This window comes from Emydura macquarii, unplaced genomic scaffold (assembly GCF_026122565.2).
Source record: "Emydura macquarii macquarii isolate MOO-44397 ecotype Brisbane River unplaced genomic scaffold, CSIRO-AGI_Emac_v2 contig_2365, whole genome shotgun sequence".
NCBI classification, from domain to species: domain Eukaryota; kingdom Metazoa; phylum Chordata; order Testudines; family Chelidae; genus Emydura; species Emydura macquarii.
The window spans coordinates 2,196,354-2,266,652 of record NW_027132502.1 but is presented as its reverse complement, the minus strand read 5'-3'; the positions used below and the strand labels follow the sequence as shown (position 1 = coordinate 2,266,652).

The following is a 70,299-nucleotide window of genomic DNA, read 5'->3' as shown; positions in this document are numbered from 1 at the left end:
ATTTAGGTAGGGATCGGGATTGGAAGTTGGTGGCTTGGGACCTGTTCCTCAATTACATACCATTGTCTGACCGATCCTCTGCTCATTTATAATAAGCAACATTTTTTGAGACTTCAGTGTGAGAATCAAAGCTGCGAATGCAATAAAACAACCACACAACACTCACAAGCAATAGAAAACATCTTTTCCAGATATCTAAATAATCAAGATTTCTTTTTGTAACTTAATGGTTTAAACTGGAAACCAGATTAGATACTTTGAGAAGCAATTCAGCATCATGGGACTCCAGAAAGTTAGCCATGGCTTACTTAGATTGTAAGCTCTTTGGAACAACGACTGTCCTCTCTGTTCATACAATGCCTCACAGAATGAGGTCCTCATCCATGATTGTGACTACTAGGTACAATGGCAATACAGATGATAAATAATAACAATACTAGCCTAGCTAACATCTGACTACTACTGGGAAAAGGAAATGCAAAGAAGCTAGACACTTTCCTGTTCTTCCCAGTTCAAGTGCTCGAGGAATGGATGAGATGCTCTAGGATTTATTTTGGGGACATTCTATGGCCTGTGTTATACAGGAGGTCAGACTAGATGATCACAATGGTCCCTTCAAGCCTGGGAACCTATGAAATCTATGAGACCTTCACTGTTACAAGATAACTTTCAGTTTGTCCTTGTTGGCCACAATAACAATATGTGATCACAATATACACACACCATTTGCATCTATCAGTTAAGGGTTATTTTCTCTGTCAGTGTGATACAAGCATTGCATTACTGAGAAACTACAGCATGGGTTGAGTAACGTTATGATGGCAGAGCATTAGTAGGGTGGCCTTTATGACAGGAACATTTTTCCTGGGCAATGTCAGCACGTACCAAGTGGAGGGTATAATAGCAAGACATCCCTGGCTGATTACAGTGGTGTAATGAAGTCAGTGCGTGGCAGGGCAGTTATCACATGTTTCAGTTGTTCCATGGTGATGGTGTTATGAATACAGTGAGTTACTGGGTGATTATAGCATTCATGGAGTGGGGTTATGCTAATATTGTTAGGATGTTATTGCATTGCTGGGTGATTATAGAATGGGTCAGTGCAGCATGTAACAGTAACCGCCCAAGAAGTGTAATAACACCTTTGAAATGGTGGAGTATATTTTGCATGAAAATAGAAATTGTACAGTAAACGGGGCTAATACTCAGAGGGTGTATTTCTTTGCAACAGGGGTTTGACATCTCTAACAGCCAGCTGAAATGCTCTGCTTGTGTTCAGAAGTTTAAAGAGTTTCATAATTATGCTTAATTGTCTATAAATAATCATATTTATTTATTTATTAAGCACACACACACCAGAAGTGCTTCATGTTGTACAAGGCACAAAGATAATCCCTGCCCTGAGAAGCTTGTTAGAAAGTGGAGAATTTTAAAGACTAAATAGACGAGGTCTTACATCAAACTAACACAGCCCTGGCCTGCACTTACCTGGCGATCCGGCGGCAGTCGACGGGAGTTACGCAAGCGGCGTAGAGTAGCTTGCATAACCCCAGTCGAGTGCTGTGCTTCCCTTCTGCGCGGCGTCTTCACTGCACCGCGGCCACTGGAGGGGGTGGTTTTACAGCGTCGACTTCTGGATCGACTGCCTTCACTGACCGCTGATCCAGACATCTGACCTTGCCTGACTTTGCCGCTGCCAGTGTAGACATATCCATGGTGCTCCAAGGCTTCTGTGATGGTAAAGGGATGTATTCACGTTGCACAGAACCGCGGTTCCCAGCCGTCTCGAGTGTGCGGACCCCTTTTCAACCTCCAGACATTTCGCGGACCACCACATGCTGCTACTTGTATTTGAAATTGGACATTGCCTTGGTGAGGATGTTACTCTTTTTGTTTTCCGCAGAGCCCCTGTAGTGGCCTTGCGGATCGCCAAGGGTCCATGGACCACAGGTTGGGAACCGCTGCCACAGAACAATTTGGCATTCTATGGTTCTCCGTAGCAACCCCACTGCTTTTAGTTGGACAAGTGTTAAATGGGCTTGAAATTCTGTGTCTTATTGAGTCTCCCTAGGAGAAAACACATAGACTGGTACAAACTGCCTTCCCTCATGCAGCCCCAGTTATGATCCTTGACTCAGGTGTGTTCATGGCCAGACAATTGCAAAAAATGGAGAAATGTATAAAAGTCGGGGTCTGTCCGCAGGCAATTTACCAACAGAAACCAGGGCTAAATGAGCCCCATAAATTGTTTGCAGTTTCTGGCAGGATCTGCTCTGCTCACTAAGGAGCTGAGTACTCTGACTCTGAGCCAGCAATCCACGTAAGCATATGCTTAACTTTAAGCACAGGCATAGTCTTATTCAAGCTAATGGGCAGCAAGTTAAACATAGGTTTAAGTGTGTTGCTGGATTGGGGCCATAGTTCTCCGCACCTCACAAGGTCCATCCCTTTTGTAAGCAAAAAACTGTGGCTATAAATAAATATCTGTACTGTGGTACAAAAGCAAGGCACAGACGCTGAAATATATCAGGCCCTCAGTTACTACAGTGATGGGTGCAGCAGGGAAAGAAAGAAAGAAAGAAAGGCGGAAAGAAAGGAGGAAGGAAAGAAAGAAAGAGCATGTGTCAATGGTAAAGAATCATAGAAAGCAACTTTCTGCTGACACTGAACAAGGAACTTTCTCAGAATAAGTGAAGCAGCATGAAAGCCCCTCTCTACTTCACTGATGAGCTTGTCCTGAGCCTTCTCCATCTGTGTTCATTCACACCTCACTCCTTGCTGCTGATTTAAATCAACAGTGCACATGTCCGCATGGGAAGACGGGTGGATGGCACTGGGCCGGAACTTGGGAGATCTGGTGTCAGTTCCTGACTCTGCCACAGACTAACTTAGGCGTTTAATCCCTTTGAGCTTCAGCTCCTCCCCTGTCAAGAGAGCAATAAGTATCCCTCCTTTGTCTTCTCTATCTAGACTGTAAGCTCTTTGGGACAGGGACTTCCTCTTAGAGGGTCAGGACTGCACCTAGCACAATGAGACCCTGATGTAGGTTGGGGCCTCCAGGCCCTACTGCAATATAAATCACACAAGGCAAACAATAAAAAAGAGCTGGTAGTTTATCCTGCTGCTTAGGATCTCTGGTGGCAACCTTGGTAAGGAGCCAAGGGATTGAGTGGGCAATAGAGACTGAACTGCCAGTCATGGCCCGTTGTGGTCCCTCCAGGACAGGGTGGGGGAAATGTTGAGTGGATGGAAGAGACTTTGGTCTACAAAGTAGTCAGGTGGGCACCGGCCACCTGCCTGAGATCTCCAGGATGATAGACATACGGGACTGCAGCAGTGGCCCATCTCATCCAGTGTCAACAGGGGGGAAGGACTGTTATTCACTGGACCATCAAATGGAGCTGTCAGCACAGTTTGTTTGCAGGGCCCCGCTGGTACATTTCCAGTTCTGCTTTGGGGTGTTTGTTGCCTTTTGACCAAAGCAGGGAACGTTTTTAAGGGCCCCTTTCTTCTGCAGACACGTCGGGCTGGCTGCTCCGGCATGTGAGGGGGAGGGGCACAGCTGGGGCATCGGAGCTGGCGGCACGTCCATGGTCAAGGAGCTAATTGGCACAGGGTCCAGGCAGCCTCTGATGAGGCTGATTTATGAAGCCCTGTCCAGCCCTGAATCTCTCCCCACACAACCCACTGACAAGGGTGTGGGGGTATGAAATTCTGCAAGGCCATGTAAATCAGGGCAGCATTTTGCCTGGAACCCTCTTGAGAGCTTCTCAAGAGACTAGAAATCAGCGACCAGTCCCAGGGGCTTCAGAGCACCCTCCAAAGCCCACCCCTGGAATGCAGCTATGGAACAGCCTAGCCTATAGGGGAAGTTCCTGTCAGTTATGGGCTGGTCTGTCTCTCCCGGGACGTCCCTGGTTTTAATAGGTCATCCTCCACTCATCTCTGGGCTGGTGCTAACTGCTCCTGCCATTTGCCATCATGAAAAACGAAGCAAGAAATTGGCAAGTCAGAGCATCTATTAGAATCTGCTCACGTTGGAGGGAGGTGTGGTGGGGGAACCCTGGTGTCCTGAGAACAGCACCCCTTCCCCTGTTCCTTACTGATGTGCCCCCCAGCTCTCCTGCTGACTATTCCATGCCTAGCTCCCCACTTAAATCCATGCTTAACTGAAGGCCTAAATGAGCTCACTCCAAACCGGGAAGATTTCCGGTTGAGTCAGTGGAAGCTGCCCCTGGCCCGTAAGCTGTTTCACTGGCGACTACGCTAGATTTGTCTGTTTATTGTGCATTCACATCATGCGTGGTTGCTGATGGGGAAGAGGAAGAGAAGGGCTGGCTGGTTCCGAAGCCGGTAGCCAGGTTCGGGTGCTATTTCTGCCCTGGGATCTTCACGTACCGGGGCAGCTTGCTGCCGTGCCTGTCTGGGGAGACCAGGGCCAGGGGCCCTTCAGGCTTTGAAGGTTGCCTGGGGAGGGGGAGTTGGCTACAAGATTTCGTGCCGCCACATCGCCGCCTCATCAATTTCAGCCCGTGCAGGCAGAGAGACGGCCCCACCTCCTCTCCGTTTGAGTTCCCGACCGGGGAGGATGCTGTCCTACTGGGGGCCTGTGCCTGAAGGGGCCTCCCCGTGGAAGGGGGAAGGTGCTGTTTGCCTGCTCGCTCCATGCCCATCACGGCCAGGCCATGCTTTACGTAGCTGCGGAAGAGGAGGGAGCAGTTTTCCAGGAAGGGCTCCAAGTCTGCATCGGGGCATTTCTGCTTGTATTCGTACAGCTCCTCCAGGCCCTCCCTCGCATTCTCCTTGGAGCCGATCTTCTTGAAGATGGCCGCTAACAGGTCATTGACTTTGCCCTTTGCCGCCTTGTTGGCCGCACAAGAGACCCCCTGACCCGCGTCTGCATCGGGCTCGCTGGCTCCCTGCATGGGGCCGAGCCTCGTGGCCCGGCACAGGTGAGCCTCCAGCTCTGACTCCCCCTTCTCCTCTATCAAGGTGAGGTGCTTCAGAATGCCCGGCCCCGCCAGCCTTCTCAGTGTGTGCAGCAGCGTCTGCAGGGCTCGCAGGGGGAACTGGCTGGCGCACTGCTTCAGCTTCTCTTGCGGGAGCGCCTTCATGAAGAGGTGGATGTCCAGGAGGATCTGGTCCAGGTTGAGGGTGCCGATCGTTCGAGGGAGAAGCTGCGTGATTCTCCACAGACACTTGGCCACCAGCTCGGGGAACTTGGGTGGGCTGGCTGCGGCCGTCAGGCTATCCTGGAGCAGGGCAAGCAAGGCACTGAAGGTTCTGGTTTGGTCAGACTGCTCCAGCACCTTTTTCATTAGGAGATTGATGGACTGGACCACCTCTTGGCCTTCCTCCAGGTCCTCCACCTGGGAATCCAGCATCAAGGTGATGAGGCTGTGGAGCAAGTCCTTCAGCACCCCTGTGGAGGCCTCCCGGGCCAGGCTCTCCGTCTGGAACAGCAGCATCATGTTGTGGATGATGCAGCCGTACAGCTGAATGACTTGGTCCTTCCCCGGTTTCTCCTCCCACACCTGCAGCCGGTGGATGTACCGGAGCTGCCGCAAGATGGCGATGAGGAACTGGTTGATGTGGCCCGACATGGCTTCGGCCTTGTCCTCCTGCTTCAGGATCTCGTCGATCTGCGCCAGAGCCTGGATGATGGTGTCGCTGTCGCCGCTGGCTACGTGGTGGATGATGAAGTTGATGATGGAGGCGACGTTGCTGGGCATGCCGGGAGGACACAGGGAGGCAGCCTGGGGCTGGCGTTCAGGGGTCTCACTTGGCTGAGTGATGCCCTCAGTCCCGGGACTCTTGCTCCGGACGGAGCCTTGCACGTCCTCAGCCCCTTCTGCATCCAGCTGAAATGCCTGGGGAGCCGCCTGCCCCGTCTCCATGTCTGTCCCTGTGCTGTGGGCATGACTGGGTTTGGAGGCCATGCCCTCCGCTGCTCCTGTGATGCCAGTCGCACTTGCCCTCAGAGCATGCGGCGGTCTCTCCGTGGCCTGTTTTGCCAGAGAAGCAGCTGACCGGTCGGCTGCGGCCTGCTGCATGCTCTCTTCTAGCATCCTCGTGTGTTTCTCTGAGAGGTTCCCGATCACCTTGAACACCCCTTCCCCATGCCTGCTGTGAGCAGCCGCCATGACGTTTAAGGCGGCCCTGCGGACGGCCTCGTTCCGGTCGCCGATGAAGGCAGATATCGCCTTGAAGGCTTTTCCAGGGCTGGGCTGGCACACTTCCATGCCGTAAGCTTTGACCAGATATCCCAGCTCAGCCAGGCATCCGGCCTGCTGCTTGGCGTTTTTGGACCTGGCCCCTTCCATGATGAAGCTGAACATCTTCCCGGCTGGATAGACCAGGCACACCCTCTTCAGAACAGCGTGCACCTCCCTGAGGAAAACCTCTTTCGTCTCCCCCAGCTTCAGGACCAGGTAGGGGAGAAAGGAGGCTGCCTCGTTCTCCGTCAGCTGGTATTTTTCCCGACTCAGCAAAGCGAGCAGCCGCTTGAGATACTCCAGGCTCTTCGTCAGAACCCACGTGTTGTTGTCGAAGAATCTCAGGGTTAGCCACTTCAGGATCAGGTCCAGGCAGCTGATGACGCCGTCCTTCTCCCTCTCCAAGTGCTTGACCAGGATGGCCAGCGCTTTGATGTGGTGCTGGAAGGTGGCGTGAAACATCTCCTCCTGCAGCCAGTTGGCCACGCAGCTGCACATCTGAGCCTTCAGCTGCTCCGTGTACCTGTTGCTGGGGGAAGTGAAGTTCCACCGGAGCACCTTGCGACCTCTCTCGTCCTGCGCGCGCTGCTCTTTCCCCTTGGGGTCGATGATAAAAATGGGACCTAGCTTGTCGCCCCCCTCCATCCGGCTGGCCTTGATTTGTGCCTTCCCCTCTGGCACGCTTTCGACTTCCCGGGCAGCCGCTCCTGATGGGGCTTCTTTGGGTCCAGGCTTCTGCTTCAGGGTACTGTTGGAGACCGAGTCTCTGGCAGCTGCTTGGGAAGAAGAGGCTGATGCCAAGTGGGAGGTGGCTGAGACGGAGGCGAAAGCTGGGATGGCTGTGATCCTGGGCAGCCTGGAAAGCAACTTAGCAGGAACGGTGGATTTGGCCAGAGGGTTGGCTTGGGCTGGCTCCAGCATGGCCACGACGGCGTCCTTGGCGGGCGGTTTCAGTTGGCTGGCGGCTTTGGCCATCTCCTCAAGGCCGAGGTGCATCACGAAGAAGGGCAGGGCTTCCTGGGCCGCCTTCCGCACCTCGCCGTTGCCATCTCCCAGGCAGGCGTAGAGGTGAGGCACACCCAGCAGCAGGTCGGAGGGGGCGGAACGGAGAGCAGGCAGCTTCTCGGTCAGCCAGCCCAGGAGCTCTTGCCTTCGGAAAGAGTTTTCCTCTCTCAGCTCCTCGGGAGAGTCCTCCCCCTCCAGCCAGTCCTTGGTACCGATCTGCTCGGCCCAGGCGTTGATGGCCACGAGGCCTGCGGCTCGCACGTCGCTCTTGCTGTCCCGGAAGAGGGCAATCAGGGGAAGGCCCAGCTCCTTCACGTGCTGCTTGATGCTGGGGCCCATGGTGAGGGCCAGTTGCTGGAGGATGTTCAGGGTCTCTTGCACCACAACTGTATTGGGGTCCTGGAGACAATCCCTCAGGGCAACCGGGAGGTCCCCGAGGTTCGGCTGGATGAGCCTGGCCTCGCGGAGGATGCTTGCCACTTCCTCCAGGCCTTCCTTCTGGACCCTCCCGCTCTTGTCCCGTATCTTCGACACCAGCCCGGAGGTGACCCTGTCGCTGATATCCACAGCCTCGGTCCTGCCACTGTCCCGTGCGTCCCCTCCTTTCCCCTCGTCCCCGCTGCCCCGGCCATGCTTGGAGCTGCCCCGGGTGGGAGCAGGTGGGCTCTGCCCTTTCATCTTCTCCAGCTCGGCATCTATCTGTGAGAGAAGGGGCGGCGTCTCGCCCTCGAAGAACGCTCTCAGAGGGGCTCCCACGTACAAAGAAACGATCCCCACCAGGGCGAAGGCGGAGGCCCGTACCTCCGGGTGAACTGCAGTCAGGGCAGCGTTTATGGTGCTGACCAAGGACTTCACCTCCATCCCAGTGAAGCCAAACTCTGTAATGGCATTCGCCAGCCAGTTCAGGGTTTCCGCCTGGGTCCTGGGGTGGCTCTGTGAGAAAGCCAAGGAAGTGACCTTTTCGGCCGTCCACGGCAGCAAACACGCCTCTGCTATCGCTGTCAGGGCTCCTTTTGCATCGCTGCTGCAGATCACGTCGCCCACATGCCCCACCAGGCCGGCCAAGACTACCTGAGCGGACGTTCTCGAAAAGTTTCCCTTCTGGGCAATCAGGGTGAGGACGTGAAGCTTTTTCTGCATCACCGGGTGTTTGGTTTCCTCCCATCCATGATCTTTCTCCAGCAGCCTCACCAGGGCCTGGCACGGCATTTTGCTTTTCTCCATTTCTTCCACAGCCTTCTGCAATGCCTCCATGCCGGCAAACCTCTCCTTCCAGTTGCTGCTGGCCAGCTGCTGGATGCATGAGGCCGGAAGGACAGCTGCCACCTTTTCCTCACATGATTCTTCTGAGAGCTCAGGTTCAAACATGTTGCTTAGTGCTGACCTTGGTTTGCCTTGGGATCCAGAACCGTCTGCACCATTGGTTCTTAAGTGGGTGACCAGGCTGGGTGGCAAGAGCTGCAGAGGGTCCTTTCGATGTCCTTGCCCCCTGCAGCCTCTGGAGGAGCTGCTGATGTTCTTGCAGCCGTGTTCGATTCCTGATGACCATCTGCTGCTCCTGCTTGTGAGATCTGATGAGGTCACTGCCTTGGGTCTGACGGCTGCCGGTCATTGTGAAGTCATCCGCCCATGTGTAGTCCAGAGAAGAGAAGGCAAAGAGAGCAGCGGCTGTCCGGAAGAGGATGGCGATCGACCGTTCTCCACGTGCGCTTGAGAGTAGCTTAGTTTGCAGCGAGGGAGGTTTAGGTTAGAAATTAGGGGTAATGAAGTACTGGAACTGGTGACCTAGGGAGGCTGTGGAATCCCCCCAGAGAGGGCTGACCCGGGAGAAAAGCAGAGCTCTGCTACTTCCTTGACCAGGGAAGCTGGGTTCTAGCTGAGATCCTAGGACAGCTCGCTGTCTGGGCAAACCATTTGGATGGAAGGGGACACTAGGTCCAGGGAAACTGACAGAAAGGGACTAGCTGCCCATAAACAAGCACGAAGCAGATGAGCGAAGGTCCTCCTGACATACCTGCAGATGAGCCGGGTTCTGGAGTTCACGGTTTTTCCTTTTTGTTGTGGAAGCGGTAGGGTTTTAGCAGGGCCCCATAGCCTTCCCGCTAAGGCACAACCCCAAACATGCAAGGGACAATGCACCCGGAATGGGGTGAGTTGTGCCCGGACAAGCCACAAGCGAGCACCACTCAGACTACCCAGGTACGCCATCACTGGAGGTTTTTAAGAACAAGTTGGACCAACACCTGTCAGGGATGGTTTAGGTTCAGTTGGTCCTGCCTCAGTGCGAGGGGATGGACTAGATGACGTCTTGAGGTCTCTTCCGGCCCGACATTTCTACGTTTCTATGATTCTATCGGACGTGCGCAGTCAAAGTAAGCCAGAGAAGAGAAAGCGACCGATCAGCCCTTGCAAGACTTTCTCAGGCTAATAGAGGGCACTTGCACGCAGCAATGGAGAGCTGCTGGGGTGCTTGCCAAGATGGAAAAATGATTTAAAAAATGTGTGGGACTTAAAAGGTGTGTGAGGGGGGAGGGGCTTTCAATCTCCATGACCCGTAGGCAGCAGAGTTCACAATTATGACCAGAGCAGTCCGTGAGAGGCATTGTGGGACAGCAGCTGGAGGACTGTTAAGGTCGACGTAGGTAACCCATTTTCTGCATCCATGCTGTGTTGACTTCAACACATGGACCATGGCTCAATATCGCTACGTTGGCATAACAGGAAGCTTACACTGGTGGGAGACAAATCTGAGTGTAGACACAGGTGGATGCAAGGCGGCTTATGTCAACCTAACTTTGCAATGCAGACCAGGCCATAGTGAATCAGAGGCAGAAGTAAAATGCGGGAATTCCTGGCTCTCTGTTTTGTGCTTAGTCCGCTAGACAACGCTGCCTTGGGGTTGGGAAGGAATTTCTCTCCAAGGCATAGTTTTTTGCAGAGACCTTGTGGGATTGTCACCTTCCCCTGTAGCACTAAGCTGGGATCACCCACTAGGATCAGGTACAAAGGGGAAGGCCAATGCCACCTTTTCCTGTGTTTCTATGATTATGTAATTGCAACTAAAGCAGTACTAGTGGTGCAATTTCAAAGTGAGGTGCCAACCTGCCTTTGCCCGAATAGGATTGTTTATATACGTTGCCATGGAAGGAAAGCGGCAGTGGGTAGAGAACGCAGAACTGAAAGGAATTAGAAAGGGCAATCAAGCCCTTTCGATTGCCCCCTTGTCTAAAGAAAACAGACAGGCTTCAGGGAGGGAGTCTGTGATGGTCAATTCGAAAGCAGCAGCAAATGGACAAAAAACATCTGTGTTCAAACTGGAGAAAGAAGGGAAAGCAATCATTGCCAATTAACAATAACGATTAAATCTTCCTCTGTTGTTCTAGAGGAACAATACATTGCACTCACATACCTCTATTCATCTGAAGATCCCATCTTCATAATGTTGTCTCCGGGACCCCAGGCCTACAGAGAATGTTTGTCGGCCTTGAGTCTGAGACAGACGATGGAACAATCCAGCTTGAAACCAGGTTTGATGACGGCACAGCACCTAGGTTTTTATCTTTTGTTCCGGATGGGATTTCATTGTCTGCTCGTAACTCATAGATTCAGAGATGCTCTGCTTTCAATTCTGTGTGTTTTATGAGTCCTGAATTTCATCTCCCTTAGGCCAAAGTTACACACCCTGCTGTCCCGGCAGTGACTGCAGGGGAACCAGACCCATGGTGTTACGAATCCCATGCGCAGCAAGCCAGCATTTAAAAGCCATATTCCATTTTTACTAAGCACTTACTGAGCTAGTCACCCTTCCCGTTACCTTTGGTGTTAACGAAGTGAGGAGAACTTCCTGATCTGGCCCAGAGTATTCCTGCTGATACCCAAACGCAGTTGGGTAGTAACTAGGATCTGTGCCCATGTGTCGCACTCGGTGAATCTGGTGCACATGTCGTCCCACTGTCCATCAGCCCTGGGTCCTCTCTGCAGCCACACAATAGACACGGCACGAGCAGCACAGATTTCCCCCCTCTGTCTCTCTGCACCCCCAAAAGCCCCCTACTGCCCTGGAGGCACCACGTCTAGGGGTGCAAGAGGGGGAATTCAGTCTGAGTGGCTCATTTAATCCTTGGCCTCCGTTCTGAGCATGCCAGAGCGCGGGGCGGGCGTTCATGGCATACCCATTGCGATGCGGGCGCTCGGCTTGAGGACCCGGCGCTGAACTGTCTTCACATGTGAACAGCTTTCGGTCGCTCCCAACCGAGTTCAGATTTGAATTCATGCCTGAGATCTGACCCGGGCAGGAGTAATAACTGCATAACCGCAGCCTGAAAAGGCTCCAGTCTAGGTCAGGGCCCCACGGTGCTAAACCATAGTGAGAGAGAGAGTCCTTGGCCCAAGAAATGTACGCGGTCTAAATGGTTTGTTCCTCTTCCGAGCGCCAGGAAAAACTAATGCACACACACAGTTTTAATTCACGTATCTTGTCGTCTTTCCACGTTTCTTCAGTTTTCCAGCCCTGAGCAGTGATGAAGTCCCTTCAGAGCCTCTTTCTTAAATCGCCAGCTTGCTTTAGCAGAAACATCTGAATCCATGGGGAGGACAGGTCCTTTTGTGCTCGCTCCATGGCTAAAAAACCATCTTGGCTGGTTTAAACTGCCTGCCCTGTGCATCTGAGCTGACAAAGCTTGCGCTAAGCTCCGGCCTGACCTCTGCTGAACCAGCTGTGCTCTGCGGGGCTGTGTCGTGGATGTTCAGAGACAGCCCGCGCTAGGGCGTGGGGGAGAGTGCATGCCGGCGGGGGGACTTTGACACTCTTTAAGAGACTCTGTCACAGGCTGCGGTGTATGCTCCTCACCCATTCGCTGGCTCAGCTGCCCTGGCTGGGATGGAAGCTGATGTGGGGTAGTGGGCAAACCCCTGTTGTAACCTACCCCTTCTGACATGTAGACACATTTTAGGAGTCCACTGCAGCTGGAACCAGGACAACTGAGACAGGCAGCGCCTGGGCATAGGAAGGGGAAGATTCTTTTCACCCTCTCGCCCTGTGCCCTCCTCCCCAGGGGCAGCTGCAGTCAGGAGAGAGAGAGGACAGTCCTGTGGTGAAGGCGCGGATCTGGAACTCAGGACACCCAGGCTGAGTTCCTGGCTCTGCTGCAGACTCTGTGGTGCTCGTCTCAGGAAGGCGTTTAGGTATCAAGGGGGTGGATTTTAATTAAGCCTCCCCCAGCTCTCTCACAGCACAGCAGCCAGAGCTAACTGTTCACTGTGGTCTGGCTCCTGCCATCCGAGCTCTGCCTTCCAAACTGGAAAGGGACCTCGGACTTCTGCAGCCGCCTCCGCATCTTCACCCACAATAGCAGCTACCTCCACCCCAACCCAGTGGGTGACCCTGGGCGAGTTGTCTGGGTCTCAGCTCCTTCCTGTGCAATGGGGATAACCATCCTCCCTGTCTCCAACCTTTTGTCTTGTCTATTTACATTATAAACGCTGGGGGCAGGGACCGGCTCTCTATGTGTGGCTCTATGCAGCGCCTAGTGCAATGAAGTCCTGAGCTGATTTGTTGCCTATCATAATACTGACGGTAGAGAATGAATAGCCTCATTTAGTGCTTTTGAGCCCCCTCTGCTGGGTCGTCAGGGCCCATTCTCGGGCTTGCGCTCCATCCTCAGTGATGCTAACGCCCGAAGGAGGAAGTAGACGAAAGACGCCATGTTAATGTGCAAGATGTTACAGAGCTGGGGGTCCTGGTGGATAATCAGCTGAATGAGAGCTGCCAGCGTGATCCTGGGATGCATAAGGAGGGCAATCTGGATTAGGAGCAGAGAGGTTATTTCACCTCTGTATTTGGCACTGGTGTGACTGCCGAGGAATACTGTGTCCAGTTCTGGTGGCCCCAGTTCAAGAAGGATGTTGATAAATGGGAGACGGTGCAGAGAAGAGACACAGGAATGATTAAAGGACTAGAAAACCTGCCTTATAACGATACACTCAAAGAGCACAATCGGTTTATCTTAACAAAGAGACGGTTAAGGGGTGACTTGACTACAGTCTCTGCGTATTTACGTGGCCTCTTTGGTCTAGCAGAGAAGGGTAAAACACGATCAAATGGTGGAAGTTGAAGCTAGACAAATTCAGTCTGGAAATAAGGCATTATGGACGGTGAGGGTAAATTAAGCATTGGAACAAGTTACCAAGGGTCGAGGTGGATTCTCCATCAATGGCCATTTTGAAATCAAGATTGGATGTTTTTCTAAAAGATTTGCCCCAGGAATTATTCTGGGGCAATTCTATGGCCAGGAGGTCAGACAAGGGGATCACAACGGTCCCTTCTGGCCTGGGAATCTGTGAATTTCAACCTGCCTAGAGGAGGCAGGCTGGTGAGAAGAAGATCCCGTAGGAAAGGACTGGAGCAGCTGGAAAAGGAATATTAGGTTTGCCCTCCTAGGAGGGAATCGCAAACCATGAAGCGTAACCAAGAAAACCCAAAGGTAAAGCTGCGAACCCAAAAGCCTCGTGAGAGCTCGTCTCTTTTTAACCCAAAGCAATAAAAAGTCCCAACGTTTTTTTAAAGCATAGAAACTTGCTGCACCAACGGTGATGCTCAGATTTCATGGGTGCAGAGCAAGAGCCACCCCAGGCGTTTGTTCCAGTAACGCAGCGAGATCTGAATGTCTGTTTTAGCTCCGCGACGTGGCTGCACCGTGGGCATTAGCAAGTGGCTGGCTTCTGGAGTAGTCATTAAACAGCTGGAGGCTTCTCCCCTCTGCTTTTGTCCCTGCGTGTGGCTGTGGTTAATAAGAGGCCCTAGGCTGTGACTGAAGCAGCAGCAGTGGGAGAGAGGGTTGGCGTGCTGCTATCGGTGATGGAAACCTGGCACAGAATCTGATGGATTGCATCCCAGAATCGTGGGCTTGGTTGAAGCTGAGACTAAGGATTTTCTTCTCCATGCTGCGTACGCCCCAGTCCAAGGGCCTAAATGGGGAAAGCGTGAGCCTGAAGATGAGCCGTAGACTTTGCACCCCTGTCGGGTGGAATCTTGGCTGGCCGTTCAGAGTGAGTCAAGAGGGTGAATCCTGGATGAAGGGGCACATGGGAGAGAGGTCGCTGACATCTACTGCAGTCACCTGCCCGGCTGATAGGAACTGGCCTCCTTATGGGCAAAGTCAGGAGAGAGCCTGACCATGGAACGGGCCGTGGAGATGCAACGTCTCTCTGACTGCTTTGTGGCTCCACAGTGATAACAAGCCCTGTTGGAGGGAGTTTTGGGGGGAACTCTGACCACTGCTCTCTTGATAGCATGTACCCATTCTGTGATCAAATAGAGGCTTTCCGTTCCAGGGCCATAAACGCAGCACCTTTCTTCAGCACTCAATTCACTGAGACGCTGTTGCAGCCTGCTGCAGGTCACAACAATACTGAGGATGCTTTAACTTGTATCGAGGACCAAGTCAGTCCCCAGTTTCCCTTGGTATCCAGTGGATACAAAGGTAACGTAAAGGCAGCGGCCCCGAATCGCTATGCAACCTAGTCTTGGTTCGGTGGCTTGGTTCTCTTCGATTCACTCTTTTCATAAGTGGCCCCTAGTTTTGCCAGATGAATCAGCTTCAGTAGGAAGAAAAACTATATACAGGTGGGTTCGTTCACCAGCTGACGTATGTGACCTTGGTGCTGTGGATGGGCAGCTCTGAGTTCTGTACACACAAGAACGAATCGGCTAGGTTTAAAAACACATCTCTCCTGTTTGGAATCTGCATGTTTTAACAGCCTGTTCTACATATGGTCACACAAAATGTCCCTTGATCTTGTGTCTAAAAATGGCTCCAAGGAAGCCATTACCTCTGTCCAAATAAATGGTTCTAAACAGCTTATTCTAAGAAAAGGCATTTAGCATTTGTCGGGGGTAGTAAGTGATTCATAGGTGACTTTTATATCTGCAGTGCTGGTTAGGGGGGCTGCATTATTGTGGCTGAGAGAAAAGCTTTCAGAGAGTCGGAAGTGTGCAGGGACGGGAGAAGTAAGTACAAGTACTTTGATTGCAAGTGCGCAACCTTTTCCTCTGTCGATCAAATGGCCTTCTACTTCGCTGTAAGAAACGAGGACTGAGTCCTACCGTTCAATGCCTCTTGCAACATGTCTCTTTGGGCCTGGCTCTGGTAGGCGCTCCAGCTCCTGTGGATGGAGGACCTCAGCACCTTGCCTGTCCACCTCCATTCAGTGGTATTTGAGGGCATGCCGCTGCTGGCAGGAGACCCTGAGAACCCTGCAGGATCAACCCCCTAGAGCTCCTTGGGGAAGGAAGGATGTTCTTGTGGTAATTTTATGGAGGGGGCGGCATGATGAGCCGGCCTGCCATGGCGTGTAGCCGATCTGCGACTACTAGCAGCAAATATCTCCAGCGGCCGGTGACGGGACACTAGATGGGGAGAGCTCCGAGTTACTACAGAGAATTCCTGCCCAGGTGTCTGGCGGGGGAGTCTTGCCCCCATGCTCAGGGTCTAACTGATCGCCATATTTGGGGTCAGGAAGGAATTTCCCCCTGGGTCAGACTGGCAGAGACCCTGGGGGGTTGTCAGCTTCATCTGCAGCATGGGGCACGGCTCACTTGCAGGTTTGAATGAGTGTAAATGGTGGATTCTCTGTCACTTGACATCTTTAGACCTTGTTATGAGGACGTCAGTAACTCAGCCAGAGGTTGGAGGTCTATTACAGGAGCGGGTGGGTGAGGTTCTGTGGCCTGCGACGTGCAGGAGGTCAGACGACATGATCATGATGGTCCCTTCTGACCTAAAGCCTATGAGTCACACACATAGGACTGAGAGGCAGGGATACAGCTGGTTACACCTGGATGTAGGTTAGAGCAGCCCTGAGGCTGCTGTAATTTCCCCGGGGGGGGTGCAGGGGCTGAGGTCTGCTACAAGCCCAGCAGGGCCATTGCTCTGTTTGGAATATTCTGCTCCATGCATGAGCATCTGATTCACCTCTGGGCCCTGCTGGCTGGCAGAAATGGCATTCTGCTTAAAAATGTACAGCCATGTACCGGCCCCGGAATTATTTTCTTGGATGTGGAAAAGACCATTGATTCTCCTGGGGTTTCTCATCTTATTACGGCTATGGAAAAAGCCAAAGAAAGTTCAAAGCAGGTTACACTTTATTTGAAAACAGGTGAGGGGAGTGCAAGAAATGCAGCTTCACTAAAGAAAATTGTAAGTGACCTTAGCACCCTGGGCACGAGGGGTTTACGGTATCAGGGGCATGCAGTGTGACTGACTGTCCTGATGCTTGTAATGAGTAAGCAGGTCTGTTCAGGATGCACAGGATGGAACAGAACCCAGCTCAGTCACTCTGAGTTCTGCAGGGCTCGTACAAAGCAGCAGAGACATAATGTATTCAGTGAAGGCAGCAGGACTGAGTCTGAATTCACAGCAGGCAGAAGGCATGTGGAGTAAGACAATGCCACAGTCACTTGTCAGAGCACAGCCACACTTTACTTTTGACGCCAGCTTGCATTTATTATAGCATAGACCTGGGATATTTGCAAACTGTCTGTCGCAGTCTAGCATACCGAGCCGGGCAAAACTCTCTCTCTAACCAATTTGCTCCTGGCACCCAAAAATCCGTGGCCTGGTTTTCAGTGCCACTGACGTTAATGGGAATCGTCAGTGCTCAGCACTTTTGGAAAAAAACCATCAGTAGCTTTATTTTTCCAGGCCCAGTCCTCCTGCGGATTTTCTCTAATACTTCAGGCTACAGCTTCGAGACCTTTGTGTGGCTCTTCATAGACACTTCCATCCATTGGGAAGTTTATAGCGTTAACCAGACACAACCCAGAGCACTTGGCACAGCGGACAAGAGTATGCTTAACGGAAGCAGCTGTAAAAATTATTATAGTCGCCTCTTATAGTGAAGGCAGAGGACTGGAACTCTGGAGATCTGAGTTCAACTCCGGCCTCTCTCATGAAGTCCCTGTGTAATGTTGGGCAAGTCTGTTAATGTCTTTGGGTCTCAGTTCCCCATCTATAAAATGGGGATGATAAATCTTTCTTGCTCTGTATTTAGCTCAGAAGCTGTTGAAGGCAGAGCTGTCTCTTATTATATGTTTGTACCATGCCTAGCACAATGGGGATTGTAACACCAAATAAACAATCCACATATACTAATAAATAGGCTGAGGAATCTTATTGCAAAATCTTCAGTAGCCCCGTGAGCTGAGTGAAGTGATATGAGGTGGCAATTACCTGCGGTATCTTTGGGAGACCTTACTGAATTCAGTTTAAGTATGTTTGAGGTCCCCTGGAGTAAATGAATGGTTTATGTGTAATCACGGGCTGGGATTGTATGTAACCTCTCGCTAGTGGGGGAGGTGGGATGTGGGCCCTAGGCAATGCTATGAACTTCGAAGGAGTGTGTTGAACAGTGGGCCAGACGAGAATGGGACTTTTGAGACAGTCTCGAATGTTTTGCTTGGGGAATCTCTGGGGGAGGTGAATGTGAATCTCCCACTTCCGGTTATGCAAAATGTCAGCCTTTGGAAGCTTCGCCTGAGAAGGAGACCATTGTCCGCTGATTGTCTGTCGTGGGAGGCCAAGATCAAAGACCCAAGCTGTACAGGGGAAAGACTGAACAATTCATAGGGATGCTAGTTCTGAGTTGAGGCTGTTTATGAACTTGTAACTGCAGGAAGCCCCTGGGTGGGGTTTGAAGGACTGACTCCTGCCAGAGCCCTTGTTGGAGTAGGGAGGTGAACTCCGGTAAGCTTATCAGCAAGTGGGTAGGTTATTTTATTGTTTTAATAGGTTTTCTCTGTAAAGCTTTCACTTTAAGAATCGATGTGCTTGCTTATAAAGAGCTGGGTGGTCACTTATAGCTACTGGCAATTACGCCGTTTCTAGCCGTTTGAAGAGCAAGCAAAGTGCAGAAGCTGGCCTGTTCAGGCAGTCTGTCTTGCTGGGAATATCACAATGTAGGCAGGAAACTGCGCAGCCTGGAAGACCCCCTGTCAGGAAGGAGAGAGGTGAGGGTCTCCACCCAATAGAGATGATGGCTGAGAAGCCAGGAGCCCAGCCCTTCATGTCCCACAGATGGGAAACACAAGTTCAGTTGCCCTGAACTGTTGAGAGTTGCATCTGTCTCTCTGAGACAATGAAACCTAAGTATGCCTCCACTCAAAGATAGTCCTTAGGATAAGCAGACACCGCTGCGCTATGAAGCGAGCAGCATTCATTAAGCCCGTGTTGCTGCAGCTGAATCACAGTGTGGCATTCCCTGGCCATCTCTGCTTGGGAATCTGCCATAGCATTATTTGCAATGGCTTCACGCCAGCGATCAGCAGGTGACACTGCCTCGAAAGGCGCTGCCCAAGAAGGGTGCCCAAAACAGAAAATATGGGTGAGTAGCCATCCATTCACACACCATGAAACGCAGGCTCCGAGAATAAGAATATTTGAGCCTGGTGCCTCCCCATCTCCTTTAAATTCCTGCAGTTCCAGCTTTAGGGCTGTCTCATCGCTGAATAATTAGCTTGTTTTCAGAAGCTGGTTAGAATTTCTATCGAGACACCAGGGACACGCCAGGAGGGGGGATTCTGCTGCAGAAGGAAGACCCCCTGCAGTTGGGGAACACACTTGGACAGCCAGCGCCAATGACCCCATCCTCTCCCCATCTATTTTAGGTAATTAATTGGTCCCCATCACTACATTAGTTGAGCACCTCAGTCTTGAATGCATTCATCATAACACCCCTGAGGTAAGAAAATATTCTCATTTCCATATGGGGAAACTGAGGCAGCAACAGACTAAGAGACTCACCCAAGGTCCTGGAGGGATTCTGGGGCAGAGCAGGGAATTGAACTGGGCTCTTCCACAGCCCAGGCTAGCACCCTAAGCACTGGTCCATGCTGTCTGTAAGGAAGAGGGAGAGAAAACCTTGTGTGCTTCCACTGATCGGGTCCTAGGACTTCTCACTTTGGGGACTGGGGTTTGCATGCCTGTAGTTCACCTCCCCCAGAACCTCCAGGATCCCTGCTGATCTCAGGGGATTCACTACAGGCCGCAATGTCACCTGCACAGTGGCTTATGCTTCACACAGGCTCTGGAGCTCCCAGGTCAGGTGGCTGTATTGGACACACAAGCCACTGTTTCCCCTGGAACCACTCATCCCTCACCATGCTGTATCAGGCATTGTTAACTTCTTCTCGATTTTGTATTGGAGATGGAGAAGGGGACCTTAGCCAGTTTCCCAGCCCCCAGTCCCTGACAGCCCCTCCTCTTCCCCAGCAAAGGCACGGGACTGGAACCCAAACTGCAGGGCTGCTGCAGAGTTGGGAGGCGTGGATCATGTCACAGCAAAGCATTCTCCCATTCAGGTGGGTGCAGGCTCCCAACCCTGCAACCCAGAGAGGGAATATGAGGCCCTCAGTCATCACTGCAGTCAATCTGCCTTTTGCTTGAGCAAGAATGAATGGAAGGCAGATGTGGGAATCATGCGGCCTGTGTTCGAATCCTGATTCAGCTGCTAGCCTGCCTAGACAAGCCGCTTCACCCCCTCTGTGCCGGCTTCTCTTCCCAGCCTTTCTCTGTGTAGGTAGTAAGTTTTTCTGAGTTGGGACTGTCTGTTACTGTGCCTGGCATAGCTGGGATCCTGGGCTCTACAAAATACTACCAAATAGGAAGTGCGTGCTGCAAGATTGCACACCTAATGACCGGGGACGTAATAAAATGCCATGTACAGTGAAGTGAAATGAAAGCCCCGGGTTTGTGCTCAATGCATCGTGACCTGCCAATGGCAATGCCAGCAGTGGAGAGGTCCTCTTGTAAAGAGCGTGAGACACGCTGCTCTTGGGTGCATCCGTGTAAATTGAGACTGACTCCCTGCAAGCCAAACGTTTGCCACAATCACTTTGTTATGGCCTTGATTCAGCAAAGCACTTGGGCAAGTACTTACAGTTAAGCATGTGCTGGAGTGCTTGGCTGAATCAGGATCGACAGGTGAGGTCTCCCTATATGCCAAGACTCAGGTTATCCTCCAGAAATGCACTGTGACTCATCCAAAGAGCGAAGTAACACGTACACCGAATGGCAAACATTACAGAGCTGTCAAAGGCCATTTCTTTCAAGCTACTGGCAAGTAACATCTGCCCTAGGATTTGGAACATCCATGCTTAAAACCAAGATGTTTCAATCATTGTTTTCCCAGATAAGTCATACGCTAGGACAAATTTCCCAACAGAATTTTATCAAAAGTCAGACCGGGATTCTTAACTCAGTGGCTGGTGAAAAAGAACGGTATTATGCCCAGATTTTTTGGAAGCCGTCCATTTATTCAAGAGATCTGGAACAAGTCCTGAAATTCAAATGATGTGTCTTTAGGTGGTTGTTAGCAACACTAGGGATTAAACTGAAAGGTTGGATGTTTATTTTAACAATCAAATCAAGCTTTGTTTCCCAGTCTTTTCAAAGACCTAAAATCTTTACCACTGGCTATTTCACTTAATGAGCCTATAGATAGAAAGGATCCTATTTTGACATGCCACACCGGTGACCACTCAGGTGTGACAGGGTAGAATCTGGCTACCACGGTTGCCATTGTATATATGCTCACACAGAGGATGAGATAGATAGATACCCCTGGGTGGTGTGTGCATGCGTAAATTGGGGGGGGGGGGGGAGGTGAAAAAAATTGCATCTTACACTATCTCACCGCACTTGGACCATGAATCCATCTCCAATGGGCCTACCATTTCATGTTCCATCCTGCCCCGGGAGAGCTGTCAATCAGCCAGCAATTTTTAAAGGATCAGCTGCTACAGGAATGGGTTTTGTCTTTTCCCCCAAATGTACAATTTCTCCTTAAAGTTACACTGTTCCCAAGTGCAAGATGGCCAATATTCAGTCCTGAATCAGTAACCGGCTTGTGCCACAAGGTCACACAGACCACCAAGACTAGAAAAAGGTGACTTTATCTGACCGGAGATGTGTCCCAATTTCCTTTCCACTGAAATGGGGGCCCTTCTTCCTGCCCCTGGCATATTATGACATAGTGGCCCTTACTAGCCAGACCTTGGATATACAGAAAAGCAACTGTAATTTTACAGGATCCTGCTATTTTCTAATACATTTCCCCTTCCTTGCAGGCTGATGCAGTGGGGCTCAGCAGTTTGGCTTCATGGAGATGCAAAAACTAACACCAATTAACCCCTCCCCCAACTCGCCGAAAATATTGCACAAAAAATAGTGTTTATTTAACTACGTTGGGAAAATAAATTGTGTCCTGGCGTGGTATAAAGGTTTTACTGGTGCTTATTTGGTCACTCATCCATACCGATTGCTACTCAAGAGTAAAGTCAGGGCATGTTGGTATAATACATGGTTGCAATTTTCAGAGCAGTCAAGGGGGTTAGACGTACATTCCCTGATATGTGTCTAAATCCCCTTGACTGCTTTGAAATCTCAACCTGTATGTACTTGAAGTGCAAAAATCAACTCAATCTTACTCATGGAAGACAGCTCTCTGTCTCCATACCCCATTTGGAGAGTAAAGCGAGAGAACCATAGTTTGAAGGGCTGGGGTACAGCGTTATTTTGTCTGCCCTGTAGTTAGTTCTCCGTGGTCGCCCTGCGAAGGAAGGGATCTGAAAGGGAAAACTGGTCTCCGAGAGGCGACTTTCACCCCCCCAGTAACCAAACACTTTCCACGGCACGGTTTGAAACTTAAACTTTATTGCGACAAAGAACTAAAACCCGTACAGGGGAGAGACCTGCAGAGTGCGTGTGGGACGGAAGGGGTCAGAAACCACAACTCAGGTACAATCGAACGGAAAGTTTTATTGAGACCCATCGCAAATCAACGCGAGTTACTCTTTTTTTAAATTTTTTTTTTCCTTTTCCACTCTCCCTCTAGCGCGGCTTGTGTCTGTCCAGTCTCCGGCTCCTGGCGGGAAGGCGTTGCTGGGGTGTGAGGGGCAGGGCAGGGCAGGGCAGGCTAACAGGAGGTGAACGTTTTCCAGAAGAAGTTCTTGCAGCCGGCTTTGCGTTCTCGGGGCGCCAGGGCCGGGTTGGAGTTCGCCGAGCGCTCCAGCTCCAGCCTCACTTCGTCCTGCTCTGCCCCTCGGGACAGGTCCTCGGGCTCCAGCGCTTCATTCTCCGCCTGGCTGGGCTCGGAGAGCAATTCCGCCAAGAAGTACTTGGCCAGTTCCTTGGGGGGAAGAGGGAGACAGAGAGCTGGTGAAACGCGGGGCGCCCGGTCATCGCCGCCTTTCTCCCCTCGCCAGACGGGCTAGTTATTGGGGGACGTGCACGTCCCGGCTCTGCACCCACAGTCCCCCCCCCCCCCGCCTTGGCAGCGGCTCGGTGCAAGCGAGTAGGTGGGTGCACGTGGAACCAGCCCTCGCCCAGGGAAAGCCTCAACCCCGCTCTGGCTTCGCAGTTTGAAAGTTGAAAAGAAGCCCCCCCCCCCCCCAAAAAAAAACAAAACCTTCCCCCCCCCCCCCGAATTCTCCTTTGCTCCAGCAAAGCACTGAGCCGAGCGGGGCTTCCTCCTCTTTGCAACCCCCCCCCCCCGGCCTGGCTGTGTTTGGTCCCCCCCGGCTCTGTCTGTGCACGCCTAGAAAGAGGGGGCTCGAGGCAGATACCCAGAGAGACGCGTGTGGTCCCGGGCCGGGGGGGGGGGGGTGACTGTGACCTATTGGCTACCTCGAAAGACCCGTGGGCAAGCCAGCGTGGAAGGTTTCAGCACCCTGGAGAAATCCCCCACCCCCTTGGCCCTCTCTGGCACCCTGGAGAGCTCCCCCCCCCGCCCACCACCCCTTTCGGCCGGGGGTTTTTGCAGCTGTCTTTGCACCCCCCTCGGACCTGAGCCGGTCTCCAATGCCTAATGGGGAAGCGCTGGGGCGCCAGCCCCGCTGCGCCTGGCCACGGGTGGTGACCCGGCTCAGAACGGGTCGCTCGGAGCGACGCTGGCCCGGCGGGTGGCTGGGTTGCTCTGCCCCCAGCCCGTGTTCACCTGCAGGGCTCAGTCTGAAAAGTGCCGGCAGGCGCCTGTGGGGTCCCCCGAGCGCCGGCTGGGCGGTTGAATGTGGAAGCAGCCCTGCGAACCATACATAAACCTCCGCTGCGGGGCCCTTCCCGCTCGGTCCCCTGCAGGCGAAAGGCACCTGCCCCTGAGAAACTCGCCCCGGCCAATGCGCTCCGGAGCCAGACCCGAGAGAACTTGGTAGCAAACCCCAGCTGCCAACGGCCCTGGGCCGGCCGCAGCCGGGTTGGGTCCCCGCGGGACGCGCCGGGCCAGGGCGAGGGAGAATCGTACCTGTTTGCCCGCTGCCGCAGCCAATGACTTCTGCAGGAACTGCCGGAGCCTCGGGTCTGAGGGCGCAGCGGAGACGCTGCTCACCGCCAAGGCGACGGAGAGCAGGGCTAGGGCGCACTGGAGACGGCAGGACAGCATCTTTCCAACCTGTGCCGGGGGAGCTGCGCCAGCGAGTCAGACCACGAAGCGGGGGTCGCGGGGCTGGGGGGGGATGCCGACAAAGAGCTCGAGTCTCCACTTCTCAGGCGGCGGCTGCTTCTGGGATCTCCTCCCCGCCCGACCCCCTTTTTAAACCCTTCTCCTGACGTCAGGGCAGAGGCGCCCCCCTCGCCACTTTTACGCACCATTAGGCGCGCAGATCAATCACTCCAGGTGACGGCCCCGACACGGGGCGGAGGGGCTTTTACGGATTCCACGAGGCTGATTTAGAGCCACGTTGACGCGCTTCCTTCCCTCTGCCAAACTCTCGGGGGGGCGGGGGGGGGGTGGAGGGGGCAGGAGTGTCCCTAATTGTAACATGGGAGAGGAACTGGGGCGGGGTAACCTTCCCAAGACACAGATGCGTCTCCAAAGTAACTCTGGGGGCAGATCCGTGTGTGGGGCTCTCTTGATGCCTTCCCGGGGGCTTGTAATCGCTCTTTGCGAAGTGTAATTAGCCCTGGGAAAGACCCGGGGACAGAGCGACGGTGGGGTTGCCCGGGGACTCTGTTAGTGAGCGGGTTACATGTTCAGGGCAGGTTGTCTGTTGAGTCAGTCCCTGGTCATTGGGACTTTTGAACACCTTCCGCCGGTGGCTGGTTTTCGTACTCATCGGCCAAATGAATCAACCAAGCGCGTCTCCCAGGCTCACCCACTTCTCCTTTGGCGTGTCAGACGCGTTCCTCTCCGCTCCATCTCTGGCCAGGTGTTTCGCCTCTTACCGCTTCTCTGAGAGGAGCTCCAACCCCAGCAGGAGGAGAGGCGAAAGCCCTGCTGCGGAGAGAGGCTCTGGGAGCGGCGGGTTGTTCGGAGGAAAGGGAGATGAATTTAAAACTAAAACATTGCGCACACACCCCGTTACTGTGCTGCATTACCGAACCTCTCCACGAACACTGACTCTCTGGCAGGCTGTCTGTCCGTCTGTCTGTCTACTTAAGAACCTCCGGAGGTCCCTTCCCACCCTCATCTTCTATGATTTACCTAGGCCAAATTTCTGGTGCATCTTTTTTAAAAAAGCGTTACGATTATTTCCACTTTTAAAAACCTATTTTCAATTCATCTCTTTAGCCCCGACGGTGCGATGAAGGGTTAGACACGGTTGCAAATCTCTGGGAGATGAAACCAACAGCACCAGTTGGGTTTAAAAGGTTTTTCATCCCCAAGGACATAGTTTTGCTCCCGCTCGTAAAGGCTGTGTGATATGAAGCGTCTTCCTAATATTGATTGTCTTGTATTTATGTCATTGTAAAACCGGGTCAGATTTCACGTCTGGGAGCTGCATCTTTTCTAAGACATGAACCTTACCGCGCTTAGAGCCGATGTACCGATGTGTTTAGCTGCTTTCTGTGTGACAAACTGAACAGGGAAAATAATCTAGTTGTTGTTATAATTGTGCCCAGACGTTTAGCTCGAAGCGGTGTGATGTGTTCAGCCATACTCGCCTGTGTTTGTCTGCGTAAAGAGATGTAAACGGCTGAGATTATCTGGGTTCTGTGTGTAAGAAAACGGTCCCAAATATTACACTGGACAGGAGACAAAAATCACCGTGGTGCGGCTTGCTCCGTTTGAGAGACAGAACGAGGGAAATAAGTGACTTGTTTATTGCGTTTACTGCCATCAGCTTCCCTTGTAACGCCTGGTCCCTACGGTTTCCCTTGTAACGCCTGGTCCCTACGGTTTCCCTTGTAACGCCTGGTCCCTACGGTTTCACCACCCCGTCCCCTTCCAAGCCTCTCAGCTACTCCTGTTTGAATCCTGTCTGGCTGCCATTGCGTTACTCCTGGGCCCCGTCGATCTGTCATTAAGGAGTTTCAAATACCGCGATCGGTGACTGCCGAGGGGCTCGGACGGGCTGTACTGTGGATTGATCGGCACCGGGCGTCCCCTGGGTTGGGTTTCAGAGCCGGGCAGGCTTGGCGCCGCACGTTTATATCTGCCTCCCGCCTGGCCTCGGGTTTGCACCTTTAATTAAACGTCTGGAAAGCAGCCTTTATTGCACGTATGGCCTCAGAGCGACACAGCCCAGCGCCGGGTGTTTGCTCACCAGGAGTCGGCTGGTTCCTGAGGCCCGGCTAAAACAAACCCAACCGCGCACACGTGCAATGCACACGTCTGGTTGGGGCGATGCAGGGGATGAAATGTGCGCACGGATCTTTCCAACTCGCTCCGGATCGAGTTCACCCCCCCCCCCCTTGTCAGTGCGCTCTGGGAGTGCGCTCTGCCGATCTTCGCTTTCCCTGCTGCCGGGGTCTTAGGAATCGCGGAGGCAGCTCGCCAGGGGTAACAAAAGCAGGGGGAACTTTGAGTTCAGGGCGCTCTCCTCTACCTACCCAGCGGGGTGTTAGTGCTCTGGGGAGGGGGCCCAGAGTGCGTCAGAGGGCGGAGGGCAAACTTCATAAGAGCCCTTGATCGTGGGTCAACCCCACCCCTGCTATAACCCCCGCCCCCCGAGTCACAGCAGGGAGGAATCTGACCCTCTGGGGAGCAGCTTTCAGTCCCCCCTCATCTCCATGGGCACCTGGGTCCCACAAGGGATCCAGTAGGGCTGAGCATGGGGGGCCAGCAGGTGTAGATGTAGGGTTGCCAATTCTGGGTGGCCATATGCCTGGAGGTTTCATCACATGACATCATCTTTAATTCAAGGTTAATCTTTACTTCCTGGAGACTCCAGGACAATCTTGGAGGGTTGGCATCCCTCGGTAGATTGCTTCCCTATCGGTAATTAGTTTCATTTCGGTACCAGCCCTTCCCACCCTCTGGGTCCTGATGCAGGGGGCAGAGGTCTGCCCTCTTCCTTGGATACCATGATTATGCAAGAGCATCTGTTCTCAGGGGAGGGAGGCTATTTAGGAGCACTGAAAATAAGCATTGATTATTAATTAGTGTTTTGTTTCCCTGTTATTCATGCTGGTAATAAATCTTCTCCGCCCACATGCTAAAATCTGCCCTGTAGAAATTATCCTAAAAATTCATAATTCATAATCCTGGGTGAAGGACAATCTCTCACTGAAGTCAGTGGGTGGATTTTACCAGAGTAAAGGGTGTCTAGATTAACCCAACTATAATATCAGAAGATAAATCCATCAATCCATCCTACATCCTTGGCTGTCTGTCTGTCTGTCTCCTATCCTCCCTTATCCTGATCACCCAGGCACCTAGCTGGAATAGCAAACATGGTCTCTGATAGCAGGATCACCGGATTTTCACAAGAACAGAATAGTCCCTTTGGCTCGGTTCCTTTGGCAGGTTGGCACCTGTTTTGCCCTCATTAAATATTCCCCCGTCACTTTCAGCATCCCCCATACGATATCCCTACTACATTTGTCAGGGGACCTGGTGAATTTCTGTGGGGGCATTAACAGCTGAAGGACTGTGGGAAGCTGCAGCTGGAGCAGTCTGGAATGCTGGAGAAAGTGCAACAAAACATTTCCAGTCTGTGATTTGTCTGTGGAAAGCTGGCATCATCTCCCAGGTGGCGTTCTGAGAAACACGAAGTACAGGGCCAGATCTCTAGCTGGTATAAAGCGGTGTCACTTCATTAACGTCCATGCAAACCTGGTGCATGGACCTACACAGAAGGCTTTCTGCTCTGGTCCTGGTTTCCAGCTGGTGAATTTCATCTGCTTGATGGGGGTGCAATTACCAGACAGGAATGAACCTCAGTTCAGTGTGTGAATGGCTGAGCATTGCAGAATGGGTTCTCAGTGTTAAAAGCAGTTGTTTAGATAATGAGAAAGCCACTTGCATGAATCATTTGTGCTGAGAAAATACGAGGTAATTGCGTATTTCTCGGCTTGCCTCTTCAAAAATAGCAAAATCTCCATGCATTTTACAAGGTTTTTTTTTTCCTTCTCCAGATAAGGAATCCATGACTCTGCATCGTCCTTCTCACGAAGGGACTGAGGGAGCAAAGCACTTAAGTGTCTGTGTGACTTTAAAGACAGGCATCATCCGTGGAAGGCAGTGGGACTTCCCAGATGCTTAAAGTTATGCACGTGCTTAAGTGCTTTGTGGGATCAGGGTCCATCTGCAGTGTCACAGGGGATGCCCTCCATTGTCTGGCTGAAGTAATGACTGCAGGATCGATCCCATTTGCTTTTTACCTGAAGATCACAGCCGATTTTGTAAACATGAATGAGTAGTGCCCCGGTGAGATAAGGACCATTCTCTTCTTTTTACAGATGAGGAAACTGAGGCACAGGGTGGCGACGTGCCTTGCCCAGGGTTACGCAATGAGCAGGCCATCCCGAATTTTCAGCTTAAACCTTCTGACAGCCTCTTATCAGTTGCTTTTCCTTCTACATTCTTCTCTTTCAGCCACAGGTCTAATAACTTTGGCTCCCTGGACCGTACCGAGGTGATATTTATGGGAGTGTAAGCAATAGGGTCGTGAATGGATGTGAGTCTCAGAGCGCCTAACTGAGTCTAACACCTGGTGTAATTTACAGGAAGCCAGGAGATGTCTGACCCCCCCTTATAATATCCTCTGAATTGTTCTCCCAGTGGGGATTCCTTGTGGACGGGGGGAGGGGCGGGGAAATGGACCCAGTCCTCCGATTTATCCCCTAGATCGCATTGCCTCCCTGCAAGAGCAATAGGACCCAGGAGCCCTGACTGCCAAGCTTCTGCTCTAGCCCCTAGGCAGTTCTTTCTACACCCAGGCTGGAAGGTGACTAGCTGAGTAGCAAAGCAGTCTACCTGAATGACAAAACAAGGAAAGTCCTGTAGCACTTTAAAGACAAAAACATTTCTGCAGCCAGAAGCTTTCGTGGGCTGCAACCCACTTCGTCAGATGCGTGCATCTGAAAACTTCTGCCTGCAGAAATGTGTTCGTCTTTAAAGTGCTACAGGACTCTCCTTGTTTTTGCTGTACACAGACTAACACGGCCACCCCTCTGGAACTGTTCACTATCTGAATGATGTGGGGGGGGGGAGCGTTGTTATTCCATTGGCCTGGCTGATGGGAAGCTTTGCAGAGGCCTCCCGAAGCTCGCTGGAGCCCCTTCCCTCCCACGCTCTCCACCTCTGGTTTGGGTTAGGAACCAAGAGCTGATTAGCTGTACTGTTCATTCCAAACACCAGGTCACTTGTCAGCACTCTACAAGTGAGCCTCCCCGCTGGAAACCATAGGGCGAAATGGAAACAAAGGGCTACGGCCTTGGTCTCTCAAGTGTCCTTTGTATAGAGGGAACAAAAGCAGCCTCAGACCAGTAGATGCAGGTTTCTCCCAGCCTAGGGAGCCTTCCAGGGTGGGCTGAGGAGAGGGAGTGGACATGCCAGGGGCACGCCAGCAATTCTGGCCAGTGGGGGCTGCCATGCAACTTACAGTCACCATCAGGCCGCCCCTCCCCAGGCCAGCTCAATACCCAGCATGTCCCAGAACCAGGGAAGGAAGGAAAAGCGGCGCACAGTGCTTCTAGTGCACCTGGGGCTCTAGACGGAAATACGTTCCTGGAAGGAAAGGCTGGCCGCTAGAAGAGCTGCGTTTATAGGTCCTTGAGCCCGGAGGTGGTAGAATCTGCCAGGTCTCTGGGGAAGTCAGTGCTTAGACGCCTGAAGTGTATGGCCATCGTCTGGCTAGACTGGAGAAGAAGCACAATTCAATATGGCGCTGTTAAACAGACACCCCACCCCCAGTCTTCCACCTCCTAGGCACAGGCCCTAACTCTGCTCTCACTTGTGCTGGTGGAAATTTAGGAGGGACTCCACTGAAGTGAGTGGAGTTACACTGGTGTCAAACTGGTGTGAGATCAAAATGGGGCCCTGAAAAGGTCAGCTCCTTAAGGGATTTGACAGAATCCACCTCTATGTTCTGTCCAACAGCTGGACACACTAATAACAACAAGACATCATCAAATGGTAATGATTACAATACCTTTCCATGGGTGAGATTCATCCTGGTGCAGCGGGCCGGGCAGCTGGTGTTTTGCCAGGGGTGAATTTCACCCCCAGTGCATTGTTGAACTCAGCGGCATGACAGGTGTATTCCCCCTCGACACGATCTGGAAGTGAGTCCATGCAAGCTGGCAGGTAACAGCGGGAGTCCTATAGAACAATAGTTGAAGGCGACGCTTTGCCTTTGGAGTGGCTACATTCCCGGTCGGCATTAGAGTTCATGTCATTCGTTCTTCCCTGGCTCCCATTCCCCTACAGCCACAGTTCAGAAAGGATTTCATTCCCCTGCCATTGGTCAGATGGGGAGTAGATCTATTGCCTGCTTGTTCTCATAATGACGTGCTCGCCCCTCCACTTCCCGAGCTGTGCATCAGGCTGTAGTCACACAACTCCCGGTAAAGTCAGTGCCTTCAGAACGGGCTCGTTAGTGTCTGGCTAAAGGCACGTGCAGAAGCTCTGTCCCGTTCGGCATGAGGCCTGACTTCACAGTGATTGCACGGCCAGCAGGCCTCCTTATCTTCCCTCTGTGGGGGGCTTGCAGTGTCCTGGGTGGGTGCGTCTTCACCTCTCTGTTCCCATCACCCTCTGCTGCTCCCCATCAGTCAGAAATTCCCAGGGGCGAGCTCCTGCCCAGTATCAGTTGGGCCATCAATAAAAGTAACACAGAGAAAGGACTTAACCACGGACTGCAAAATAAACCAGCCCAGATTCTGCCCTCAGACCCTCACGCCCAGTCCAGTCAATGGACTCAGTGTACGTGACGCTAAAGGCACCATTCAACCATAAAGGTCTGGGTCTCACATCTGGCAGAGCGGTGCTTGGCACAGGACCCAAGTGAGTGTGTGTATGGTGGGGGGGAAAGAAGAGGGGGCTTCATGCCACGTTCACCAGTTCTATGTTCTGGGGCAGCCAGGAGCTGGTTTGGTCCCTGGAGTAAGTTAGAGCAGCCTCAGGGAGGGTGTAACTTACACCTGGCTTCCTATGCCTCCAAATGGCCATTCTCACAGCCGGGGGTAGCTGGATTGCAGAGGTGCTTGAGCCATTTCTCTTTTCCCTGCTATGCCTGCTGGGCCTGGGATTTCAGAGGTGGATTGTAGGGAGGCGAACAGGCGGATATCCGGCTGGCACGAGCCGCCGGCTTTGGGGGCGTAGCTTTCCATAGTCTGGAAGGTTTGTCCAAGCAAAGTTGTAGTTCTGTAAGGCAGTGAAGTGGAGATCACTGAAGGGACATTTTTCCTTCCATCCACTGGGTTGCTGCTATTTTATTCCATTATTTCTACAACCTCGTTGGTGGGCATGTGGTTTTGGAGACTATCTAAGTGACAGCTTCTTTCCCCAGTTCCCATGATTATCCCCGAGTTTCCAGGTTATTCCGCTGATCTTCCGAGCAGCTAATCATTGAAACCAGTCGATCGTGGCTGCAGGTGTAGGTCTTAGGCTGGGGAAGTTTGCCCTCTGCTGTCACAGCAGGGACATGAACAGCAGGTTTTCAGCTGTATGGCCGAGACCCAATGCCCTAGTTAAACCTGAATTTGCAGAGAGTCAATCTGGATCCTGCCTTAATTCGGTTGGGCAGTGTTATCACGCTGTGCTGAACTGCTGCCATGTTCCACCCCAGAGGTGGCAGCATTTCAGTGCTGTTTGGAGTGACAGATGTCCTGATCACCCCTTGTAAGCAAGCTCCAGAAGGGCTAAAATTAAGTGGTTAACGCCGAGGCTGCTGCATCTTCCTCTCTAGTGCACGGGGTCTATCAACTTGGGACGTGGTCCTCGCCCCAGGGAAGTCCATAGATCTCAGGACATCCGCGAAGTGCGGGGATGCTCCCACAGAGAGCCAGGGCATGTTTCCTGCAATGTCACACCTGGGTACAGATATGAACCGCTGCTGTGTCCCATCCCCAAATGTGTGTCTCACACGGTTTGAACAGATGCAGACAAACACAAAGCTGTGTTCCGCGCCGCGCAGAGCCTTCCGTACAGGAACAATGGACTGGCCTAAGCATCTCTGAGCACTTTGGGTCGAGTGGAAGAATTCGCACCCATTGCCGGACAGGGCCGATCACCCGACCCCAGGGGGTGTTGGGGAAACTTGTTAAAAGCTGAGGCGTCTTTGTCTCAGAGCTCTCCCCTGGAATCTATCTTCCAAGCAACCTCAAGGACTGGCACCTACCCTCAGAGGAGCGGGGGACCTGGTTGCAAGAGGCATCACAACCAGCTGTGGATAGGCTAACGATAGAGACTGAAAGCTACTGAAATTTTAATCTTAGTTTAGGATGCACATTACCTTTTAGTTGATTGTGACGAACTCCTTGACTTATTATTAATCCCTTGATTTATAATAATCTGACTTAGAATCACTTAAAATCTTGCTGTGGTTCATAAACACATTTGTTTTATCTAAAGCAGTGCATGTGGATTGAGTGTGTGCAGAGCGTGACAGAGCTGGTGCATATCAATTTCTCTGATAAATTGACGGACAAATGTAAATGTAGTGTGCAGCACTGAACCCTCCAAGACGGCAGTTCCTGGGGTTGCATCTAGGACTGGGGGTGTTTGCTGGGGGCCTATCCCGTGAGTGGCTGGCCAGAACTGCTTCTTCACTAGGCCAGGGACCAATTACCCGCAGGAGGCTGGGTGTGGGCTGACCCAGGAGTGGGTGGTTCACATAACAAAGCAGGGTAAGTCGGGGCCCAGGAGTGCGGAATTGGGCTGACACAGCTACACACCGGTCCAGACTGCAGTGGGGGAGTGTTGCAAGTGACTCTCAGCTTTTAGAGAAAGGGGAGTTCAGAGTCTCACAGAATCAATGTGCTGTAGTAGGCTATTGACAACTGAAGTGTTATTTCTCCAATAGATCGTGCCAGGGACAATTCATGTGAGATCCCAAATCCTCTCTAATTAAAACTCCTCCTTGTCTAAAATGTGGAAAAAATATATTACTTGATGGGAAAAACCGTTCCAAGTTCACAGACACAGATGGGAACAAGGTTTGGAAATACAGGTTTTCTTGTTCTTGTCACAAAAAAACTGAATGAAAGACTGTGTTTAGCTCAGACTCTCTACCCAGGATGTTAAATAATATTAATCAGGCAACCCCAGCAAGTGGTGGAAACGTCTGGTGAGATGGGCCCTTTAGCATCTGTGATGGCCTTACGTATCCTGTTAAGGTAATGTTTAAATCTCCCCACTGCAAATAATAAAGTAAACTCCCCTGTTTTCAGTGTTGCCAACTTTCCTGATTTATATCACAAGTCATGTGATATTTGGTGTTTTTCTTAAAGGCCCCAGCTTCAAGTGATTATGAGAGAAGCTCAGCTTTCACTATTCAAAACAAGTCATCTTCCAGCCCTTATGGCTGCAGAGAAAAGCTTGAAACTATGACCCCTAAAGACTCCATTGCCAGAAGGTGAAGAAACAGAACCTATGATTTATTGTACTAATAACTAATGATTTTTAAGTCAACCTCATTATCTGGGGAGAAGAGGGGGGTCAAATTCGAGATCTGTGGATGCCTGAGCCTGGCAATACAAGGTACTTCACCAAAGACTCGTAAGCAAAATAGGCAGTCATGGGATAAAAGGGAAGGTCCTTTTATGGACCAGTAGCTGGTTAAAAGACAGGAAGGAAAAGGGTAAGAATAAATTATCAGTTTTCTCAATGGAGAGTGGTAAATACCAGGGTCCCCCAAGGATCTGTACTGGGACCAGTGCTGTTCAAAAATGATCTGGAAAAAGGGGTAAACGGTGAGATGGCAAAGTTTGCAGATGATACTAAATTACTCAAGATAGTGAAGTCCAAAGCAGACTGCGAAGAGTTACAAAGGGATCTCACTAACCTGGGTGATTGGGCAACAAAATGACAGACGAACTTCAATATTGATATATGCAAAGTAATGCACACTGGAAAACATCATCCCCACTATACCTACAAAATGATGGGGTCTAAATTAGCTGTTACCACTCAAGAAAGAGACCGTGGAGTCATTGTGGAGAGTTCTCTGAAAACATCCACTCAATGTGCAGTGGCAGTCAAAAAGCTAACAGAGTGTTGGGAATCATTGGGAAAGGGATACATAATAAGACAATAAATATCATCATGTCACTGAGAATAATGTTAAAAATCAGGTGATAATCTTTAATTCCAGGTGCATGTCTTTGCTTTTTTTCCCCACTTAAACAATATTTTAACTAGACAATACACTGAAAAGCCCAGGCCTCTTTTACAGTCTGAACCTAATCACTATATATAAATATAAATATATACAAATCAGCAGCCATATTCAACACACACAACATATTCAAGCTCTCAGTCTACAGACCCTGTGCACTCACACTTTGTCCTACATTGCCACCTTGTGGAAATGTGACAGATGACAACAGCGTTCCCGAAAATCACACTTCACACTGCCTGCATAGTAATAAAGTTCATCCCCCACTGAAGGCATGTTACACTAAGTGATGTACATGCAACTATCAGCAGCTGCTGTATGTAAGACTTATACTTAATTAATGGTGAAAATTATTAAACCAAAAATTGGATTATCCCGTCTGCAGCATTGTTGTTATTCTGTGTAAGCTGTCTGTCTAGGGCAGGGGAGGCCATTATTTTTTGTCAAGGTCCAGATTTCTTGGTCAAGGCCAGAGAAACATTTTCACATTGCATGCATCACGTCAGCCCCTGCCAGCTGCCCCGGTGCACGCTTAAGACAGCCTATTGACTATCCCTGAGCTAGGATCTTATATGGTATCCAGAATTATGCTCCATGATCTATTTTATCTCAGGCTAACTTCCAGTCAACAGAGATTAGACCTTTTAATCAACAGCTTCCACATACTACAGCAGTGTTGCCTATTGGATAGAGCTCAGGACTAACATACAGGAGACTTGGATACAATTTGTGATTTAGCCACTGGCCTGTTAGATTACGTTGAGCACGTCACGTCACTGCTGTGTGACTCAGTTTCCCCACCTGTAAAATGGGGCTAATGACACTGATCTTTATAAAGTTCTTTCAGCTATACTGGTGAAACGAGCGATGTCAAAGCAAGATATTATTAATAATAATAGTTAGAAATCACAGCTGCTATCAGAGATGTGCAAGACTCAGAGACAAATTCTGCACCATAAAGCCCGAAGAAGCTATTTTTTATTTGCTACAAATAAATAAAATACAAGACATTGGAATGAACAAAGCCGTCAATAGCTTTAGGTCAATTTCCATATATTTGGAAGGTTGCAAAGGTAATTCCGATGTTTAATCATTCCTTACATGATTTTTTGCGTCTGTTCAAGGAGCTTGTTCTCAGTGAGTAGCACGGGTTGGTAGACGTGAGCTTGGCAGTCCTCCCCTCCAGGGCTGCTCTGTGGCTTCTCACGCCTTCCTCCAGTGCAAGTGGAAAATCTGTCCCTGTAGCTAAAAGGCTTGTCCAGGCGCCGGCTTGCATAGTGCCTCCATCTGACACCCTGTGTCCTGCCCCTGTTCGTTCACCTCCCTTTGAATCTCTCATTGTTGGTTCTCCTGAAGTGCTGTCTCCAATTTAAATGTCTTACCCCTGCCTTTAGAGCATTACTCCCGGCTTCCTCTCAGCCCTTGTTAATCAGCGGCCAGGCTCCACCCCACAGAGTCCTGCCTGTTTCTATTTGCGAAGCCCCTTCGGGTGAAAGACAGCAGGTCTTAGTGTATTTCCATGTAGCCCATTCATTGTCTGTCACGTCGCCCTTTGGCTGGTCGGTTTCCAGCTGCGCGCACAGCCGCGGTGTGGTGATCAGACTGCATGGGCCTTTGCAGAAATAACGTCAAACGTCTCACAGTGGGGTGCCGGCCATTAGGCATCTAAGGAAACGTAGCCTGCTTTTCAGACATGCAGCGCCCCTGCAGCTCCCGTTGGCATGGGTGGAATTTATGGGTGCTCCATAGCTTTTCTTTAAGTATTCAGGCCTTAAATAAATAAACAAACAGGAGCCCTGCCCAGTGTTTTATCAACAGAGGAAGAGAATTCCTTCCCTCATGTTGCACTAGGGTGCAGACAGGTTGGACTTTCCCGCCTTTGGCCAGAAGCCCAGACAGTGCAATAACCTAAACCCCCACATGCTATGGCTCCTTCGTTTCCTGGAGAGGCTGCACACACAGCTCAGTTTCACCATTGCACACTGCAGCAGAGGTTTTTCAGCGCAGACACCGGCAGGGCTGGGGGCACCCCACCCAGCACAACGGTGATCAGACAGCAGAAGCCCAGTGGCCTTTTACCAGCATTTATAATGCTTGCGCTGCATGGCGGGCTATCCTGCTTAATTCACAATAAGCTCCAGGCTTCATTAGCCGGACTGGAGAGTTGTGAAGCGGAGCAGCGAGGGTGGGATCTGGCCAATAGGAGCAAAGCTCCCAGGAAAATAGCACAGTGCGCTACTTCGGTCTAGTACTCTAGGCCGCTTGCTATTATTTATGAAATGCTGCAATTAGTTCTTCCCTACGTGAACCCTGGACTTTTACCTCCCCCGAGACCCTTGTTTCCAGTGGAACTGAAACTGAATATGGCTTTTATTAGCTAGTGTTGGTTGTACCCCCAGAGCAAAACAGCAATCAAGGATTCACACGGGACCAACCACTATTTGGTTTAATTTCTCAGCCACAACGCGTCTCCTTGATTCTAAGGCCAGAAGGGACCATTCGGATTCTCTAGCCTGATCTTTCTTGCATAACACAGGCTGCAGAATGTCCCCAAAATATTCCTAGAGCGGATCTTTTAGATAAACGTCCCAGCTTCATTTAAAAATGGACAGGGATGGAGAATCCACCATGACGCTTGGTACATTTTTCCAAGGGTTAATTACGCACGGTTAAAAATGTACGCCTTGTTGTCACTCTGAATTTGCCTAGCTTCAACTTTCAGCCATCGGATTGTGTTAGACTGTTCTCGGCTAGTTTGAAGAGCACAGGATTAAATATTCCCTCCCCCCCCGCAGTTATTCACAGACTGTAACCAAGTTAACCCTTGCCTTCTTTTTGTTAAGCTAAACAGCCTGCTTGGGTTGGTGACGAACAACAAAGCTGAGAAGCAGTTCTAAAACGGTGGGCCATGAACAATGTGTTGGCAGTCACATGAGTATTAGCTTCCCCTTTGCAGCTTCTAACATAGATCCCGTCAGACTTCGCCAGCCAAGTGATTGCTGGTGTTGCCACTGAGCATAAGAACGGCCATACTGGGTCAAACCCAGGGTCCCTCTAGCCCAGTATATGGTCTTCTGATCATGGCCAATGCTTCAAAGGAATGAATCAAGTAGTCATCGAGTGAGCCATCCCATCGGCCTCTGGTAAAGAGCGATCCTGCACTTAGGATGGAAGAATCCCACGCACTGCTACAGTCTGGCTAGGCAGCAGTTCTGCAGAAAAGGACCTGGGGGTTACAGTAGACAAGAAGCTGGAGATGAGTCAGCAGTGTGCCCTGGTTGTCAAGAAGGCTAACGGCATTGGACTGCATTAGTAAGAACATTGCCAGCAGATAGAGGGAAGTGATTGTTCCCCTCTGTTTGGCACTGATGAGGCCAAATTTGGAGTATTGTGTCCAGTTTTGGGCCCCCCCCCACTACAAAAAGGATGTGGCGAAGTTGGAGAGAGTCCAGCGGAGGGCAACAAAAATGATGAGGGGGCTGGAGCACAAGACTTATGGGGAGAGGCTGAGGGAACTAGGCTTGTTTAGTCTGCAAAAGAGAAGAATGAGGGGGGATTTGATAGCAGCCTTTAACTACCTGAAAGGGGGTTCCAGGGAGGATGGAGCTGGGCTGGTCTCAGTGGTGGCAATGGTCTCAAGTTGCAGTGTGGGAGGCCTAGGTTGGATATTATTTTTCTCTAGGAAGGTGGTGAAGCACCGGAATGGGTTACCTAGGGAGGTGGTGGAATCTCCATCCTTAGCAGTTTTTAAGGCTCAGTTTGACAAAGCCCTGGCTAGGATGGTTTAGTTGGGGTTGGTCCTGCTTTGAGCAGGGGGTTGGGACTTGATGACCTCTTATGGTCCCTTCCAACCCTAATCTATGATTCTAGCTAATAGCCATTTTTTGAATCCCGTTACAGTCTTGGCCTTCACGACATCCTCTGGCAAGGAGTTCCACAAGTTGACTACGCATTGTGTGAAGAAATACACCAGGGTGTTAGGTAGTCGTGAATGAAACATGGTGGGGCCCTCTGGTTGCAGGTGGGAAGGGTGAAGATTCACAAGAGAATCTATATGGCCTACACCACATCTTATGTGTCTGATACCCTGAGCTAGACATTACAGCCTCTGTGGCTCATATGACAGCAATCTAGCCATTCAGTGCTGAGCATCGGGTCTCCAAATCTGGAAAAATCTTGACCTCATGGCTGATTTTCAATGGTGTTGAGCATCCACAAAAGACCCTCTGGCATCAATGGGAACGGCCGGCTACATGTTGGTTGTGATCTAGAAAAGCACTTGAGATCATGTTGAACGCAAGTAACATAGGGCCTTGAAGTCAACGGAACTACTTGTGTGCCCGCGTTGCTGGCTTGGGTGTCTTTCCCGTTGACTTTGGTGTGTTTCGGATCAGACCCTTCCAAGTGAGAATTTCCAATCAAGACGTTTAGGAAAGACAGAACAAAAATTACCCCTCATTCCATCGTACTTTACTTTTCATCGTTTTATTCTTGTATTTGTACAGCTATATTTTACAGAACGCATTAATGCAGTTTAGACGCAGCCCAAACCCTGTCTCCCGAGATTGTTCATAACACAAGCATGTAAAATAAGACCAAAAAACAAACAAAAAACCCCCCCCAAAAACAAAAAAAAAAACCCATTCCCTAACGAACAGTTCCGCCAGAGGATTCCTTTAGCAACATCCGGCTGTACCTTAAAAATGAAATTGGGCTCAATATAGTTCATACATTGAAAACGTCCATTGAAAAGAAAGGCACCGTGCGAACCACATTTTACATATATACAGACTGAAAACAAACAAAAAATTACACTTTATTATTATTTTAAATTCCTTCTGCAGCTTTGTTGGTTTAATACACTTTTTTTTTTTGTAAATTGTAAACCTTCACTTGCAAAAAAATACAAATACACTGATGCATTTAGACAAAATATTTTCTTACTTATACAGATGCAATACTTTAAAATATCTTGTTAAGTGCTCTATCACACTAAAGATTCTCAAATCAGCATCTGCCTGCAGATGCTAAAATCAAGCCTTTAATGCATTTTATATATTTTTAATATATCTTTTATTAAGGTCTATATATATTTATTTTATATATATTTATATTTATATATATATATATATATATATATATATTTACAACTCTGCCATAAATTCCTTCACCTTTGGTTAAAAAAGTTAAAGCCCTCTCTTCAACAGCACACACAATTCTTTTCTTCTCTTTAAAAGAACACACGTTTTGCATAAAAAAGCAACAAAAAATAAAACCAACACAACTGTTCCCGTAAAATCAACATTACATTCCTCATCTTCAGACTGTGAAGGTTAAACTCCAGAGTTTATCAACACTCCACTACTCAGACATTTTTTTTTTTAATACACATTTAAATCTGAATACGTTTTTTTAATTTCACATAACTGGGAAAAATAAAAATAAAACCCGTGTATTTTTTAATATTTTTTTCCCACCTATCTGCACTATGGGCTTAGAGGCACTCCGTCGTGTGATGAAAGATTTAAAGTGTTACAAGTATCCTTTGGATATCTTCCCCTTCCAAACCCCCCGGCATTCCCCGTCCAGAGAAATCCGCCTGGCCTTCAACACGCCTTGGGCAGTTCTGGGGGCAGCTCTGCTGTCGAGACGCGGTACTGCACCTTGGTGTTGGTAATGGCGCCGTGTTTCTGTCGGAGATGGAGCCGCAGCTGGCTTTTGTGGCGGAAATGCAGGTTACACTTCTCACACTAAAATGAAAAGGATGGTGGAGGTGTTAGCTCCAAAGTCAAGAGCCATTTGTAAGCTAGTCGCATATATTCCCCCCTGCCCCTGCATCCCGGTCCCCGTGCTCTCGGAGTCACCTCACAATCATTCATTGATGTGGCCTTGCGATGTCTCAAACTAAGGTCAGAGAAGGGACAATCAGATCATCTAGTCCGCCCTCCTGCACAACGCAGGCCACAGAACCTCACACCCACCCCCTCCTGTCATGGGAGTGTTACCCCTATTTTACAGTTGAGAAACTGAGGGGCAGAGCGGCTAAGTGACTTGCCCAAAGCCACACAAGGAATCTGTGGCAGAGCCAGGCTCTGAACCTAACCAGCGCCCAAACCACAAGCCCACGCTTCATTTAAAAATAGCATCGTTGCAGAGAAACTGCGAAAAAGCTGACTCCATCTCCCAAGCCGTCACTTGAACCACAGGGAGTATGATTAATATGAGGCACTTGACAGGTCTGTAGCACCCGCTGTCTGGGGATTCGTAATTGCACAGGACTCAAAGCACCTTGGACACCCCCTTTCTGTAGGAGGGGGAAATGGTGGCAGAGAGTTTAAGTGACCTGCCTGAGGCCACGCAGCAAGTCATTGGTTAAACTAGAAGCAGAACCCAGGAATCCTGGCTCGCCTGCTTTACCCTCCGAACCACAGTTCTGCCTCCTGTAAGAGAGTCAAAGGGGCTTTTCTGTCCCCTTCAGTCCGAACGATTCCCACCTGCTGATACTGTGTAATAATATTGTGATAATCTCGCTATGGGTTGGATGGGCCTCCCCAAGACGATGCATGGAAAGGGAGTGCTACGTGGCCTGGGGTCAATTCTTTCATTTGGATTTGAGGTTCAGCCCCCATCGGCCTCCTGGGCCAAGTTTAACCCTGGGGTAATGCCACCCACTACACAGCAACTTCCCCTAGCCAGCGACTACCCCTCACTCAACAGAATTACGGCAGGGAGGAGCTCAGCTTGGAGAGGAGGCCTCGACAAACTTCTCGTCTTGAGCCTCTGCGATCCTACATACAGCCGAGGAGCAATGTCCTTTGAAACCTCGACTGTGACGTAAGCCAAGGCCATTGGAAAGTAACGTGACCTTCTCCAGTTGGGGGGAGGGGAAGAAGAGAGGCCAGGTGCATTCGGCGCCTCGTGTGCTTGTCAGAGCTCAAGAGGGGTTCCAAACACAGCGCATCCCGTCAAAATGCTGTCTCAGCAGCAGGTCTCTGGTGCCGGAGGGCGGCTGGGGAGGGGGAATGGAGACCTGAGGCCCTGTAAGAATGGACTAGTGCTCAGACTGAACCAGTAGTCAGGACGGAGCCAGACTGGGGCGATAGCAGCTGTCAATGCGGAACAGTCTCTCCCCGCTATGGTACGTGGCCCTTACGGCTCCTAGGAAGCTCTGGCTCTTGGTCCCTCGCACCGATAATGCCAGGTCACTTACATGGTACGGTTTCTCTCCCGTGTGGATTCGAAGGTGACTTTTGAGGGTCTGCAGGTGCCGGAAGCGCGTGCCACAGATTTCACAGGGGTAGGGTTTTTCACCAGTGTGGATGAGCACATGAGCTCGGAGATGGGCAACCTGCCGCAGAAGAGAGCATGTCAGAAAAGGGTCCCCCCCATGGGCACACTTGCCATATGCACCTTGCTTTCAGACCAAGCTCCCCAAGCCTCTCCTATCAATCCTCAGGCTTCAAGGCATTAGCTCGTTGACAGCCAGGGTCAGGAAGAAACGGTCCTCCAATCCATTCCAACTCATGACACAGCACGGCACAGAGAGAGTCACAGGGGAGCGAATGCTTTCCCCTGAAGCACATCTCATTGGCCAGGGGAGGAGACACTGGATCTGACCATCAGTCGGTCCCAGTACAGCAGGGCTGGTATTAAAGGCAGACTCGAAACCCACATGGATTCTTCTAATAAATCAGCTTCACCCAAAGGAGTTTGAGAAGCTACCCTCTTTGTGGCCAGAGGCTGTAACCACGAGCCAAGACCTGTGCTCATTACTCAAGTGACCCTCCAAAAGGTCAGTCTTGCTTGAGTACGGAGTCCTAGGTCAGACTCCAGGGGCATCAGCTAATGAATGTTTGAGCAAAACCCTCTGAGAGCCTGAATTGCTGACAGCACCTGGAGAAATGTAAGTGGCTTTTCTCTGTAACACATTTGTGTCTATGGACTAGCATCATTGATCTGCCAAGGACAGAATTCAAGGGGCCTGTATTTGCTTCGCAACAGCATCGAATTATCAACAGGCCCTAAGCAGGGAACTGCGTCCCTTCAAGGCATTCCCCATGTCACAGACGTGCCGCAGAGCCCGTGCTCCGGGCCAGAAGCTGCCTCCCACTTTCCCCTGGGAGTTGTAGAGCACGAAGCGGGGTCCTCACCTGGACGAATCTGGCCCCGCAGGTCTCACACTTGTAGGGCTTCTCTCCGGAGTGGATGCGTGTGTGGGTCTTCAGGTTGGCCGGCCGGTTGAACTGCGCTCCGCAGATAGTGCAACGGTACGGCTTCTCACCTGTCATCCCACCAGGAAACAGAGAGACGCCAGCTTAGCCCACAGTGTCCAGAGCTCCCCAAAGCTGCCGCTACAGTCACTAAATCTCTATGCAGTCCACAGGAGAACGGGGAACACGTGGGCCTCCTAGAAACGGCCTGCAAGCGCGGTACCTGCAGAGCCTGGGGCAGACTCCCTTCTGCGTTCCAATCCCTTTGCTCCCCCTCGCTGGGAATTCCCCGGTGTGTATGTGAGGGGGGCTGGGAGTCCCCAGTGGGGCAGAGTCATCATAGTCCAGTCCTATGCCAGCCTCCCCACAGGCACCACAGGCCAGGGAATAGGCATGGCCAGATGCCTGGTTCAGCATCCTCAGCTGGCAGGCGGTCCCTTGGGGGACCAGTGTATGTTAAAGCAGCCCCTAGGCTGTTCCAACCTGCACCCGGAGCCAGGTTAAGAATCAGGGAGCCTACCACTTACAAAATTTGGGTGCAGCAGAAAATCTGCCCACTTGTCTGTGTGGCACAGTGGTATTTTTTTGGAAGGGTACCCTAGCCAGATGTGACCCCCTCCTCCTCCTCCTCCCAGAAAGCTATTCACACCACTACCGTCTGCTCAGATGGCAAAGCATAGCACTAGAAAGCAGGGCTACAAGGCAAGCCCACCTGTTTTGCCCGACAGGATTAACAATTCAGCCCCTCCTAGTCCAGCAACAAGCAATATCATCCAACTTTATATTGCAGCCGGGTGAGCAAGGCAGAGATACGGCAAGCAGATGAGATCTGCCTGGCTTCATCGGTCTCAGAACGGTTTTAAATACATTTGAGCCAATTGTTTCTTTAGGAACGTGAGCAGGACTGAGCGACTCAGGATGGTTCATAACCGTGGAGTCAGGAACCAGGAGTAAGAGCGCACCAGACTATTAAACCTCAATTATTCCCACCCGCCACCTACTGGAAAGTAATCTTCACTGGATTTTTGCCCTTCATTGCATCCTTGGGATGGATGCAGATGGGCTGACAGGTTGATAGCAGGGTTTATTGTTTTTCTCCCCCTCCTGCCTTTGGTTTGAAATGGAGACTATCCAGAACATCAAACCTGCTTTTCCCTGACTTTGCCGGAGGGTGTGTTGGGACTATCAGTGTATGTATATTGTCAGCGCTTGCCCCTTAAGGCTCTCATCCTGCACATGTTAACTTTAGATGCCGGTTAGTCCCGATGGTCATAAAGGGACTATTTACAGGCTTAAGAATGTGCAATTCAGCCCAGCTGAAGGGGGAGGAAGGCTGGGTCTTTAACACAAACTTCCTTTCTCCAAAGTGTTAGTTGGACATTGATTTCTGAGCATTAACAAAGACAAGCCCCCAACCCCACCCCCAGGATTCTGAGCAGTGACAGAACCCTTGATCCCGTCTCTTCTCATCTTTCACTGGGCTGGTGCATGCCGTTGCATCAGTTCAGGAATTTGCCAGTAACCAGTGATTTTGCCAGGCTAGATGGCACCTGACTGTCTAATGGAAAAAACCACTAGACTATATGTTGTTGGTTTTTTTTTTTTAACATAACCTCTCTCAGACTCTTTATAAGAAATCCAAAAGGGCCATTTGCAAGGATCTCAAAGTGCTTCACAGAGATGTTAAGCTCCTCAGCCCCCCAGAGAGGAAAACAAGTGTTTCCCCATTTATCGCTGAAGCGCACAGGCGTTAAGCCATTTCCAAAGGTGACACAGAGAGTAGCAGAACCCAGGCGTTCGGGCTCCCAGGACACAGCTGAAGATCCAGGACCATCCCTTATCAGGTGCTCGGGGAGCTTTGTTCTTCCCTGAGTACCAGTCATGACCACCAGCATGCCCCACGTGTAGGACGCATTAGACGTCTGCATGCAAGGCAGAACTTCGGCTGTGCCCTGGATCTGCTGCTCGGACACTCTGGCGCCTTTCAGGACCTGCTTTGACGCGTTGCCACGGGCCGGCAGCGGGAGCGCTGGGCTGTACCTGTATGAACGGTTTTGTGGCTGGCGAGGTTCCCCTTGTAGCGGAAGGAAGCCTGGCAACGGTCACACTTGTAGGGCTTATCGCTGTGCACCTGCAGGGAGTGTCTCTTGAGAGAAGCCTCTTCAGAGAACCTGCAGTCACACTCATTGCAGAAGAAGGCTCCGTTTTCTGTCGGGGACAGAGAGGCAGGGAGAATAAATGAGATCAGCAAGCACAGGAGCACACAGGTCACCTCCTGCATGGACCGTGGCTTTCGAAAGGAGCTGGCAGGAATGTGAAGCCAACATGTCTAAGCTCCAGTCTGTTTCACAAGGACTTCAATGGAGTTGGGGGAAAGCAGCCCGGGAGATTAAATCAGCAGCATTTCCACAGCATCCATTAACTCTCTCCTTCATACATACGCTGCAAAGTCACCCATTATGGGGCTAGCAACCAAACAAAAAGAGAGGTAACATCTCAATAAATAGGAAGCAAAAGTTGGGAAGGCTGCCTAATGATGGTGGTTTCACTGTATAGGAATTCACAGTTCTACCCGTTGGGGGAACTTGGGTTTTGAGCAGGAAATAAAAATCTTCCATTTCCCCCCATCGAGCGGAAGATGGGGGCAAACAGATTTTTGCACCTGGGCTTGAAAAGTTTTGTAAGCTTCTTTATCCATGTCGCTCCATGCATATGTAATTGTTCCCCTAGACTAGAGACAGTCACCAGGACCGATGAGCGAGGCAGATAACACTGCCCGGTCTAAGGGTGGATCATTTCTTTCTGCCTGCCTCACTCCCCTTGCAATTTTTAATTGGCTGTGGCATTCTTCACTTCCTGTCCTAAACGGCTGAGCTAGTGGAGAGTAACTAGAGTCACCCGAGCTGCCTACGCATCAGATTCAAGATCTGGATTCAGCCCATTGCAGAGAGCGACACCAGACTGCAAGTCCAGATGCAGACTCAAACACGGCCAGAGCTCTGGGGGGTGCTGAGGTCAGGCCCCTCTCTCGCGTGGCGGGAGCATCGTCCCATGGATTCCACGGCGCCATCCTCTACCGTCTGGAAGGGCAAGAGAGGGGGGATGGATTCTGGACTCACCGCAACTGGAGTCGGAGTATTCGGAGTGAGTTTCGCCCATTTCCTCTCCGAAGGTGGAGCCAGGCGGGAGAAGGCACATCTCAGAATGCTGAGGGGACTGGGAGCCGCAGGAGCTGCATTTTGATGAATGCATGTACAGAGGAGACTGCCCCTCACTGCTCCGTGGGGACCCGTCCAGGGATCTGTGGAAGAAGCACAACGCCTGTCAGAAGGTTTTAGTTACACGCTGCCTCCTTCAGCCCAGGCGTTAAGAATATACAGCAGGCACTTAAAGAAGCCCCCATGGGGATCAGGGCCCCATTGGACATTCCCTCCATAGGGCATTCAGCAATCGCACTTCACTCGTTTATCGGGCCTCTCCCCCAAGGATCTCAACACACTTATAAACGCCCCCCGTTAGGCAGGGAGGAGGAATGCAAGGTGAACAGTCCACAGACACAAAGGGAGCCAGCAGTCTGGACTCTTAGCTCCTCACGTAACCCCCCCGGGTTGTGGCTACTCATTTGGGAAACGTACGGTACCGGTTAGATCCCCAGTTGCTATCGACTGGTGTGGCTCCACCGAATTCACGGATTTACACCTGCTGAGGAACTGACTGGAAAGGCCGGTTAACCAAAGCTTCGTAGCTACCCAAAGCACTCATAAAAACCCACGAGACTGCAAGGAGTTTCCCTTACCTGTTCATTATGTTGTTCAGCCTGCTTGCTTGTGGGATTGTCGAGTCTTCTCCAGTCACGCTCATCTTGGTTGGGGACTGGACCTCGAGGTTCTCAGGTTCCATAGGCTGCTGGCAAGCCGCCGCAGACAGGTAGGCACGAGGGGAGAGGGTTCCCATTTCGTTCTGCTCAGCGCCGTCTTGCTTGGCGCTCTGGTTGAGGTTGTTGAGAACGATGAACTTGTACTTCTTCCAGTTGCAGGCTTTGGGGTCCGTAGGGCTCTTGGTGCCCAGAGAGCCGGAGGTTTGTCCGATGCGGGCGTTCTTGCTGCTGCTGGACTCCGTCGGCGAGTTGGGTTGGCAGTCTGACTTCTGGGGGCTCTGGGGGCTGACGAGACCCTTTCGGTTCATCGGGGTGTTGGTTGGTTCAAAGTGTTGGCTGATCTCGTCTTCTGAAGAGGTCCGCTCTTCTTTGGCCGCTTTGTCACAGGCGAAGTACGTGTTGTTTCGGACCGAAGGTGCGACGGGCTTCGGGCCAGCGGTGATGCTGTAGGGCATGTCACTTCTCGCTTCTTCAGTGGCAGCCTCTTTTGGAGAATAGACGGTGGCGTGGCACGTGTTGGCTGAGATGTCGGTGACAGCTCGGCTGTACTCTGTAGGGATTGTCCTGGAGCTGTCACACGGCAGCATTCTGTCCTTCGGGAAAAGGTGGGCCCTCGAGACATCCGACAGGGGCATCCTCACCTCTCGCAGCTCGTCATCAAAGAGGAAGCCGTTGACTGGAATGGGGTTGTACCCAGCGTAAGAAATGGGCGATCCAGACAGGCCACTGTACAAACCGGAGGCAAAGGCCCTCCCGTCGCAGACGGACGTGTTTCGGAGAGGCACGTTGTTCTCGGAGACTTCCCGGCTCCTGTAAGCCATCACCTCCGGATGGCTCAGCATCCGGCCTGTCAAGAACTCTTCCCTGGGGGTCTTCACCGCAGACACCATCTCGGCTTCGCTGCATGAACGAAGGAGACAAAAAGAAGGGAATAACCATTTATTCCTAGCCTTTGAAACGAGCCATCAGTGGCATTGTCAATTCCACCCTCCGTCCCCCAAAAAACCAGGCTCTACAACTCAGCCAACGGGTGTCTCACCTAGGCTTGACAAACCTTCGGCAAGTATCAACGACGTGCTCCATCTGCAGGTAGAGAGCCGTGGCCATGACGGCCATGATGTTGCTTTCCCTCAGGTTGAGGCGGGAGGTGTACATGAAGTCCAGCAGGATGCAGAATCCCTCGGGGTTGATTTCGGGGTCCAGGGTGATGACGTTCAGATTGCACTTTAGCTGGTCGGTGAATATGCCGTAGAAGAGGCCACTGCAAAGGGAGGAAGGACAGGAGGGAAGTGTGAACCGAATGTTGCAAGATTTTGGAAGAAGAGAGGGAAATTTATGGAGAGAGAATTTATTAGAGGTTCTCCACCTGGGAATCATGACCCCCCTCAGCCGCGCCCCCTTCCTCGATTGCCACACTGGAAGACGGATGGGAAAGAGGCCCCAGCAAGGTCTTGGTATGGAAAAGGTTGAGAACTCTCATCTTAATTAATTTGAAGACCCTCTGTAGATTTGCCTCATGGAACTCTTTTCACTCACCCCATAATTGCTTCCTCCTCTGATCTAGCGTTAAATCTTTCCACTGGTCCACAAAATTACACCAGAGTACAAACACCTTTTCCTTTGCAACTCCTGCCACCCAGAACAGCCTCCCTGTATCTCCGCTGCTCACCAGCTCTCCACCACCATTTCCACTTCAATATCTTTCCTCCCTTGTCTACATCTCTTAATTTCCTTCTCCATTATCTGTTTTTCCTCCCTCTGTGACTTATTGATTTCCAAAGCCTCATGGGAAACACAGCTTGTGTCAAACGCACCCTGAGCTCGCGCTATAACGAGATGTTTATGCAAAACACAAATCGTGGATGCGCCGTTTATGCATTTTTCATGCCAATGGCCTCTCGTTTCCTCCCCATTAGCGCCACCTGATCAAATGAGGCCCAGCGGCGAGCCAACAGAAGTGGCATGTATTTTATTGACAATGGATATCCCAGTCAATGGAGAAAGCAGCAAGGACAAGTTTTGGAAAAGAGATTAAAGAGAGAGATTAAAGAGAGGACATGAGGCTGCCATTAAAACAAAAATAAATAACTGGAGAAAAGTTGTTCTCTCTTGCCACAGAGGGCAGGAGAGGAGGCAATGGGTCCCAACTACAGCATAGCAGATTTAGATTAAATCTCAGAAAAAGCTTCCTAATTGTAAAGAACAGTCGGACAATGGAACAAACGGCCCTGGGAGGTCGCGGAAGCTCCTTCTATGGCGGTTTTCAAAAGGAGGCTGGATAGCCCCATCTGCCTTGGATGGTTTCGACACAACAAGCCCTTGCGGGCCCTTCTAACTCTGTGGTTCTATAAGTCCAATGGAGCACTGCTACCGTACTTCTAAAATTCATTGAGATGTGGTCCTTGACCCCTATCCACCCCTGCCAGACTCTGTGACTGTGACTCTAGGGAGGGGTGCAGATAGTCTCTAGATGCAAATGCTGCTATCTTCCCCAAGGTCAGTGAGCGTTTTGGTTTGGATGAGGCCATGCAATGCAGTGTTGCAACAATCGTACTCATTCAGTCGCACATCAGTACGCAAACTGGCTAGACTGAAGAGCTGAGCGTGATTGACTCACTCCAGTCCCGGCAGAGCATCTGCTATTTGTGGATGTGAACACAGGGCTTTGAAGGCAGGGCCGGACCCTGGGATGTCAGACGTGCTATTTCTAGAAGGGCGTGGCGTGTGTGTACGCAAGGGAAGAAAAGGGGATTGTGTGTGGAGAGGGAGAGCCGCTGGGTTATTAGCCCCTCTTCACCTGCAGGCCATGAGGACAGTTTTATGGGCTCTGAACTGTTCCCGGTTCACGATGATAACGACATCGGTCAGGATATCCCGGCTTCTAAGGCGGTTGAGATTGAGGAGGACGTCACTTGCGTGGCGGGTGAACTGGATGCAGCTGTCTGCCGGAGAGGCCATCTTGACGCTGCCTGAAAACGGGAGAAAAAAAAATAATAGGACCATGAAGTGGCTCAGAAAGCGCCGTAAGTAGGGCTAAGAGGCTGCCATTGATCTACTCCATCAGCAGCTACCTTGAAAGATAACAACAGGCCCTCAGCTAGAGAAGAAACCACAATAATCTAGGATGCAACCCCATTTCAGCTTGCATCTGTAGTGACCATGAGCATTAGGTGGTTCCGTTAAGTGATCCAAAGTGAGGCAAGAACAGGAGTGGATTCAGCAAGCATCCCATCCACCTAGGTGATGGGTGAACTCAACAGGACCTTCCTGGGGAACAGGTAGGCAGCTATACCATCTCCCCATCCCACCCCAAAACACCTCCACTATGGCCAAACCAGTAGGAGCTGGGCTCAGAAGATCAGATCAGATGATCTCACAGGAACACCAAACAAAGCAAAGCAAACCCTGCACGCTAATTTGCAGCAGTTCTTAGATTACACGCTTTCTGGTTTGGTCTTGCAGCTCTGATGCATGCGTCCAGCCCACTGATGTCAGATAGTCGCAGAGGCAGGCAAATTTCAGGCTCCAGTGGCAATCAGGGCTATTCATAAAGATCCCATAAAAAGTTACAGATGCTCAGCACTTCTGAAAATCCGGCCCAACAGGTCTCAAATTGGGCATCCAAAAATCAGTGGCCACTTCTGAAGATCATTTGCCTGGAGCTGTGAATCAGTGGCTGCATCAGGAACCAGAGAATTCAGGTCTCCCAATACCTAACTCCCTAGAATCTAGATCACCAGCAACTCTTAATTCCAGCCCAAGGAAGGCTCATGTTAGTCCAGAACTCTGTTCCTCTTCCCTCCTCACTTCTTGGTGTGAAGCCTTCCAAAACACAAGTTCCCTTTGATCAAAGTTGGAGGGTCTGACCCAGGCCTTTCCCAAGAAGCTACCATCTAGCACCTGCAACCATCTGAACCTGGCCTGAAATGCCACACTGGAATTTGAATCTTAAATGCCATGTTACTCAATGACAGGATTAATTCCACCCCCCCTGCTCCGCTGCCGGCGGCGGGATATGAACATGCAATTTTTTTTTGCAGAGCAGCCACTCTCCTGAATACAGATTCCAGCTGGGCCTAATGAAACATTTCATTCAACACGTTTAAAAAAGGCATGAAATTAAATTTACATACCCAATGCCTCAACTCACAGTCCAAAAGTGTCTTTCAAACCTACGAACAAAGCACAAGAAAAACAAACACCAGATTAGTTCAGAGATGTGAATTGGCAGTGGTAGGATGCAGGCTGGTTGTCGTGATGTAATATCAGCAGGATGATAGCAGAAGTGAAGAGCCCTTCCACTCTCCAGTACGGTTAATTGGTTTCCCCCACTACAGCATGTTCTTGTTGCAACCACAGGCTTTGAGACTCTAATCACAGACTCGTCCGCACCCACTACCCCAAATCCAGGGTGCATGCCACGGAGCCTTTCATATCTAGGAGTCAAAGACTCAAGGGTAGCTGGGAAGGATACAGGAGGAGTCACGCAAGAATTCACTCACCACTTCTTTCAGAGATGCTTCTCCCCACCCCCAGTATTCCCAGTTCTTCCTTATCAGATCATTGCATCACATAAGGCTGCAAGATTCTCTCCTCTCCCCACTTCCATTCTCCCCGGAAACCTGAAAAGGGTCCAGAATTGTTGTCTTTAGTAGCCACCATTCCTCTCAAGATTTCAAAGCGCTTTGCAAATATTAAACACTAGAAATTGGGAAACTGAGGCACTGAGCGGTTAAGTAACTTGATCAAGATCACACAGCAAGTCAGTGGCAGAGCTAGAACCAGACTCCAGAACTAGTCCCTTGTTCTAACTGCTGGAAGATGCTCTTTGTCTCCACCTGCTGGCTTGGGGGAGTTAATACACTTGGGACTGAGGGGAGAGAAATTTCTCCTTTTCATTCCATGCTAAGAGAACTTTATTTTTCTTCTTACCTGCATGAAAACAAATACTTTCCTCCCATAGTTTGCTTTTACAATTAAAAAGAGAGGAAAATAGGGTGTCATAGCCGTTATTTGACTTTTCAGATATAGCCCATAAACCCTTCCACGCCCACAAAACTGTGTGCCCAGAGATTTATGGGGCAGGAGGAGGAAGAAGAATTGGTGTGATTTTTAATATGATAAGACAAATGTGAGACATAAAAATCCATTTCATATGCTAAAATGATGTGAATCTTCAGAGCGCCTCTGAGCCTCCCTAGCTTGAAACCCGAAAAATAGAAAGTGACTCATTTCCCAGGTACTGCAGACTCTGACCTTTTCGTACAGCCCTCTCTGCCAGCTACTTTCAGTGTTCAAACGAAAGCCAAGAGATTTACGGATTTTGCTAGCAAACTGGACAGGCTTCAAAGTTCCCACACCAGTGGAATGTGTAAGTTATGTACATCTGGGTCAGATTCAGATCTCAGTCATTTCCATGTAAATGCCATGAATGCCAACGAGGTACTGGAGTTACAGGGGTGGCCCTGAGCTCAGAAGAGGGCCCATTTATAGGCTAGGAGGTGGCTCTGAGAATTACACAGCTCACCATCAACTGCATTACGTGGAATGGGATGGAAGAAACTCCTGCAACAGTAGAATTATTTTACGGGGATGGAGCAGGCGGACAACCAGCCCTTTGCGCTATCTGGTCTTGGTGTAGCCCGCCAGCACATCTGCAGCACCCATCCAGTCTTGCTCTCCAGCCCATCTTTGTTCCACCCGGGGGCACCCATCCAAACCGTCGCCTGGCCTGGAACCAGCTAGGAAGCAGACAGTTCAGGGCTCCTGACCGTTAAGTGGCCTTCTCCAAGAACGGGCCATTTCATTGTCCTTCGGAACAGGTTCTGCCTTCAACCTGCTGCAGCTGAGAAAGAGGGAGCTTCCCCCCTCCCAGCCCCACCAAGGACACACATCCACCCTTACCCCCTCTTAATCAAGCCAGAGCCAAAGGGCGAAACCCCACTTGGTTGCATCCAGGTGGTTGCAAGACAGCAGGTTTCAGCACCAGTAAAGAGGAGAGGGTCAAGAGTGGATGGCGGATCACTGACATGGGGGGGAGAGAACTCGGCTATGAAATCTATCAGCCCCCCCACTTCTCATGCTCCAGTCCAGGGGTCACCCCACCCACGTGGGGGGAAGGGGAGGGGGACCAGAGAAACCCTCCCAGCCAGGTCCCCCCCCCCCCCCCGTTCCTGCTGCAGGCGGGCAGGGGAAAGGCAGGGTCCCAGCTACTGCGGGGAGCCCCGTAGCCCGACCCCCCCGAGTCTCTTTTCCCCGCGGTACCTTGCGTCCCGGCCGGGCTGAGCGGCTGCAGGGCGTGCGCCGGGCCGGCCGCGTTTAGACGGGGAGGAGACGCCGCCCTCCCCCGGCCACTGCACAGCTCGGCCCTGCCCTGCCGGCGGCTGCTGCTTGCACCAGCTGCCCTGGTCTAGGGAGGCGGCCGGGAGCCCCGGGGCGCGGAGGAGGCAGGGGGCCGGGCAGGTGAGTCCCCCCCCCCCCGGCGCACCCCAGCACCCCTCTCCCCCCGCCTAGCCTCGTCCTCCCAGCCCCCCACGTTTGCTGCTCCAGGCTTTGTGTTCGTGGATTCCAGCCCGCCACGCTTCTCACACACACACACACACACACACACACACACACACACACGTGTGCAAATAAAACACAACACCACACAGGGGCGTGCAGCACTTCGCTCCTCCAGGAAGCCTAGCCGGAGCTGCGCTGCATCCTCAGGCCGAGACAGCCTGTCCAGGGCCGCATCCGGCTTCCCCCCCCGCCCCCAGGTTGGGGGCGCACAGGGGGGCAGAACAAGCCAAGCCGACACGTGCTGCTGATCCGAGCCTGGGTTGATGGCGGGATGCTGCGCCCCTTTGCCCACTAGAGGGCGCTCCGCCACCAGGTATGAAAGAGCCCCCCCACACACACAGCCAGGTACATACTGTTCGCATTATTACAGACAGCAGCACGGCTCCCTGCCCCTGCTCTTGTTTTATCTTCTGGGTGCAAGTCACCCACAGCAGGCAGCCAGGCTTTGTCACCCCCTTGGGGCCTGCCCAGGGAGTCCAGGCCTTGGGCTCCAGTTCTTCGAGGGAAAGATGAGAGCTGGGAGGAGGTGGCTCTTTCCTTTATTACAGACTACCCTGAGGTCAGGGAGGCTGGGAGAGTCCTTCAGCTATCACAGCCCCATTGTATTAAGGCAGCAGCCTCCGGGGGCCAGGCCAAAACTTGGTTTGATTAATAATCAAGAGAGAAAATGTCAAAGATTTAAATACTGTGTCAGCATAAATCAAAGCAGCTTTGGATACAGCCAGCCCTGTAAAGTTCCCCCCCCCACACACACACTGTTCCCTCTGGTGATTGGACCGCTATCAGCATATTAAGCCTGCTGTGCTATCTTTCAGTCTGATCCCATTTCCCATCAGCACACACATGTTTCTAGGAAATGCAATACGTTTTCAGGGATGGGTTTATCATCAGCATTTGTAACCAGGAAAACTGCATATTTCCTCTGGCACTGCCAGGTGTTGCAGAGAACACTGAGATCTTACTCTGAAGATTAGAAACGGGTTGCACCTTTGAATGCTTGGAAATGGCCCAGTTTCTCATCTGCACATTTATTTTTAAATGAAGAGGAAAGTAAAAGGGGGGAGGGGGAGATTCCATATCAAAACCCTATTTATATTGCCAAGATCTTGATTAGCATGAATGAAGATGGAAAGCTAATAAGTGTGCTTGGAAAGTGATGAATCAGACCTCCTCCCCCACCCCAGTGCTTCCAAAATGAAATAAATAAGAAATTCCCCCCATTAATTTTTAAAATGAAAAACAGAAATGTTGTTTCAATTGAAGTCAATGAAGTGACACCAGGGAAAATGGGGCCCATTATTTCAAGCATCATGCACTGTTTAAAGTAGCTTAAAAGAATACATGGTCCTAATGGCACGTTTGGGCAGTAGACACAAACTGGGATATACTCCAGCCTAAATGCAGCAAATACATTGAGCCCTCAGAGCTACTCCTAGTGGCCAGCAGCAGATGCTAGGTTTTTTAAAATAGCCCAGTGTGATGTTTGGGAAGATGCCATGTAAGTTATTGTACAGTCCTGTGACTCAGGGAGAAACATTTCTTCTCTACAAACAATTCTGCAGTGCATTAGTCCACAGCCGCCTTCTGTGGTAAGTAAAATCCATGTCGTCATCGTGTCTGACTGGCAATAAACGTAATTGGAGGTGAAAGGACTAGCCTGTCAAACAGGAATGGGAAACTAACTGGTTGGGGAAAGCCCATCAACAACTATTTCTCCCCTTCTGCCAATCCCTTCATAGAAATACGTTTTTACGGAGGTTTTGAAAGGGTCCGAAATTCAAAATGCAAACACTAACTTTCAGTTTTCAGCTGGGAATGGAAATGGAGAAAATCTTGTATGTAGGGCAAACAAAATGAAAAAAGCATTGCCTAAATTTGCAGCCTCAAGTGGCCCTCTCAAAATTGTACTAGCTTTTGGATGCTCACGGTCACCCCACGAAACTTCCACATTTATAGCAATTTTACCTAAAAGATTTGGAGTTGGAACTGAGAGGTCTTGCAGTAGTTTTACTAAACACAAGAACTGTTTAAAATAACTCTAATGCAAAAATATAAAAGTGCTTCATTGAAGAGATTCGTGGTTACAGATCCCCATACTTCACTATAAGTCACACTGAAAGGGTAAAAGTAAGGATTCAGTCAAGTCAAATTTGCCCCCCCCCCCCATGTCGTTTTTAAACAAACTTCTCCAAAATGTAAGACTTTTTAAAAAGTTCCAACTGAAACTGGAAACATGCCCCAGGCAGAATTTGCATCCCAAACATTGCAGCACTAGGAGCTGAAAGGGACTTCACTTTGATTTTCCAATGTCCAAGGTGAGACAAAATGATTTAAATATCCAAGTTACCTTTTTGTATCTCTCTCCTAAAGCCCTTTTAAACACACTAAGAAAATGTTGTTTGAAATAGGGTTGGTCTTCTGAAGTTTTCCCACCTGCATTTACATTGGTGTTTGGATGACATATTGACAATATAGTATATTTCTTAAGCTTTTCTTATAAACCAGTGGATTGCTGCCCTGTAGGGTGACTGGAACCTTTTGAAAATGAACGCATCATTTTGTGACACAAGACAACCTACGTTAGACAAAGATTCAGGAACAGCAGATGAACAGCAGGAGTAGGGAATATTTCACATGTGATTTCATGAAAACATCCAGGCAGAGCTCCATAGGTATCAATCACATTTTAATATGTACTTGGTTGTTTTCAGTTAGGCTAGTTCAATTAAGTTCTGTGGCAATAGCTGTTTCTCTGTGTTCTTCATTGTTGACTTTTGGCTAGCTAGCCATTTAAAAAAAAAAAAAAAAAAAAAAAGCAGTCAATGTGTTTCTGTTTTCCCAAGCCTGAAAGATTAGCTACAACCAGTCAGCAAAGGAATGTCAAAACAAAACCACTAGATGGCAGCTTTTAGCTTCCTTGTAGAGCTCTAATTTCTCCCTTGGAAAATAACACCACAGCTGAGCTGGAAAACATATAATTTTGTCGATGTAATTCTGTTTCTCTTAAAACACGTCTGAGCAACATTATTATTTTTTTATGAACTTTTCCATCCTTGCCTTTCACAACTTAAATGTTTCTGCTCGGCTTCTTTTAGACTCAGAAGTTATGTCCTCACTCTGCAGCATTTAGACAAGCTGGGAACTCTAGCAATTATGGGGGGGAGGGGGGCATCAGACATGCTTTTGACTTGTTTTTGGTGTTATTTTTAAGAATCGCCTCTCAGTCTTCTCTTTTGACTAATAAATAACCAGTGAAATACCATTTCTTCTCGGATTATTGACTCCGACAGTCAAAATAGGGGTGGAGGTGGAATTGATACATATCCCAAGGGATCTTTGATCTATTTTGCCCCTCAAAATTGAGCACGTCCCTAGAAATGAAGTCTATTCTTCCTGTAACAATGCAAGAATCCAGTCTTCTGGAAGATCCTTACACAGCCTTTGAATATCTGAGTTATCGATTACTTGACAAAAAGAGAAAAATCGAGGAGTTTTTAAATGATGGTATAGCTGGTTTTTAAAAAAAATAGTTGTAATGCAGCCGGCATTTTTGGCCCAGGGAGAAAAAGTAGTTTTGCCTTAAAATATGTTTGAAGGGATTTCTTAGCTGTAAAACAAGCCCTTGAGGGTTGCTGGAAGGAAACCTGTCTTTATTCTTCAAGTACTTATCCTTTAAGCCTTTTATACAATATTGTGAATAATCAAGTTGAAAATCTCAGGACAAGAATGAAGAGGAGTCTGAGGACAGGCCAAAGGACCCAATCCTGGAGTCAGGACTCAGCTGAAACCTCTAATGAGTCCGAGAACTGTGCCTGTTGGAGGCTGCAGGAGCCTGTCCTTGCTTAGCAGTGTAGTTCTCCTCCACTCCCACGCCAGTTTAGTGGCGTTGAGTGATTTTTTAGACCAGATTTACCTGGTGTAGAACCACAGCCCAGGGCCCTCAATCTTGGGTTTAAAAGCCAGGTTCGAAGAATGGAAGAGAAGCCACACATTTTCAGAAAGAAGTGCGGCATGTTTCTGGTTTTATTTCCCTGCCCTTCCTTCTAGTCCATCAAGGTTATTTCGTAATATTTCAAAATATTGTGACAACCAAAAAAAAAAAACCCCCAAAAACACACACACAAAAACAACCAACCCCCCCCCCCCAAAAGTGGATTCCCTTGAAACCCGAGAGAGGTCGCTGCTCCTCCACACAACACTACTTCAACCAACTAAGTTTTCACAACAAAGTATCCCCCCCCCCATCCCTCTTTTGGGGGAGGGGAAGGTATTTTGACATCAAGTCACATCTGTCATTTACACAACACACTCAGTGGAACTCTCCGATACAAACGCCCCACACAGACTGCACCGAGCACAGCGCCTCCCATTCCCCCCCCCCCCCCAGTCCTCGAGCAGAAGAAATGTTCTTGGCCACATTCCCAGGGAAAAGGCACCGGTGCTATTAAAAACGAAAACCCTTTAAAGACATGGACCAGGCGAGGTGCGAGGGGAATGACCCCCCCCCCCCGCGGGCTGCCTGTCCTCCGGCGTGTCCTTACACAAATAACGCCGCGTTTTCATCACCTCTGGCTCCTTATCGTCTTAAGCATCAGCAGCCCCGGCCCCTGCCGTGAGCCGAGCCGGGATTTCAGCACGGCAGATTGCTAAAGGGCGCCCCCCCCCCTAAAGTTGGATGCTTTGCACCTTGCATTGGGGGGGGGGGGAGGGGGTGTTGCAGTTTTGCAAAGCTCGGAGATTTCGCCTGCCTCCCCCCCCCATCCTTTTTCCACGCAAACCCGGTTTTGCTCCGCTCTTTGCTGGGGCTACCTCCAGGAACCGCGTGTGGAAAGGGGCCAGCTGCACTTCGGATGGCCGAGCCAACGCCGGAGCGCCCAGCAAAGCAAGGGGGGTGGGGAGGGATTGCCCTGGCTCCGGATTTGTTTTTAAACTGAAGGAAGAAGAGACGGGAGAGGAAGCGGGCAGCCCGTCTCCGGAGAGCAAGGCGCTGGCATTGCTACCCGGGCATTCCCTGCCCCCGAACCGGGCTCCGCTTCTGTTTACATTCCGCAGCCCACTCCTCGGACTCTACTCCGCGGCCGCCCATCACAGCGCACCCCGCTTTCCTGCCGGCCGCTCGCCCTCTGCGCGGAGCCGCCCTTTCCCACGGGAGCTGCGGGGCCAGGCCGGGGTGATGGACTTCCCCCCCCCCCGCCAGGCTGGGGCCAACCCCGGAGCCCGAGTCCCCGGAGCCCGGTTCTTGGCTCGCTTTAAGTCTTTGCCCCCCAGGTCTTTTATTTCTGCCTCCAAACCCCCACACCGAACCCGGGAGGGGCCGTTCATCACCCCAGGAAAGACCAGCCGGTGCCTAAGGAATCCCCCCCCCCCCCCGCTCCAGCTTTCCTAAAGCAGAGCATGGGCCGGGTCAGGGCAAGGCACAGACACCTCGCACCGGTTGCTGTCGGAGCCCCGCAGCATCCCGCACCCCTTAGCCAGCCAGCCACAGGTTGCAGAATTCGCTAGCCCGTCTGCAAAGTCATTCTCACACACACACACACACACACACGTTATGTGGTCAAGACGTCCCCTAGTACAGTCTGGAAACAAACACAACCTGCAATGTTTCTCCCCCTTCCTCCTGCCCTTCGCAAGCCCCCTGTCCGGTCTGCGCCCCGCTGCGTGTGCAGTGGAGGATCAGCCGCACGGTTCCCCCTCCTCCTCCCCGCGGAGATTTTTGCAGCACCGTGGAGGGCGGGTAGAAACACAACAACACAACAACCCAACAACAACAAACCAAAAAAATCCAGCCACGGGGGGAGACCAGCCTAAAAAAAAAAATAAATCATCACGCAGAACCCAAAACGCCACAACACGGAGTGCAACCACCAGCACCGATAACAACAACAACACTCTGCCTCTCCCACCTTCCCTGCACGGTCCTGTCCTGTCCTGTCCGCACCCTCCCCAGCACCCCAAGATCACAGCCTCCCCCCCCACGCGGCTGCAGAGTCTGCCAAGCAAGGATCTCCGCCACCCCAAACAAGACGGGGGGGGGCGAAAACGTTTCCAGTGGGGGGGGGAGAAATCGCCTTTCCCCACACATCCCCCCCCAAATGCACACACAACCCCCAAATGCACACACACACACACACAGAACCCCACACACAAACACACACACGACCCCAAATGCACACACACACACACACACACACACACACCCCCCCCACACACACACACACACACACACACACACACCACCCCAAATGCACCCCAGCGGTGTTAAAGCAGCTGGGGGACGGGGCGGGGGGGTTGCCAGGCGGCGGGGCTCCGCCGGGCAGAGCGCAGGGTGCCAATCTCTGCTGGCCGTGGCTCCGTCTCCGCGGAGCGGCCGGGGGTGGAGGCGCGCCAGGGGACGGGAGCGGGGACGGGACGGAGCCGGAGCCCAGCCAGGCGAGCAGCGGAGCGCAGAGAGAAAAAGGAAAAAAACCCGCGGCCGCGCAGCGGAGCGGCTCCCGCGCCCGGGCTGGAGGGGCAGGAGCCAGGCGGGGCAGGGGCCAGCCCCGCCGCCCGAGGAAGCCCCATTCCCCAGCCAGTCCCGCGGGCCGAGGGAAGCCGCCCTGCCCGGCGCGCCCCGCCTGTCACCCCTGGCGGCCCACAGCCCGGCTCGCTCCGGAGTCGCGCCGCCTCCCCCCCCCCCGCGCAATAAAAACACCGCGGCGCTCCGGCTGCCCTGCGCCGGGAGCACCTGCCGCGCCAGGCCGGGTAAGGAGGGGGGTAAGGAGAGGCGGCCGGGCCGGGGGGACAGCAACGGGCCGGGGCTGGGGCCGGGAAAGCAGCGGCAGGAGCAGCAGCAGCGGTGGTAGCAGCAGCAGCAGCGGCGGCGGCAGCAGCGGCAATGCAAGGCAAGGCAGTGCAATGCAGTGCAATGGCAATCACCTGGTCTCCGGGCTTTCCTAGAAACTCCTTGCATCACCACTTCTAAGAACCCCCGTTCTAAGAATCAACACCGCTCAATTCTCGGAATTTGAGCGGCCGACTCTACCACTGCGCCCAGCCCAGGGGAGGCCGCCGGCTGCCCGCCCCTCCTCGCCGACCCCTTCCCCCCCCTCCACCGACCCGCCCGCCGGGGGACCCCCCCCGCTGGCCACCTCCCCCGGCGCCTTTCCCACCCGGAGCGGAGCGGGGGGAGGGTTTGGCTCGCCCCGGTTGGGACCTTTCGTTCCCCCCCCCACCCCTCCGGAGGCCAGTGGTAGGCGCCCGGCTCCGGAGTCACGTGGGCCGCCTGTGACGTCAGGGCGCGGCTTCAGTGTTGCAGCGTTCGGCCCTTGGAATTCTGAGAACTGGCTGGCGAGGCGGTGACATCAGGGTGCTGCGGGGCTCAGGCCGCCCCCCCCCTTCCACATGCACCCTCCCTGTGCCCCCCCCCAGAACCAGATCCCCTCTCCAGCAAAGTGCTTGCCAACCTAGAGACCTGGGAGAAGGGGGGGGGGGGGTTTCCATCACGCAGGAGGAGAGAAAAGCAAAGCAAAACAAACAAAAAAAAAAACCCTAATAAAAATGCAGGAGGAGGAGGAGGAGGAGTGGAGGAGGAAGCAGCCCAAACCTCAGGCAGTCAGTAGGGAGGCGAGGCTGTCTTGGGATCTTTAAAAATATATCCGTCTTTTTTATCTCTCTCCTTCCCTCCCCATCTCTTTTTGGCTCTCAGGCTGGTGAGATTTACTGTCGATGAAAGAAGCTGGGGTCCCCCCCCACCCCCCATGTAGATCTCATTTTTTAATGATTGTTTTTGGAGGGGGGAAGCCTTGCCTTTTATTTTTTTTTAATGTGCGGAATATCCTTGGTCTTGGAAAGAAAGATACTCCGAGGATTATGTTTTCTTTTGGTCCTTCTCCCACCCTCCCACCCTTTCCAGGACTCTTAAATGGTGGGTTAATTCTTCCTAGTTGTTGTCAGTATTGCTGATTCTTGCAAAATAGACTGTGTGTCAGTATAGAGCTGCCTGTGTGTATATGTAAATGTCTAGCTATAATGGTGGGCAATTTTTTAAATTATTATTACTGCTTTTTAAAGTAGCGTTAGACTGCTTGCTTCAGGTCACTCAGAGGCAGCTGTAAAGGCCTGCTTTTGCTATTGGAGGAGTTTTCAGCCAGCGATGAAAACATAAAGACTTTCCAGTCCATGTTACTGACAGAGCTGCAGGGGTGGGGTGCGGGAGACAGCAAAAATATTATTAGAAGGGCCCGTTATATATGTAAGCCAATGTATTGCATATTTATTTTCACTGTGAATCCACTCAGGGCCTGTTCTGAGTGTGTACAAATCAGCTGATTTCTATTGCACTTATTTGTTTTTTCCCTGATCATTTTGGAGTAAGAGGATCCAGTATTCCTGGTGGCTACTTCCAGATAACGGGGGAGAGGGGTATTCTATGTGTGTCTGTGTGATGGTATTTCAGGTTTATAACAATTAACAGAAATTTCTTCACAAGAATAACCATCACAGGGTCACAGTGCCCTAGCTCCAGCTAATACAATTGCTTAGAGCTACTTATTAAATTACAAATGAATTCCACGAAGGCTGCAACCTTAACACAAAGATATTATTATACATTCTATGCTGCATTTTTTATTTTGTGGCGAAATTCCTGGACTGAAATGCTCAGATCTGCTTTAAAGTAGAAAAAAAGGAAGAGGGCCTTACTTTTAATACTACACGTCTATTATTTAAAACAGCCCAGTAGCAAGTCAGGTATCACACTAATAAGACACTTGAGATGATACAGACATGCTTTAAAGACGTCTTCTCTGTAGTTAAAAAGTAATATATAATTCAAAGTGAGTGAGCATGGCTTTACTTAGATTGTAAGAGCTCAGGGACAGGGAAGGCTTGTTTATCTGCGTTTATCTTGTTTATCTGTGTTTGCAAAGAGCAGTGTAAACTAATGGTGCTATATAAAGGGACTTAATAACAAATAATATAGTAGTGATAATAACTAGGCTTTTGTTCCATACGAGATGGAATTTATGAAGAAAATGTCCTTTCTGTTTGTCCCTCTCTGCAGGCTGAATCTTTTGTTTTGGATGTATTGATCGGGCTGGCTGAATGCAATGTTTGCAGAAAGTTAGGAAGGAGCAAAAAAAAAAAAAAATCCTGAGATTGAAGATTTATCATGATTGCTGTTCCAACTGGCATTTTGCAGAGTTGAAATCTTGTCATGCATTTATGCTGCCAAATGTAGGGTTGCATCAGAGTTTCCATTATCAGCCCCCTGTTTACAAGGAGTTATAAATCATCTATGAGCATTCCCTTTGGTATGGGAACTTGCTATATAGGTTCTCAGCCTGGAAGCAAATATAGATTTTATCCATTTTTCCTGGGGGCCTCATATTCTCTTCTTTCTTCCCATTTTGCCCTTCCTAGTAGTGTGCCTTGAACATGCACTCCTTGTGCACCTCCCCCCCTCCCATTTAATTCCTTTGAAGTTTCTTCCCCATACTCTGAAATGGGAGTTCTGCGTGCCTAGGGAATGTAATACCCAGCACAGGGAAGACCAATTCAGATCCCATATATGCTACTCCTACTTTGCCCAGTGGGGTCAGTGCAGAGCAAGTCCTTCCTTGCTGTAATAGAAGATGAGCTTTCTTCACAGCACATCTAGCGCCAGCAGGGCCTGGAAATGAGATCGGAATTCCAGGCCTGATCTGTAGGCACATTTTTCAAAAAGGCAAGGAAGTTTACTAACGTTGACTATATCTTGTCATTCCTGTAGCTCAAAAACTGGCTGCATTTTAAGATGAAACTGGCTGTTGAAGAGGGGAGTTAACAGGAAAGCGGGCAGGGAAGGGAGTGGATATAAAAACTTGTAAACAACCAAGTTATTAACATTGGTCTGCTATGCAGATGCATTCATTTCTTTCATAATCTGGACCCAGTCCTTCAGATCTGATGCATGCAACCCTCCGTTCCCCCCCCCCCCATATTTCCTTTCTGTTCCTTACACACATATAAGGACTGTAGGAGCAGCCCTCACTATATCGACCTATATATTTTGTCCATACTCCACATCAATATAATAATAAAGATTAGATTTACATGAAGGACTAGAACAGCTCCTTTTGCTGTGTGTCATCTCTAGTACCTAGGTTACAAACCAGTGATGAAGACAGGGTCACCCATCAGATCGGTACCACTGCTTCTGATGCTGCACTGTATGATATTAACTCTAGTGTTCTAGTCAAAATTGCAATGGATGTAATTCTGCCTACTTAAAAATCCTCCCATAGTTTGCAAAAGTTTATTCTTCACTTTCCCCTCCTGCAAAACTGTGCTGTTCTTCCGGTGCAGTGTAGCTGCTGAGTTACTACACACCCGAGAGGCATGTCACAGGTGGTTTGATTGATTTCCCGATATAAAATACTTTGGGATGAGAAGCAGCACATACATGACAATTATTATTAATAATACTTACCCCTTTACAATTACAATTCTATATTTAAGGCCAGGGGAGTTGGATATATTGATCAAGGATGATAGATGGCCCTTAATAAGGAATTAGTCAGTCCGGCTGGGATATATAATATGTTTTTATATGCAAGTATTTAATGTTCTCGGGTAAACAACACATTTGAGAAGGACGGTCTGATCATTCTTTTTTATATATATTTATATATTTTAAAAATCAAATCTCAGTTTAAAATTAGGTTTTTTGGTTGTTTTTTTTTTAAATTAGCCCCTTCAGGAAATAAATCCTACCTACCCAAATATAGAAATAGCCACTAAGTCTTTAAAAAGAGTGCTAAAAACAGAAAACTGACCCTTAAGAAAGGACATTCTGTCTTTGACACCTTTCTTATAGCAGTTACAGTCAGATTGTCTGCTGAGCTCTGGGAATCCAGCCTTTTTATCAGCTTTGTGTCATAACATAAACATTATTTAAGGGCAGTTTTGTGTCTGCAGTTTTATAAAATAAGGGTGGATTGCAGAGTGCATAGGGTTCCCTGGTTCAATTGCATTATCTTGTTTTCTAATCTAACCTACTTTTCTGTCAGAGTTTGGTGCTCTGCAGGAGTGTTTTCGGTGCAATCTCTGAGCCCTTTTGTGGGTGTCTGATTTCTGTAACACATTTTGGTTTCCAGTATGAATGTAACATTCAAAGAATATCATGACACTACTCTAGGTGTATGCGATCTTATCTACCTGACATTTAGTTTTTTAACCGTCCATTCACTTGATTTGCATAAAATCACACAGTCATAATTTTTTTGGCATCATCATAACAAACTACTCGAGATTGCCAGCTTGCTTTTGCTTGCTGCCTGTCAGCCTGAATGCATGTTTTCCCCCTTTCTTTGCATCTGGACTTGGAGCTTTCTGGATCTATTAACAGCACTTTCAAAGGGATGAACATTTCGGTCATTATATCCGTGACAACAGCTAAGCCCCTTAATAAGTGTCAAGATTTAACTTCAAAACCAAACAGCTCAGCATGCCAGGTTCTTGCATCTCATTCTGTGTTGTAGTTTGTATTGTTTTAAATATAGATCTCTTTGCTTTTATTTACAGAGGAAACCCACAGAACAGTCTGCCTGATCCCAGAAGGCATGCCCTGCAACTGCTGTGTTCATTACAAAACAATCCTGCAATTAAAATAAACTCCAAGAGCTAAACAAATTGCCCTGGTTGCTGATCATTTGCTAATTTCAGGTTCTTATGTCTAGAACGATTTTTTCCCCAGCAGTCGTATCCGAGGAGGCAGCAGCTGGAGGTGTGAAAGGAGAAGGGGGAACACCCCCATGTTTGTAAACTACTAGACGTAGGGAGTAGGAGAGGAATATTATTATGTAAAACAGTGTTTTTTTTATTGGCGTGTTCATGACATGGCAGGATCCTTCCTTCTGGGGGAAGGACTGGAAGTGGAAAAACTTGATTTGCATGGTAGAGCCTGGCTTTCGTACACACCCTTTGTACACTGGCCCATACTAAACCAGCTCTGAAGGCTTCTTCGGCTCACTTAGAGTCCAAGAATGTGCATGGAGACTGCACTGGTACTTTTCCATTCACATGCCCACAGTGGAGTGTCTTGTTTATTTCATCCTTTGTGCAGAAACCTTTTGACTATATTAGATATCAGTCATCATCACACTCCTCCCTGAAGGCAACAAAGGGAGGCACACTCCCGGAGAGGGGAAAGGAGAAAGATTTTCAGCCTGTCTGCCTAAAAATCTCCCTGTACTTTCAACTGGAGAAGTTGTTACTCATTCATCTACCTAAAAAGAAACCACATAACAGTTGTGTTACTGGTACACACATGAACTCCCCCCTCCTGCCCTAAATCTAGATTGTCAAGGGTTTGGATAATCAAGGCAATTGTCAATGTAATTATAAGACAGGACAGTTCAGCTAATGAGCCTTGGAGAACTGGATAATCAGATTTTATCAGAAAATGACATTAATACATTATTGAGAAATTGGTCCTGATAATTGACAGATTTACTTGCCTGTCATTACTATGAGATTAAACTTGTGTGTCAAAAATTACTTGGCCCAGGTAAGTGTGAGAGTAGAATGTTTGCGGTCTATCTATCTGTCTGTCTTGTCTGTCCGTCCTTGTAAACACTTACTATGAAAAATAGTAATTACACAGTATGCATGTAAGGGTGTCTATTGTTCCCATCACCGTGGAACTAGGCATCACAGTTCTATGCCACAAGTACATGATTTTTGGTTTAAAAGGTAAATTTCAAACCTAAGTTCTAGTGAGTTTCCAGCCAGTCACAGAAAGTTATCCTTTCTGCTCTCTGCCCCCAATCAATTTTTAACCAATTACAGACCAAAGTCTGTGATGTTTTGTTTTGTTTTTTCCTTTTCTGCTGAGTTTGTCGGTGAGCTAGTAAAGCAAAATGAAGTGATTCACTTGTAGACCTTGTACTACTGATTTATAACATCTTCAAATACAAGCATATATTCCATACGCCTTTCCCCATGCCTATACCCCTATTTTTCTTCCCCCTGCAGCTTCTCATTAGAATTTGTCTCATTTGAAAATATTAAGCATGAGACTCCTGGAAATTTAAAGCTCATCACGTATTTTAAGCAGTGCTAGAACCGGCATTTTTTTTTAAGCACCTCTTCTAACGTTCAACTGATGAGATTAAAACACAAAACAAAAGAACAGAAACAAAAATAACCCTAGAGATATATTCCTAGTTTAAAAAAACAAACAAACAAAACCCCTGAGTTGGTTCATTCCTAAATTACAGTATTTGTTTTGCCTGAAAGAAATTGATAAAGGGCAGTCCTTGACTCAGATTATTATTTAGTATTACTATTTATTTCTATTCCAGTAGTGCCCAGAAGGTCCAGCCAAATCCATGGCACTAAAAGTCTGAAGTGGAAAATATTTTGATTTTGTAAGAAAAACTTCGGGAGCTATGAAGTTTATCCAACAATATTTCCTATAGTGACAAAGGGCCCGATTCAAAATGGAAAGATTCCCACTGGCTTCAGTGGATTTGCATACAATCCTTAATTCTTATTCTACAACAATACTATTTTGGTAGTTACTGTTTTATTAATAACTGGTTAGACATCTGCGTCATTAGTGTTATCTGTATTTCATTTTCTTTCTTCAAATAAAATATTAATGCTTGTCTATATAGTTCTTTGAACGATCAGTACAATTTTGATTCATGGAATGCTTTTGGCTATCCTTAAAAAAGAATTTAGTTAATTAATTGGCAGATATCAGTAAGTAGAAGGGGAAATGCCAATGATTTGTTTCATTGTCTCCTGAAATTCTTTAGTTATGTGTATCCTTTTTTAAAGTATGGATGGTGCTAAAAAACTTTATTTGGAAAAACTTCATTTGTATCTGCATGTTTTAAAAAGTATTTCACAAATATTCTATTAGTAGACAGAGAATTAAATAATACCATGTAGACTGAATTATAAACTATATTTAGATACTGTAAATGGATGGCAAAATTATATATCAGGATACTAATAAGTGGAATGATTTTTTTTTATTTGGCTTTTTTTTTAAGTGCTTGATAAAGAATTTAATTTTCCCTTCTTTTTCATGATGGAATGTAAAATGGCGAGGGTAATTTAAGACGGTTTTGAGATGAATAATTCCAAAGGGGCTTCTCTGTGCATTAAATAATTAAAAAAAAAAAAATTAAAAGCAGCAGTAAACACTAGTCAGTTGGATCTTAAAGTGATCTAAAGTGGATCTTAAAATCCCATGGGATATTTATCTGCATCAAGTATATGGTAAATAAAATCTTCCCTATTTGTGAGCTGTACTGAGTAGCCTCTAATTCCAGGACATGGTTACATAGATTATTATCAATACCGTTTTAATTCCATATGTCCAAAAAATAATTTCACTATAGGATTATTTTTAACCAATAATTCCTCTAAAACAGAATTAAAAATCCAACTGTCTCCAAAGAGTAAGAAGCAAAATCCAAGTGCTTTTTCTTCCTTTTCTTTGGTTTAAATTTCTCTCCCTTTTTTCTTCCCTTTTATTTGTCCTTTCCAAGCCTCCCATCTGCCTCCCCCTCGTGCCCCCCATCCCCTCCCCCCGATTCTGAGAGTCAAGTAAAGTGATTTCTGCAAGAAAAGGTGCTACTTTGGCTTTCAAACTTCTCTGACAAGCTGCTGCCTCTCACAAGACACCAAGGTTGGCTCAACAAGTTAACCTTCAAAAAGGTGACAAAGGTGCAAGTGGGCTGGTTGGGAGGGGAATCATTAAACAGGAGGTGAAGTATATGACTGCAGGTTTCAGTGAAAGACAGTTCACACCCACTCTTGGGCAAGGAAAGCCATCTCTGATCAGGTTTCAGTGGTGTAGGTGTAAAAAGAGAAGTGGATAAACGAACCTACCTAAATTATATTCCCCAAAAGAGAAGTGGGTGAACTCTTTACCCTGGACTTCACAACTGCCAGGTTTCCCGATGCTGAAGTGGAATTGAAAGAGTCTCTTCACAAAACAAAAAAGGCCAATCTTGCAACCCTTCTGTACACAAACAGTTCCTCGGGCGTCAGAGTCTGCTCCAGTGGGGCTGCTTGCACGAATAAAGCATGTTCTATATGACTAAGGCTTGCAGAATCAGGACAATATGTACAGAAAAAAACAGCACGATGACATTAAATATTGGGCTGTGCCTGGAACTTCTTTTAACCTCACCGAGCTGGAATAAAGGGTCCTGATTTTTGATCTGCCTCAAACCACTGTGCTGCACAGACGTCACACGAGTTATTCCTGATTTACACCAATGCGAGGGAGAGGGGAACTAGGCCCGGTGTATTTAATAAATGGCCTCTTTTATCTCCAAGTAGCTCAAGTTCATTGCCACGCTGTGGAAACACTGCGGTTTGCCTGCCTTCTCCCTGCTTTTTCAGGCTCAGTGTGTGTGCCTGTCACAGCTCCCTCCTTCCATTCCCTAGGGGAAGTTTCCATGGGTGTCTCTGCAGCGTTTTCCACCAGAGCGCAGAACTCTGCACGCGGAGAGCAAGGCCATGCACTGGATTAGCCCAATCTATAGGCTCACGCCAGCAGCTTCGTCTGCAAAAGCTCTCCTCTCTCAGGGTCTTATCGAGCCACGAGGGGTGCCAGCAGCACCCAGTGTTTGCATGTCACTGGCTTCAGGGCACAGCAATAACAGGATGGGAGGATGATACAAGGTAGTGATGGGTCAGGTCCTCTAGTCTAGCATAGCCAGGGCTGCCAAAGCGGGAACGTTCCTGACATGACAGTTTCTAGTATTTTTCCCAGTCTACTTTCATATATCTCAGGTTCTCACCTGCGCTATTCACACACAACAGCACTGGGTGCAGGGCAAGCTCCTACATAGAAGCATGGTCCGGTGATTAGGGGCTAGTTTAGTATTCAGGAGCTGTGGGTTTAATTCCCGGCCATGCTACATGCTCTCTAGGTGACCTCAGGCAAGTCATTGTGGTCTGGCTCCTAATACCCATGGGAGATAGGCACCTCAGTACCTTTGAGGATCTGGGCCTGGGTCTCTCTGTGCCTCAGTTCCCCCTATGTAAAATGGGCCTAGAAGCAGTGTCCTACCTCTCAGGGGTGTTGGGAGGAAGACCATGTTAAAGATTTTGAGATGCTCAAACAATTCAGTCATGGGAATCATATAAGCATGATAGTTAGATGCCAGTTACTATGAGTAACATTATTCCACTGATTACTTTCACTCCTTTCTTTACCTACATGAATCACTCTAAATAATCCCTCCTGCTCCTGCAGTTGTTTACACCCTTCAGCTTTTTGGTGTAATATAAAAGAAGAAGGAATCTAAATATTATGGAATTGAGGAGCATTCCGCTTTCTACTCAGATCTGCTGAAACCAGTCACAAAGCCTCTTACCTGGCAGTGCCTTGCATGGTGTATTTTTCTTTTCGAGGCAGTGTTGGTGGCAGGGAGAGGAGAGCGTTTGACACAGTCCTACACAGTATTCATATAAACAAACTAGCAGATTCAATTACTACAAGGTGCATGCACAACTGTAGAAAGATCAGACTCAAAGAATCGTTATCAATGGTTCACTCTCAAACTGGGAGGTTGCAGTGGGGTGTTGCAGGGCTCAGTCCTGGGTCCAGGACTATTCGATATTTTAATTAATGACTTGGATAACAGCATGGAGATTATGCTTACAAAACATATGGATGCCACCAACTGGCAGGGGGTGCAAGCACTTTGGAGGACAGGCTTAGAATTCAAAATGAGCTTCACAAAGTGGAGAACTGGTCTGAAACCAACCACATGAAATTCAGTAAAGACAAGTGCAAACTTCTGTACGTGGGAAGGAAAAAATCGAATGCACACCTATCAAATGGGAATCATTGGCGAGGCAGTAATACAGCAGAAAAGGATCTGGGGGTTATAGCAGATCACACACTGAATATGAGTCAACAATGTGATGGAGTTGCTAAAAAAGCTAATATAGTTCTGGGGAGTATAAACAAGAGTGTCATACATAAGATACAGGAGGTTATTGTCATGCTCTGCTCAGCACTGGTGAGAAATCAACTGGAATGCTGCTTCCAGTTCCGGGCTTCCCGTTCACACTTCAGGAAAGATGTGGATAAATTGGAGAGAGGCCAGAGAAGAGCAACAAAAAGGATAAAAGGTTTAGAAAACCAGACCAGTGAGGAAAGGTTAAAAAAACTGGACATGTTCAGTCTTCAGAAAAGTAGACTGGGGGGTGGGGAGGACCTGATAAAATGTTAAGGGCTGTTATAAAGAGGACAGTGATCAATTATTCTCCATGTGCACTGACGGTAGGACAAAAAGTAATGGGCTTAATCTGCAGCAAGGGAGATTTAGGTTAGATATTAGGAAAAGCTTTCTAACTAGAGTAGTTAGTTAAGTAAAGCTCTGGAATAGGCTTCCAAGAGAGGTTGTGGAATCCCCGTCATTGGAGGTCTTTAAGACCAGGTTGAACAAACACCTGTCAGGGATGGTCTAGGGTTTCTTGTTCCTGACTGAGCGCAGGGGGCTGGACTTGATGACATTCTGAAGTCCCTTCCAGCCCTCCCTTTCTAGGATTCTCTGCTTGCAAGGTAGAAGGGAAAAGGTTGATTTGGTAAGGAGATGTTGGGGGAGGCTTATTTTAAAATGTAGATACATACATTTAAAATTCCCCACGTACAAAATAACAAAGTCTGGCCCTGCTGACTGGAGGGCTGGGAGAGATCTCACTCTGCACCCTTTATAATTTTGGCAGGAGCCCAGAGACTGCACTGATAGTCACCCTACAAGAACCCAGCTAGACGGAGACAAGTAATAGATAATTACAGGCAAGAAAGAAACCAGATCCCAGCATTTAATTTGCCAGCTTACAACCATCAGGTGCTATTTGGGTTTGCTGTTGGTG

The 70,299-nt window shown here is 49.7% G+C and overlaps 2 protein-coding genes and 1 pseudogene across 4 annotated transcripts; all 3 read right to left on the bottom strand.

The window, feature by feature from the left end:
- Window positions 1–4,370: 4,370 nt before the first annotated feature.
- LOC137161664 (cytoskeleton-associated protein 5 pseudogene) lies at window positions 4,371–8,588 on the bottom strand (annotated as a pseudogene).
- A 13,319-nt stretch (window positions 8,589–21,907) lies between these two features.
- Window positions 21,908–23,773, bottom strand: SST (somatostatin). Its single transcript, XM_067561024.1, has 2 exons — window positions 23,514–23,773; window positions 21,908–22,403 (listed from the first exon to the last, which is right to left on the bottom strand). The coding sequence occupies exons 1-2, from the start codon at window positions 23,649–23,651 to the stop codon at window positions 22,191–22,193; spliced, it is 351 nt and encodes a 116-aa protein (XP_067417125.1). The 5' UTR covers window positions 23,652–23,773; the 3' UTR covers window positions 21,908–22,190.
- Window positions 23,774–38,858: 15,085 nt separating this feature from the next.
- On the bottom strand, window positions 38,859–59,436 carry BCL6 (BCL6 transcription repressor). 3 transcript variants are annotated; one of them, XM_067561074.1, is made up of 10 exons: window positions 59,341–59,436; window positions 49,995–50,033; window positions 48,659–48,830; window positions 46,901–47,122; window positions 45,781–46,761; window positions 45,104–45,285; window positions 44,025–44,192; window positions 41,925–42,055; window positions 40,985–41,122; window positions 38,859–39,524 (listed from the first exon to the last, which is right to left on the bottom strand). In XM_067561074.1, exons 3-10 carry the CDS (start codon window positions 48,817–48,819, stop codon window positions 39,381–39,383), a joined length of 2,127 nt encoding a protein of 708 aa, XP_067417175.1. In that variant the 5' UTR covers window positions 48,820–48,830; window positions 49,995–50,033; window positions 59,341–59,436; the 3' UTR covers window positions 38,859–39,380. The 3 variants fall into 3 exon arrangements, with proteins under 3 accessions (XP_067417175.1, XP_067417178.1, XP_067417177.1); XM_067561077.1 differs by lacking the exon at window positions 59,341–59,436 and adding an exon at window positions 56,967–56,986; XM_067561076.1 differs by lacking the exon at window positions 59,341–59,436 and adding an exon at window positions 50,364–51,695.
- Window positions 59,437–70,299: the final 10,863 nt, after the last annotated feature.

Excerpts from the sequence above, each read along its gene's own strand:
- SST (XM_067561024.1), bottom strand. The coding sequence starts at position 23,651 with ATGCTGTCCTGCCGTCTCCAGTGCGCCCTAGCCCTGCTCTCCGTCGCC. Across the intron at positions 22,404-23,513 it reads CTGCGGCAGCGGGCAAACAG|GAACTGGCCAAGTACTTCTT; the intron begins GTACGATTCTCC and ends CTTCCCCCCAAG.
- BCL6 (XM_067561074.1), bottom strand. The coding sequence starts at position 48,819 with ATGGCCTCTCCGGCAGACAGCTGCATCCAGTTCACCCGCCACGCAAGT. Across the intron at positions 42,056-44,024 it reads CCACAAAACCGTTCATACAG|GTGAGAAGCCGTACCGTTGC; the intron begins GTACAGCCCAGC and ends GTGGGATGACAG. Across the intron at positions 41,123-41,924 it reads GCGGGGCCAGATTCGTCCAG|GTTGCCCATCTCCGAGCTCA; the intron begins GTGAGGACCCCG and ends CTTCTGCGGCAG.